The 71464-nt window shown below is 47.3% G+C and overlaps 1 protein-coding gene across 2 annotated transcripts; it reads left to right on the forward strand.

The window, feature by feature from the left end:
- The first annotated feature begins 10306 nt into the window (after positions 1–10306).
- Positions 10307–40298, forward strand: CTCFL (CCCTC-binding factor like). 2 transcript variants are annotated; one of them, XM_060077997.1, is made up of 11 exons: positions 10307–10621; positions 10721–10846; positions 11496–11709; positions 15665–15835; positions 16145–16278; positions 19199–19319; positions 19996–20145; positions 22563–22723; positions 26003–26185; positions 35054–35177; positions 40150–40298. In XM_060077997.1, exons 1-11 carry the CDS (start codon positions 10307–10309, stop codon positions 40296–40298), a joined length of 1848 nt encoding a protein of 615 aa, XP_059933980.1. The 2 variants fall into 2 exon arrangements, with proteins under 2 accessions (XP_059933980.1, XP_059933979.1); XM_060077996.1 differs by having other exon boundaries at positions 10307–10846; positions 11511–11709.
- Positions 40299–71464: the final 31166 nt, after the last annotated feature.

Raw genomic sequence — 71464 nt, forward strand, 5'->3', positions numbered from 1 at the left:
CCCAACAGTGAGAGGCTCGCGTACCACAAAAAAAAAAAAAAAAAAAGATGCACCTCTAAGCGATACCTTAGCCATATCGCAGTACAGGTGACCCTTGAACAACACGGGTTGGAAGTGCGTGGGTCCACTGACAGGTGGGTGTTTTCACTAGTAAATACAACAGTGCTGCACTGTCCACAGTGGTTGAATCCCTAGACATGGATGCAGGGGACCCCTGATGGGGGAGCCGACTGTACGTTATACCAGAACTTTCGACCCTGCAGAGGGTCAGTGCCCAACCCCCACGTTGCTCAGGGGTCAGCTGTATTGTCCCTCTTTCCGTTCTCTCTGCTCTTTTCCTTGCACACCCCCCTCCTTCGAAAACAAACAGACAAGAAAAGGCAAACACAATAGAGGCGAATTCTCCACGTCAGATACAGAGCAGTTTCTTTATCTCGTTGAGGGTGTTGGCTGGGAACCTCTTCCACCTGCAGGCAACTTATCAAGGTGATTTTCCACTTCATGACAGTCCTGCTCCCCAGAGGTGTGAGGAGGCCAGCTGCTTTAAACAACGTGTCTCCCCTTGGGCGGCCTGGCCGGAGGGGCATCTGGCCTGAACAGCAGCCTTTGGGAAACCTGGTCTATCCGCCAGCCTCCCACTCACTCATCGGGGCTTCTAGTCTGCTTTTCAAGCCCCTTCCTTCCTTTCATTTCCTTCCTTCCTTCCTTCCTTCCATCCATCCATTCACAAATATTTGGCTCAAGTGCAGCCCTGACGACCCCAAATTGAAGAGAAGACCGTTTGCCCTGCATCTCGGCAGATGTCCCACACACGGAGACTCTTCTGTGTCCTCTGTCACCCTCAATGCAGCCCTTGTTCCAAATGAAAACCATCTCTTCCCCTTTCCAAAGTCATGATTCTGAATTTTAATTCTGTAGAACATATATTTTAGAACATGTGTCAACGAAAAGCCAGAGGTACTTTGGGCATAAGAGGTAAACCATGAACAGACTCTCAGCTCCCGTTTGGGGCTTCTATTTCCTACTGCTGTATTACGGCAGGCAGCCTTTCTAAATCTTCCAAATAGAGAAGTTTAAGAAGCATTAGACGTGTGTGACGTTACAAGGATATAGACAACTAACCTTAAAAGGTAAACGGAACCCGCTACGCATTGACTTTGAACACTTGGCTCTCAGAACCAGGTAAGATTATTGCATACAATGATGGCACAACTATTCATTCAGGTCCATTCATTCAACAGACATTTGTTGAGTGCATTGCAAGTGGCAAGCCTGATCTAGTACCAGGAAGGAACAAACAGCAGAATAAAACACAGGCCGATCTTGGCCCTGGGGGAGCATGCATTTCAGTGACATTTGTTATGAGCACACCATGAGCCTTCAAGTTTTGGAGGAGATGCCAAACACTTTTAAATGCTAGGGAACAGGAAGCTGACAAAGGACACTGGGGGCTCCGTTTTAAACAGGGAGGTCAGGGGTGGTGGTGGTGGGATGAACTGGGAGATTGGGATTGACATGTATACACTAATATGTATAAAATAGATAAGTAATAAGAACCTGCTGTATAAAAAATAAATAAATAAAATTCAAAAAACAAAACAAAACAAAAAATAAATAAACAGGAAGGTCAGGAAGGCCTCAGAGAAGGGATGGTGGAACAGAGAGCAAATTTTAGGGGAGGCAAAACTTTTTTCCTCTGTCCTCTTAGGGTCTCCAGCTGGGCCTAAGAATTAAATTGATCTGAGACAGATTACCAGGAGAAACACACACAGATTGTTCCATGGACATGGGCGCCCCCAAGAGAACAAAGACCCAGTGAACAGGTCAGGTCTGGGTGTTTATCCACCAAGTTGAGCAAAGACAGGAAACTACGGAAAAGTAACAATACATGGGGAGACTAAAGGAAAATAGGAATTATTTTGACAAGTCTGCTTGTTCGGATTTCTCGGCCTCCACGCCCCATCTCTGGTGACAAGACTGTTTCTTTCTTCCTGGTACCGGGAGGGCACCATTCACAGGGGGGTTTCATCTCCCGCTTTCAGGAAGAAAAGGGGAGGTCAGGGGGCCCTTCTGGCATCTGCTCTTTTCCAAGTGCCTTTAGCTCAAAATAATCCTTATGCGAAAGTGGGGTATTTGGGGTGGCATTCTGCCACCCTTCAAAGTGCAAAGTCCCTGAGGGACAGCCTGCTTGGGGTGTGAGAGACAGTAAGGGGCTGTGTGACGGGAGCAGGCGGGAGAGAGGTGGTCGCCTGAAGTCTGGGGGGCGGGGGGACACCAGCTCTCCTGGAATCTGGAGGGCTCTGTGTGGGGCGGGGTGGTGTTTCGAGCAGAGGCGAGATCCTAGTGGCTTGTGTTGGGGGGGGAGCAGGGGAGGATTGGAGGGGTGGTCAGAGCACTGGGAACTGAGCAGGGACCCATCATTGTGGTTAGCATTGACCTTGACAAGAGCAAGAATGGAACAACTCCTGCAAAAACTAGGACATCCCAAGCTGTCCTCGGTACTGGACAGCACAGGGCATCAGTCCTCTTAGATTTTAGAGTAGAATTACCAGCCTCTAATTAGCATCTAATTAGGTATGATCTAACCATACCACTGAATTTAGACCTTTTTCTGATGCTAAACCTACTGGAGAAATATAAAAATGTAAAATAATCCCTCTTTATCTGTTCTGTGCCAGAAGATTTAGGGATGTCATTTTTTTTTTTAGGCAGATTTAATTTTAGAACTAGCAAAAGCAATCTAAAAAGTGAAGTTTAAAAGGCTTGCAGAGGGACTTCCCTGGTGGTGAAGTGGTTAAGAATCCGCCTGCCAATGCAGGGGACAGGGGTTCGATCCCTGGTCCAGGAAGATCCCACATGCCGCAGAGCAACTAAGCCCGTGCGCCACAACTTCTGAACCTGTGCTCTAGAGCCGGTGAGCCACAACTACTGAGCCCACGGTCCACAACTACTGAAGCCTGCACGCCTAGAGCCCGTGCTCCACAACAAGAGAAGCCACCGCAATGAGAAGCCCGCACACCGCAACGAAGAGTAGCCCCCGCTCACCGCAAGTAGAGAAAGCCTGCACGCAGCAACGAAGACCCAACACAGCCAAAAATAAATAAATAAATAGATAGATAGATAAAGACTTGCAAAATTCCAACAACATAAATATTTATTATAAATAACAATTGTTGCATAAATTGGTGAAAAATACTAATAAAATAACTAACATTTATTTTGTATTTACTATATTCCAAGCTCTGTGTTATTTTTCAGCACTTTATATGGATTATTTCATTTATTCCCCATAATAATAAAATTAGGAAGGCACTATTATTAGGCTCAAGTTACAGATGAGAAAATAGAGACTCAGAGAGGGTGAGTAAGCAGTCGAAGGCCACACAGCAGGGAAGCTGTGCACCACTTTTACTGCTAAGTTATGCTTCCTCTGGATGCTGAATAGCAGTTAGAAGCTTGGGCTCTAGAGACAAATGAAACACAGTCCATAAACCCTCAGCATTTATTTCAGGTCTTTGATCCTCCAGGGTTTTTTTTCCAACAACAAAAAAGTAGACCACCTTTTCTTTCGCACTAGTTTTAGGTACTATTTAAAGAAATTATGCACAGAAAAAAAAAAAACAGGAGTCTTTCCCATCGGCCTCTTCAGCACCCCAGCCCCCAAGTTAACTACCATTCATGGGCTGGAGTACACATTTCCAGATTTTTTCCCCGCAAGATGCTTGTTTTTGGACTCCATTTAATCAGACTTAATGTAATAAAGTTTGTATTATTTAGTTATCTACTTATTTCCCAAATGTTTCTTCATGTAGAAGCAGGACAAAGTAGAGGTTATAATGATAAAGTTCTGGAGAGTTCTAGAACACCTACTGCACTTTTGCTTAATAGTCAAATTCCCATACTTGCATCCTGCCTCTTCCCTTCTAATAAACATCCCACATGGTTTTAAGAATTCTCCCCTGTGCCTCCTTTGTCCCCAAACTCTTCACCCTGTGGCCAGGTCCACAAGCAATGCTGAATTGCTCATTAAATAAAAGTACATTCGGTCTGTGTTCATACCAAAGGTCAAAGGATAATGATCCATATAAAAACATTGTTTGCCCAACAGGTTAACTGGCAGGTTCGAAAGTGGACGCTCCTTGGCATCCCATTGGCTGGAGCCAGAATGACAGCAATCACATCTCAGGCAAAAGAGCTAGGCTGTTTATGTACTCTTTGGGCATGAATTATCTTTATGACACACAGAGGGGCCAACCTTATCACTGCAACAGCGGATTAAATAATAATGTACTACTTTCCCTGGTGGCGCAGTGGTTGAGAGTCCGCCTGCCGATGCAGGGGACACGGGTTCGTGCCCCGGTCCGGGAAGATCCCACATGCCGCGGAGCGGCTGGGCCCGTGAGCCATGGCCGCTGAGCCTGCGCGTCCGGAGCCTGTGCTCCGCAACGGGAGAGGCCACAACAGGGAGAGGCCTGCGTATCGCAAAAGAAAAAATAATAATAAGAAGAATGTACTACCACTTGCTAGTCAGGCTTCAGTGCAGTATAAGCAAATAAACACAGAAACAACCAACCATGCAGAAGAAAAACTTGGTATCTACTCTTAAATTCTAATATTTGACAAAGCAGAAATTAACTTTCCATCTCCTCTTCCTTAGAATTGAACTGATTATAGTAACACACGCCGCTGAGGCGGCACGAACATGCCTTAGTTAGTATAGGGCTCCCCCCTAACCTATCAGGGGTTAAATTCTCTTTACCTTAAAGCAGGCCCACCGCCCGTCTTGGGAAGTGGCCCATCCAGTGTGGAGTTTGGAAATTCTGGGGCGCCAGATCACCTTTCAGGAAGGTCCTCTGAGTCCCCCATTTCCCAGCGATGGAGTTAGCTGAGTTAATTATAAACACCTACAGCATGAATAAACAACTGTTGAATAAAGTAAAAAGTTTCAGGAAACCTTCTTAAAGTGAAGAGATCAGAGATGTCTTTCAATTGTTCAGGTAAATATCACTTCAGGGCAATAGGAGAAAACCACTCTGACATTTATTTATGTAAGATTCCAGGATATACAAACCAAATTCACCCTTCCTGGACGCTAAAGAGGCAAGAAAAAAGAATGGGGAAGGGTTATGGACGCCAGCATCCAGCAATTCCACAAAACACTGCCGAGGGCCCTCCCTGTCCTAGGCACACTGGGTACAAACTACTGACAAAGATCCCTTGCCGCAGATTATCTGGCAATTCCAACCTTCACATAGCAATTCACCACCAAACTCCTTTTTCACTTGGGAAGCTCACCTATTTAAGTGCATACCACGTGCCTTATAAAGATTTTGCACTCAAGTTAGGGGGCCAGGGACTCATTAGGTGGTAAGGCTCATGACACTCCCTCTGGAAGCAGTGAGCAGACTGAGAATAAATTTTAAAGATGTCGTCAGCACTTGCCGGCCTGCCGCATTCAATGCTGTCCTTCAAGACATGCATTTATTATTTTTTTGTTTCAAAATATTTTTATATTGATCATGTATATATCTCTGGGTAAATCTATTACATTTCTGAATAGGATTATACATTACGTCTGCTCCCCCCGCCGCCCCCCGTCATCCATGCCTCCTGGGTCAAAAGCAGACCTTGGAGGTAGAACTTGTGGCCGAGAGAGCTGAGTAGAGGTACTCGAACATTTGCTTTCTGCAACCAAGTGTTAACGTGGCCTCCTACCCTTGTTCCATTTTACGTGGTAAGCACCATATACTTGGCCAGGACGCTTCTTTCCTTGGAGCCACACTGGCTGGTCAAAAGCTGATAATGTGGAGAGCCAAGGAACAATACCGCCCACGATGCTACAGGCCTCTGTAGCCTCTCCCAGGAGCCCATCCAGCAGGCAGCTGTCAACCACACACAAGTCTCTTGACATCCTGGGCAAAAGGCATGGTGAGCATCCCTGTCAGGAGGAGGCAAGTGACCAACAACTACACCAAAGGTGCTGGAGGAGCCTGAGGCTGGCAGGTGCCAACTGCAGCATCTTTAGGAGATGCAACAGCATTTGCCTCCAGGACAGGATGCCAGGTGTCCCAGGTCTCAGCAGGGCTACGCTGTACCCATCAGTGCTCTCAGGGACACCTACAACAGCAAAGCCAAGCCAGGTGCAAAGCTCTGGGTATTAGAACAGACACATGGCTCAGCTTACACCCTGTGTGGCCACTTGAGATCATCAGGAGATGTCTGGATGGAGCAGGGACCGGGAAGGGGTAAAGGAGGCAACTGAAGAGAATCTGAGGAGTTTAGGCTTTTGACAAGACGGTTGCAGGCCCACGAGTTGATTGCTCTTTTCATTCTAGACCAAATGCAAGCAACCTGCCTCGTGCTTTACCTCCATGTCCCTAATAAACAGGGATCGAGAGTTTAACTGGTAGAAACTGCTCCACGCACCCGGGCTGAAATAGGTCACATCTCTTACTTTGCTCGTCTCCTGCGCTCCACGGGCCTTTGAGCAGAAATCCAGCATCTCTTTCTGGAGATGTCTCCCCCCAAAATATTATATTAACCAAGAACGCAGAGAGGCTTATGGAATCGGAAAGGAAGGGTCAGTTCAGATTCCACAGAGAATAAGGAGTGGACAGGTGACAGTCACCTGCACCTGCAAAGAAGGTTGCCCTGCCGAAATGAAGCTTCGACAGTCTGGATTCTTCCAGAGGCTGCCAGCCAAGCCTGCTGTCTTGAGATCGTGTCTGGCCTACCGGTGGCCTCCAAATACTGCCCACGTTTTGAACCCACTCATTGACACGGCCAGGGTAGCAGCCTGGCCCAGGAAGGCTGCCTCGACACCCGCCGCCTCACGGGTCCTGCACGTGTGCTGTCTCCCCCCCCTCCCCCAGTCAGCGGGGCTGCCTGGAGACTCTCAAAGGAAGACAACCTTCTGGGGTGTCCCTCCTACCTCCATCTTCTGAAAGAAGGCTCCACAGACGCTCCAAGGTGGCACATCCTTCAGTGGGAGGTTTGCCAGGGAGTCCCAGGGGTGCCTGCAAAGAGGAAAGGAAACAGAGGCAATCTTTGCTGGAACTTTCCACATCAGAACCAAAGTTGGGAAAACTGCAGGTCTGTCTGCTCTGCCCTACCTCCTTTGAGTGCTTCATCCATGTCACCCCGCTCTCCCTTTCAAGGAGGCTCTCCCCCTGCTCGCCCCTCCCCCCGACTCTCTCCTCTTTAAGCCCCTACTTTTCCCTCCAAGGCTACCTCGGTTTCCCCTTTCTATGTCCCTCCTCTCCTTTAAAAAATGTGTTTTTAATCCGTAGTTGACATTTCTAAACATGAATGTATTATATAAATCCTGGTAGAACTTTCTAGCTGCACGAGTGTGAGAGCAATAATGCAAAATTACCCGAGAAGGCACTAAATAGGTCGTGATTGTTCAAGCAGAAAAACTCATTTAAATGATTTAAAAGAAGTTATTATAACACACTCTTTTCCCAGTGACCTTCAAATATTTATCTTCACCCCTATAGCACACATACTGTAATAGAAACCCAGACACAATGTTAAAACTAGCCATCCAAGATTTTAACCAACAAACCCATTACTGTTGGTACATGAGCTTTTGTTTTTTTGGTTTTTTGGTTTTTTACTGGAGTATAGTTGGTTTACAATGCTGTGTTAGTTTCAAATGAGTTTCTTTTAAAAGTGAATTTAGTTCTATCCTTTGTACTATCAAAAATGAAAAAAATCTGCATATGTACTCTGCACGATAATGTGAAATAAAATACACAGAGCTACAAGAAGGGGCTGTGGAGAATGAATGGGCAGGCATATAGGAAGCACTTTGATGGACATCAACGATTCTCTGGCTATGGATGGGAGAAAAATCCATCACTGGTTTGTTGGAAGATGGGCTCAAATAAACGCAGGCTAAATGATAGGCCATTGCTCCACTGAGGTTCTGGAGGCCCACCCCAATCCTGTCCTCAAGAATGCTTTCTTCTTTGAGTTATTTTTTGTTTCCCGGCATCGAAATATATTTATACACAATCAGCAAACATTATATTTTCATTAAAATTTTGAAAAAAATTAAAAAGTAAAAATAAAACAGAATGAAATTTCCTGGAATAGTGTAAACCATGCCTTAAAGACACTGGTGAACTGCAAATGATTTTAATCATCCCTTGGCTCCAAACTTGTATTTATTTTGTATCTAGCTGGAGAACCAACTCCTTGTGGAGACCATCAAAATCATTATTCTCCATTCAAAAGAACTTATTGAGATGAAATTCGTACAAGAGAAAGTAACCCCTTTAAAGCGAGCAATTCAAGGACAGGTGGTGGGTTCACGTCTCCTACTGAGTTTCTCCTCTCCCCTCACCCCCTTCTCTGTTTCTCCCTCACTTTCCCTTGCCCTCCACCTGCCTTACAGGAGAGGTTCTGGAGAGAACTTTAGACTGTCTAAAGAGCCGGGAAGGATGTAAAGCTGTTCGGGAGTCCAGCCCCCTCCCAGCGTCTCGCCTTCTCGCTCCCTCTTGCTTCCACCAAGCCGTGTCTTCCTTCTGGCCTCCTCATATCTCCTCCACAGCCCGCCCTTCACCCCTCAACGTCTTTTACTCCACTGACCTCCATTTCTCACCCCCTGGCCATGGCCTGGGCTCACTCCTGTTCTCCATCACGCCCGCCGGGTTCCCCCCTCCCTCCCTCTCTTCCCACTCTTCCTCTCCTCCACCATCCACCCCGCGCTCAGCGCTCGGCCCTCCGTAGCCTCCAGCGGGTTCCCTCCTGCCCCTTCCACACACTCCATCTCTCAAAACCCCTTTCACTTGGTTCTCTCCTCCCCTCCACTCCCCCCCTCACCACCAGCGCCCCCTGCAGGTCCCCCTCCACTCGCCCCCTCATCCACCTCCCCCCAGGTCTCAGCGCCCCCTGCAGGTCCCCCTCCCCTCCCCTCCCCCCCTCATCCACCTCCCCCCAGGTCTCGGCACCCCCTGCAGGTCCCCCTCCCCTCCCCGCCTCATCCACCTCCCCCTCAGGTCTCAGTGCCCCCTGCAGGGCCCCCTCCACTCCCCCCATCCACCTCCCCACAGGTCTCGGCGCCCCCTGCAGGTCCCCCTCCCCTCCCCCCCGTCAACCACCTCCCCGCAGGTCTCAGTGCCCCCTGCAGGTCCCCCTCCCCTCCCCGCCTCATCCACCTCCCCCTCAGGTCTCAGTGCCCCCTGCAGGTCCCCCTCCCCTCCCCGCCTCATCCACCTCCCCCGCAGGTCTCAGTGTCCCCTGCAGGTCCCCCTCCCCTCCCCCCCTCAACCACCTCCCCACAGGTCTCGGCGCCCCCTGCAGGTCCCCCTCCACTCTCCCCTCATCCACCTCCCCGCAGGTCTCAGCGCCCCCTGCAGGTCCCCCTCCCCTCCCCTCCCCCCCATCCACCTCCCCGCAGGTCTCAGCACCCCCTGCAGGTCCCCCTCCACTCCCCACCCCCCATGGGCTCTCAGCACTACCTGCAGGGTCCCCTGCAGCTCCCACCTCCTCTCCTCCACATTCCACCTGCTCCATCAACCCCTCCCCTGGCCCCGCCCCTTGCACACCGCCCCACTTTCCTGCCCTGCGCCTGCGTACTGCCGTTCTTGACCCTCGAGCCCAGGCAGCTAGCTGGCGGCCGCAGGCCTGCAGCACGCGGCATGAGGTGGAGCTTACCGGGACTGGCCGGCCGGGCGCCGAGGCCACGCTTCCCGGGTGAGGGGCCACCCCCGGGGGCCAGACTCCAGCCTCTTCCAGAGCCGGAGCTGCCCCGCGTGGGTGCAGGCAAGAAAGGTTCTGGTAGGTGGCGAGGAGAGGGTCTGCCAGGGTGGAGCCAGGAGGGGGGAGGTGCCCCAGACCAGGAGGGGCGCATGCCAGACCTGAGGTCTGCACAGCCAAGGCTGCATGGGTAGAGGCTCGAGGCAGAAAGCCTCCGTGGCTCAAAGGGTGCTGAATCTGCAATTGTGCCCTGGTGGGAAGCTTGTCCAGGCCTCCCTTCTAGGCCTAGAATGTGCATTTGCTGGAAGCCTGCCCAGGGTCAAGTGTTCCAGGCCTGGAATGTGCATTTGTTGAAAGCCTGCCCAGGCCCAAATCTGTTGGTTCTAGAATCTTCTGGACAAACACCTGCTTTAGTCTCAATCCTACTTAGTCCAGCCCCTTCTAGGCCTAGGCTGAGTTAACTTAGTCCTGAGCCGTGTGAGCCCCAAAGCCTTTTGGGGCTGGAAACTTGTCAGGCCGTGATCAGCCCCAAAGCCTGCAAGGCCGAACCCACTGTGCCCACCCACACGGCTTGCTTCTTTCTCTGACAGACCAGGTCACAATGTCAGGGACCGAGATCTCTGTCCCTCCGGAGCAGTTCACCAAAATCAAAGAACCAGAGCTGATAACAGAAAAAACCCTGGAGGAGGAAGCAGAAGGGGTGTGCAGAGTGAGGGAACACCCAAGCTCTGAAGAGTTAGAGGCCGAGAGCACCCACGGGGCCCTCCAGGCCAAGATCCCGGGGGTCGAGCTGGAGCTCGTGCTGGCCATCCTGGAGGAGGGCGAGAAGCACATCCTGACCCTGCAGACGGTGCACTTGACCTCCGAAGATGCGGAGCTGCAGGACCTGGCACCACAGCACAAGGAAGAGGTGCAGGTGATGGTGCAGCAGGCTGGTAGTGGGTTGCAGTTGCTGGTGTGGCTTGGGGAGGGGTCCCCGCAGAGCCTGCACCAGTGTGTCACCATTAGCATCCAGGAGGAGGTGTACTCGCTGCAGGAGGTGGAGGTGATGCAGTTCCATGTTCTGGAGGAGAACGTGGCCGGGGCCAGTGAAGACAGTGAGTGTGCAGTGAGCCTGGCAGAAAGCTCTGGATCTATAAAGGTACAACTGGTTTTAATAAAATGGGGGGCGGAGGAGGAAGCCAGAAAACTATTTTTTAAAGTTACCCTTCATGCAGTATTATGTATGGACAAGCAGTTTAAAATTTTCAATTTAAAATTAAATACAGTAAAAATATTTCCCAGGAAAATCTTGGGGGACCTCATGTTGTTGTTTTTGTTTTGTTTTTTTGTGGTACGCGGGCCTCTCACTGTTGTGGCCTCTCCCGTTGCGGAGCACAGGCTCCGGACGCGCAGGCTCAGCGGCCATGGCTCACGGGCCCAGCCACTCTGCGACATGTGGGATCTTCCCGGACCGGGGCACGAACCCGTGTCCCCTGCATCGGCAGGCGGCCTCTCAACCACTGCGCCACCAGGGAAGCCCCCTCATGTTGTTTTTAAACAGTTTAAAAAGTTACACTAATTAGAATACGATGAGATGCATCGAGTTTTTAAATTGTGCTGTTTCGCCACCGAAACCCTTGATGCTTAGTAATTACAGTTTAAGCATTTTGGTTGCAATGGACAATCTTCTGTGCTTCTTTAATTTGTGTTTTTCTCTATGGGTTCTATGGTTTCATCAAAGCAAAGAGTTGAATCAGGCTGTAATTAATAGTATTGTACTTGTTTGAATACCTGTTTTTGTGTATTAGCCTGAGAAAGGTCAGGAAGAGGAACAGCTGCTGGCTGAAGGTGGATTCAGTGAAGAAACAGAAAGGTGGTTTCTTCTTGTGGATGTGAGACCAGGAGATGAAGGAAGAGATGAAATTGTTCTGACAATTGCAACCTTAAATATTGAGAAACCTGCGCTGGGTCAAGCACATGTTGAAAAAGCCAACGCTGCAAAAAGTCAAAAAAAGGCAAAGGGTAGGCCAGTTCATTTGTAAGAGACTCTTCAAACAACAGGGCTGCTGATTCTCTTTAGGGGAAGGGGATGGCATGGCAGTTGAAGTTTGAAGTGGTTGCCTTAGTCGCTTTCAGAATGTCAGGGGATGGGAGAAATTTTGAACATTCTGTATTGTGAATCAAATCCAAAAGAGTTTTGCATCCTGTGGGCAAATGTTCTGAAAGCATAGAACAGAGGCTTCCGAAAAGGGCCATGCACATAAATAGAAGTTTGGGCCCCATCTGCTCCCTAGTTTGCAGCCCCGGGGGGTTAGGGGGTCTGACAGAGACCAGAGCAAGTGCTTCAGGCCCTGGAGAAGGAAGGAGTGATGCCCAGAGGGCAGCAGAGGTGCCCTTTAAGGGGAAGGGAAGTTTAGGTGAGGCCAGGAAAGAGGATGACTCTGACCCTCGAAAAGTATTTGTTCAGCTTTTTAAAAAGCATTAGTTTCTCCCTTATTTAAATCAGGAGAGTCCACCCTTGAAGTCTCAACTTTTAGCTCATTTATAAAAAGTCATATCTGGCCACCCTCGGCTGTTTCCTCCTTCTAGCAACAGCTAGTCAGGGTTAGAAAGAGACTCAGTTTAGAAAGCCACACTGCCACCACTGGCCCTTCTTATGCGTGGTTAACGTTATTCATTTATGCTGATTGCCTCTGGCTTCAGTAGCTGGTTGCATTCGTAACCTTTGCTATATATTAGTTTCTCATATATTTAAATCAAGAGATTGTACCCCCAAACTCCCAGCTCCTATAGCTGATGTTCAGGATTTTTAATATATTCACAATTCTGCGCAAATGTCACCACTGTCTAATTCCAGAATATTTTTATCACCCTAAAAAGAAAAGTGTACCCATTAAAGTCACTTCTGGGCATTTCATTTAATGGACTCATACCCAGGTAACACGTGGCCTTTTGTGTCTGGATTCCTTCACTCACCATAACGTTTTCAAGGCTCATCCACGTCGTAGCAGGTGTCGGTACTTCATTCGTTCACCCCTGAACAACATTCCATTGTATGGATACACACCGTATTCTGTTTATCCAGTGATCTGTTGATCCAGCTTTAGGCTGCTTTTACCTTTTAGCTATTGTCCATGGTGCTGCTATGAATATTCATGGACAAGTTTTTGTTTGCACACCTGTTTTCAGTTCTTTTGGGTGTCTACCTAGGAGTGGAATTGCTGGAAACTCTATGTTTCACTATTTGAGGAGCTGGAGCTGCACCCATTTACATTCCCACCAGCAATATAGGAGGGTTCCACTTTCTCCACATTCTCACTATTCTCCATTTTAAAAAACTACAGCCATCCTAGAGAGTGTGAAGGGGTACCCCATTACGGTTTTCATTTGCATTTCCCTAATGACTCATGATGTTGAGTATCTTTTCATGTGTTATTGGCTGTTGGTGTGTCTTCTTCAAAAACGTTTATTCAGATCCTTTGCCCATTTTTAAATTGGTGCCTGTGTTAGCTTCCCTGGGCTGCCATAACAAAATGCCACAAACTGGGTGGCTTAAAACAACATAAACATATTCTGTCACAGCTCCGGAAGCTGGAAGTCTGAAATCACAGTGTTGATACAGCCATGCTCTGTTGGAAGGCTCTAAAAAAGAATATGCTCCATGCCTTTCTCTTAGCTTCTGGTGGTGCGGCAACCACGGCATCCTTGGCTTGTAGATGCGTCCCTCCAAGTCTCTGCCTCTGTTGTCACATAAAGTTCTCCATGTGTCTCTTTCTGTGTCTCTGTTCTCTTCTTATAAGGGTACCAGTCATATTGGATTAGGACCCGTCCTAGTCCAGTGTGATCATCTGAAATTGTCTTCAAAGACCCTATGTGCAAGTAAGGTCACATTCATAGATATTTGCCATTAGGACGGCAACGGATCTTTTTGGGGAACAGAACTCAACCCCAAAACCTTCTATTCCAAGTTTGTTGACTGTTTCATCATGAAAGGGTGTTGGAATTTGTGAAGTGCTTCTTCTGTACCTATTGAGATGATCATGTAGGTTTTTTTCTCCCTTTCTTTTGTCAGTTTGGTGTATTACATTGATTGATTTCCATCTCTGTTCAGCCTCTCTTCCATTACTGTGATAAATTCCACGTGGTCAAGGTGCACAATCTTTTAAATATGCTACTGGATTTGGTTTGCTAGTATGTTGAAGATTTTTGCATCAGTATTCATAAGGGATATTGGTCTATAGTTTTGTTTTGATGTCTTTTTTTTCAGTATCAGAGTAATACTGGCCTCATGAAATGAGTTGGGAAGTGTTTCCTACTCTTCTCTTTTTTTTTTTTTTAAGAGTTTTAGATGTTAGAGGAGTTTAGATGTTTTTTAAGAGTTTTAGATTGATGTTAATTCTTTAAGTCTGGTCTCCAATGATGCCATCTGGCCCTGGGGGTTTCTTTGTTGAACGTCTTTGGATTAATGACTCAGTCTCTTTATTGATTGTAGGGCTATTTAGATTTTCTGTTTCTTCTTGAGTCAGTTTTAGTAGTTTGTGTGTTTCTAGGAATTTTCCATTTTGTATAGGTTTTCTAGTTTATTGGCACACATTTCTGTATTCTCTTATAGTCCTTTTTATTTCTGTATGGTTGGTAGTACAGAAATAGTAGTACACTTTGCTTCCCGGTTTTAGTTATTTGACTTATCTTTTTTTTTGATTACAAGTCTAGAGAAAGTGTCATTGTTGGTCCTTTAAAAGAACCAACTTTCAGTTTCATTGGTCCTCTCTGCTGTTTTCTTATTTTCTATCTCATTTATCTTCACTCTAACCCTTATTATTTCTTCCTTCTGCTAGCTTTGGGTTTAGACTTCTCTTATTTTTCTAGTTCCTTAAGATGTAAAGTTATGTTATTGATCTGAAATTTTTTTTCTTTTTTTTTTTTTTTTTTTTGCAATACGCGGGCCTCTCACTGTTGTGGCCTCTCCTGTTGCGGAGCACAGGCTCCGGATGCGCAGGCTCAGCGGCCATGGCTCACGGGCCCAGCCGCTCCGCAGCATGTGGGATCCTCCCGGACCGGGGCACGAACCCGCGTCCCCCTGCATCGGCAGACGGACTCCCAACCACTGCGCCACCAGGGAAGCCCAATTTTTTCTTTTTTAATGTAAGTGTTTACAATTAAAAGTTTCCTTCTGAGCACTTTAGCTATATCCTGTAAGCTTGGTATGCCATGTTTTCACTTTTATTCATCTCAAAGTATTTTACAGTTTCTTTGTGATTTCTTCTTTGACCCATTGGTCCTTTAGGAGTGTGTTGTTTAACTTCTATATATTTGTGAATTTTCCAAATTTCCTTCTGTTATTGATTTCTGACTTCATTCCATAATGGTCAGAGAGCAAATTATTTCTGTCTTTTAAAATTAATTGACACTTGTTTTCTGATTTACCATATGGTCTTTCCTGAAGAAGGTGCCCTATGTACCTGAGAAGAATGTATGTTCTCCTGTTGTTGAGTGGAGTGTTCTATAGCTGTTTCTTCTGTCCAGTTGGTTTATAATGTTGTTTAAGTCTTCTGTTTCCTTGATGATATTCTGTCTAGTTCTCTTCATTGTTGAAAGTGGGGCATTGAAGTCTCCAACTGTTATTGAAGCATCTCTTCCTACTTTCAGTTCTTTCAGTTTTTGCTCCAAGTATTTTGGGGATCTGTTATTAGGTTCATGTAGGTGTATAATTGTTACATCTTCATGATGGTTTGACTCTTTTACCATTGCTTCATGTTCTTATTTGTCTCTTGTAACAATTTTTGTCAAAATCTGTTTTGTCTATTAGTATAGCCACCCAGCTTTCTTTTGCTTACCATTTACATGGAGCACCTTTTGTTCAGTTACCACATTAGGTGAGAAAAGGATGTGTGTAGTTACTTTGTATTTAAGTGGAACTTGAACACCTAAAGAAAGGTTTTTACAAATACATAAATGTTGTCTCTCCCTCCTGCAGAAGTAAAACGAACCTTCCACTGTGACATCTGCACGTTCACCTCTTCTAGAATTTCGAGTTTGAATCGTCATATGAAAACTCACACCGGTGAAAAGCCCCATATGTGTCACCTTTGCCTGAAAGCTTTCCGTACTGTTACTCTCCTTCAGAATCATATCAACACCCATACAGGTAAACAGCTGAGAGGGATGTTTCCCTTGAATGATGTGTGTTGAGGCTTAGGTAAGAATGCAAATCCATCTGTTTGTATATTAAAATAATACATTTTTTTAGACTTTAATTTTGTCTTTTTTCTTCAATTTTAGTTAAAACCATTGGATGTTCCAAAGATTTTTCTCATATCTTTCCGGGGCATTTGTGGTTTAAAGAGCCTCTTAATTTTTAAAGCATTTTGAGACTGAGTGTCATTTATAAGTTATGATTCCCTAGGAAAATTGTGGTTAAATCTTGCTTAAAAGAATAAACTATGTGATTTTACAGGAACCAGGCCCTACAAGTGTGGTGACTGTGACATGGCATTTGTCACCAGTGGACAACTTGTCCGACACAGTCGTTATAAACACACTCACGAGAAGCCCTTTAAATGTTCTGTGTGCAGCTATGCTAGCGTAGAGGTAAGTTCACTCTTCAAGTTTCGTAATGTCGTATTAAGAAGCTGCTGTAAAAGTCATGTTAAGTCTAACTACTAGTAGACTCTCTTGTAACATCTCTGCAGGCAATAATACTCATGTTGTTTCCTAAATTTAATTTTTTAAATGTGATTTCCTTTTTTCTTTGATTACGGACTAGTGAAAGCAGTATGTAGAGCTGTACAAATTACAAATAACCTGTGGTCCTTGAGAAATAATTCTCATATTTGTTAAAAAGTTCTACCCTGCATTCTTTGTAGGACTCCTTCCACAAAATCAAAGTGTATTTGCTCTAACAGAACAGAGATCCAATCTGAATTTTTGCTGAGATTTTTGAGCTTTCCTCAATGGCACTTGATTCGATGCAAAGCAATGTGCTTAAAGATTTAAACATGGCCATTTCCACTCTTAATGACAGAGGCCAACTTTTTAAATCTTCAGTTATAAGTCGTGTTCATTTCCACTAGATCGGTTTATTTATACCTTCCAGCAGATTTAGCACACCCTCAGTGAAACAACAGAACAGCATATTTACTTTTGAGTGTCACTTTTGTACAATTAATCTTTAAGAACTCCACTATCTAGCAGAGCGCGTGCTGGGTCCTGATTTTGAGCCCCATTGGGAAAGGCCGATACACTTGAATTGAACTGAGTTAAAGGGGATGTGGCTAACGTTTAAATACAGTAGCAATGAAACTGCGTTTCATCAACTAGGAAATTTCACAGACAGGGAAGAATTTGATTCCAAAAAAAAAAAATTTTTTCTTTTTGCTATAACTATTTTTTAAAATTATTTATCATCTGAGTTAAAGGTTGAAACTGTACTGTGAAAACACAAAATGAGGGTTTCAAAGAACAAAGCCATCTGAGAATCCTAAGCCTAGAATAGACTTTTGGTTGGTGTCCTGCCAGTTCTCAGCACAAATTTCCCACGTTCGCTGAGACCCTTCTCCAGGGTCGACCTCGACATATGGACCCTCTGTTTCTGCCATCACCCTGTTTTTTGCATGTTCCAAGTCCTCGCATGCTGGTCTGCACCAAGGGGGAGTGGCCAAAGCCCCCCACCCTGACGCCACCCCTTTACGCATGTGCCAGCAGGGATGTGTGATGCTGGGATGCAGAGTCCACCAACTTGTGAACTCCCCTCGTGCCCCCTCCTACCTTTCAAAGCCGTCCAGAGAAGGTTTACACACAGCCTTCTTGGATCACGCACAGCACTCAGCTTATCAAACCTCTCACGCTACAATTTTAAAAATTCCTTTTGTTTTGCTTTCTGATACACTCGAAGATATCTTTTTTTCTTCTAAAAATCTAAGCTAAATTTTTTGGTTTGGGTCTTGTTTTCCATTCCAAGTCTTCCTTTGTTCTCGAATGTTCTTTAGGCTTCTGGGTACTTGCCGCACGTTAGGGAACCAGGCCAAGTGGAGCCTTCCTAAGATCACAGACAGGCTGCCGAGGGCTTTCCCACGTCTGTAGCCCAAGCATGGTTCATGACCTCTGTTTCTGCTAAAGGTAGAAAAGAGCCTGAAATAAATGAATACAGAATAAGAACAGTCCTAGAAGGTCACTACAATAAGCCAAAAACATGATAAAATGGGCATGTTTGCCTTTTAACTAATTGCCTACGATATGTAATTAATCAAATTAGAATTTATTTTCTTCTACTTAAAAGTTCTTACAAACTGCTACTGTGTAGAACCTATTCTTTTTTATATATATAAATTTATTTATTTGTTTATTTTTGGCTGCGTTGGGTCTTCGTTGCTGTGCTGGACTTTCTGTAGTTGCTGCGAGCAGGGGCTACTCTTCGTTGCAGTGCACAGGCTTCTCATTGCGGTGGCTTCCCTTGTTGTGGAGCACGGGCTCTAGGCATGCAGGCTTCAGTAGTTGCAGCACACAGGCTCAGTAGTTGTGGCACGTGGGCTCAGTAGCTGTGGCACGCGGGCTCAGTAGCTGTGGCTCGTGGGCTCTAGAGCACAGGCTCAGTAGTTGTGGCTCGCAGGCTCTAGAGTGCAGGCTCAGTAGTTGTGGTGCAGGGCTTAGTTGCTCCGCGGCATGTGGGATCTTCTCAGACCAGGGCTCGAACCCGTGTCCCCTGCATTGGCAGGCGGATTCTTAACCCCTGTGCCACGAGGGAAGTTCCCGCGTAGAATCTATTATTTTATTTTATTTTTTTGCGGTACGCGGGCCTCTCACTGTTGTGGCCTCTCCCATTGCGGAGCACAGGCTCAGGACGCGCATGCTCAGTGGCCATGGCTTACGGGTCCAGCAGCTCCGTGGCATGTGGGATCTTCCCGGACCGGGGCATGAACCCGCGTCCCCTGCATCGGCCAGCGGACTCTCAACCACTGCGCCACCAGGGAAGTCCCCGCGTAGAATCTATTCTTAATGGCAAGGAAGGCGTTCCTCCATCCCTGGGCCGTTTAGGGTCCACAGAACTTGGAACTGTGAAGTGCTTCCGACAGATGTCGGTCCATTCAAGAGCTCACGTTTTCAAGTTTCTCTATTTATGCAAGCAAAAAATTTTCTGGCCTCTGCACTTCTGCAGCATGATCTAAACTTTGCAGCTATTGAGAGGCCGTTGTCTTAGAAATGAAAATAAGATTGTGGATGCCACGGAGCAGCTAGATTTCCATTTTCCTTTGTAAAGTGAAGCTGAAGGCGAGAGTCTCTTGAACCTCCTGCTCACTATTGCCCGAGGGTCTTACACACACGCATCAAATGCAGAGCATCATCCGCCACAGAGAAGAAGAAGCAGTGGCTTTAGCATGTTTTCTTCAGGGTGTGAGGTAGGCTCTGCTGTTAAGATCGGACTCGTTTAGATATCTTTTATAACGCTGGTTTATTGAAGACTCCACAAGTTTGAAGTTTCTGTTGCAATCATTATCTTTCATTTGTTTATCAGGCAAGTAAATTGAGGCGCCACATCCGTTCACACACGGGCGAACGCCCCTTTCAGTGCCATCTCTGTAGCTACGGCGGCAAAGACGCCTACAAGCTGAAACAGCACATGAGGACGCATTCCGGTAAAAGTTTCTCACGCTTAAGGCCAAATAAGTAAAGCGTAGTTTCCTTCTTACAAGTGACCTTGTCAAAGTTATCTTCAGTGCAGAATTAAAGTTCGAACGTCAAAGTGAAGTTTTGACACAGGAATGTTGCCTTTGCATTTATTTAGTGTTAAGGGAGCATAATTCAACACATAAACACAGCACGTAAATACCCCGTGGTGACCCCACTGGGAAGACTAAACACCGTCAACTCTTTGCTCCCATGGGTTTTCCAGGTTTTTAAAAGTCGGCGCCTTAATTCATCCTTCAACGTTAAGGCAAAACAAAAAACAAAGTGTACTGATTACGTCAAGCACTCTCTCTATATTTTGTTGTATAAGGACTCTGATTATGTGTGCCTCTGGGTTCTTTACACCAAAGGTAGGAACTAGGTGTGGGTCTTGAACTGTGAGTACCACCAGCTGTTAGGAGAGCCGCCCATCTGGGCTGCTGTCCACACAGCTGGACATCACGTTGTCTGGGCTTGATTTAGGAACCTGGCCCTAGTTGGGGGTCAAACACACGCGAAAGGAGTGGCAAAGGGAGTCTTGGCGGGGAAAGAAAGGCTTTCAGCTCCAGGTGTCCTTTGGGGAGCACCAGGGGTTTTGGGGTGCAGCCCCTAGGCGGAAGGTCATTGTCGTCATCCGTGTCCCAGGTGAGAGGCCCTACGAATGCCGCATCTGCCACGCGCGCTTCAGCCAGGGCGGGACCATGAAGATACACGTCCTGCAGAAGCACAGCGAGAACGCCCCCAAGTACCAGTGCCCGCACTGTGCCACCATCACTGCAAGGAAGGGCGATCTGCGTGAGTGTCTTGCGTAGAGAACTTCCTTTAGCTGCCCCGCGGGCCGGCTCTTCGGGAAGCCTGTGGAGCCCTGGGCCTGATCCCAGGGAGGCAGCGGGATTCAGGAGCTGCTCCTGGTGGGTTTTTTTTTTTTCCGGTCGTCCTGTGGTGCCATCTTGTGGCTAGATCTCATAAGTGCAGTTTCAGAGTCTGGCCCAGGCCCGGTCCAGGTACACAGATGGGTTCTCAAGGGCATTTGAGCTCATAAGGGGCTTCCCCGGATATTATTTTATTCCATATTGGACCTGGTTTTACAGATGACGAAGCGGATAAGGGACAAAAAGCGAACTGCCCCAGAGTCTCGTGACCAGGTGCCAGGAGGTGGCCTGACTGCAGGTTCTGACTCTCTATTAAATGATCTCTCCCGTGACACTCAGCAAATTTTTCTTAAACCCTTGCTGTGACCCTAAACAATTCTGGGAACCAAGGGTGCAGGGGCAAGAAGCAAGATGTGGTTCTTCCCATAAGGAACTTGCTTCAGTAAAAGAGCCCGCTTCACGGGACGTGAAATCTGTACTGTGACAAGGCAAACCCTCCTAACAATACGAGGCGCCTTGAGCAGCTCCAAGTGTCAGATTGGGAGCTGGGATTGTATCCCGCCTGCAGGGCAAGCCGGCCCTCCTTAGCCGTGGGCGGTGGTGGGGGTGACGGTGAGTGAGCCAGCCCCTCTCCTTTGTTTCAAGGTTCCTCGTCTCTCATTCTCTTCTTTCTAAAACACATAACACTGTGACACTCAGAATATGTGGGCAGAAATAGAGTCCCTGGTTTGCCCAGAGAAATTCTGGAGATGAGAGGCACAAACATTTGCAAACATTTCTGAAAGGGTAAAGGTGTTTAATGAAGTCTTAACTTTGCGTCCAAACCCTTTGTCAGGTGCAAAACAGCCCAGTGAGACCCTGTAGGGCACAAGAGTCTTGAGCCAGTTGCCAAGAAAGGACATTTCGACACCACGGCAAAGAAATACAGGTTACGTCCCACCCAAGTCGGTGGCGCACTCCCTATACCTCCATATACCTGTAAGATGCTTTGTACACAAGCTAAGTCTTCCTTCCTGTCGCTATATGGGACACCAAGCTCTTTAAATGACCGAGGCGGCACGGATGAGGTGTGTACCTCTGCCCTGCAGAGATGTCTTACACAAAGGATCACAAAGCCACCACGCTTTAGACTTCGTTGAGCAGAAATCATCCTAGAGCGCGCCTCTCAAGTACGACGTAGGAAAAAACAGAACACTGGCCTCTAACAGAACGTCGGGGCTTTATTTGAAGCCAAAATACAGAAGTTACATCTTTGTTATGTAAAACCATTTTAACATTATCCTAAAAGTCCACCCACACCGTAAGGTTCTCCAAGTGCTTTGTTAAACGAACACGCTAGGTCCGATATGCCTTACCTTATGTAACGCTTAACTCTATATGAACGAATATTAAAATGAGATGTCCGTGTGGTGTGCCTTTAGAGCAGCAGTCTTTTAGCTGAGACTGATTTTACCTCCCAGGAGACATTTCACAATGTCTGGAAGCACTTTGGTTGTCACAAGTGGGGAGGAAGGGATGCTACTGGCACTAGAGGGTAGAGGCCAGGGATGCTGCTGAACAACAAGACACCCACCCAGGAAGGCATCAGCCAGCCTCAAGTGTTAATACGGGCATACCTCGTTTTATTGCACCTTGCTTTCTCGTGCTTCTCAGATACCGCGTTTTTTACAGATTGAAGGTTTGTGGCAACCCTGCGTTGAGCAAGTCTGTTGGCACCCTTTTCCAACAGCATTTGCTCACTTCTTGTGTCACATTTTGGTAAATCTCGCAATATTTCAAACCCTCCACCAGCAAAAAGATTATCGCTTGCTGAAGGCTCAGATGACGATTAGCTTTTTTTAGCAGTATTTTTAAAGTATGTACATTGTTTTTTAGACATAGTGCTACTACTGCATAGTTAATAGACTACGGTATAGCATGAACTTAATTTATTTTTTTATTTTTTTGGTGGTACACGGGCCTCTCAGTGCTGTGGCCTCTCCCGTTGCGGAGCACAGGCTCCGGACGCACAGGCTCAGCGGACTTGGCTCACAGACCCAGCCACTCCGCGGCATGTGGGATCTTCCCGGACTGGGGCACGAACCCGTGTCCCCTGCATCGGCAGGCGGGCTGTCAGCCACTGCGCCACCAGGGAAGCCCATGAACTTCAATTTTATACACGGTGGGAAACAAGGAAATCCATGTGATTCACTTTATTGTGATGGTCTGGAACGGAACCTGCAATATCTCCGAGGTCTGCCTGTAGTAGCAAGGATGAGAAACCCTATTTGGAGCGTAGGGGAAATCGGCCTCACAGAAAGTAACCCTATTGTCCCACGTGATGTTCTGTTACTCTTTTAGGTGTCCATTTGCTCAACATGCATACGTACAGAGCTGCAGAGATGAAGTGCCGCTACTGTTCTGCTGTCTTCCACGAGCGCTATGCTCTCATTCAGCACCAGAAAACTCACAAAAACGAGAAGAGGTTCAAGTGCGAACACTGCAGCTACGCCTGCAAGGAGGTACTGTGTTTCAGGCACTTTGGGAAGGAGCCGAGAGTTGAAAGCAAGCGTTCTTCAAGTGTGGTTCACAGACCCCTAGAGGTCCTTGAAACCAATCGGGATCATAAGATCAAAATCACTGTTATTAACTAGTTGTAATGCCAACACATTATTTGCCCTCTTCACTAGGTGACATTGGTACTGATGGTGCAAAAACAGTGGAGCTGCTTTAATGTGAGTCACTGCGGCCACACCAAGCAGGACCACTGTGTTCTTGTTCTTCGGGCACTGGCAGCAAAAAGAAAGTGCAGTTTACTTAAGAGTGTCCTTGACAAAGCAGCGAAAGTTATTCACTTTATTCTGTCTTGACCCTGAATGCTCTTTTTAATAGTCTGCGTGATGAACTCCGAAGTTGGCATAAAGCACCTCCGCTGTCCTCCAAAGCATGGTGGTCATCTGGAGGAGGCATCTGGGGGACGTTTGAGTTGCCAGCTCAACTAGCCACTTTTTCATGAATCACTATTTTTTCTTGAAAGAACAGATGACAAACTCTACTTATTCCATTATTGGGTATTTGGTAGACATTCTCTCGAAAGCAAATGAAGTGATCCTGCCATGTCAAGGAAAATGGGTTGCCAAGAAAGCAATTCCCACTTGGAAAATTATATCCATCAGGGTGAACCTGGCAGCTTTCTAATACTTAAGACTTTTCAAATGAGATTGAAGTGATTTTAAGAAAGCATTTTTAATCGTATATATTCAACACCTAGAAGCTCTTTATAACTCAGTAAGCTGGTGTTTTCCAAATGACCCATCTGTTATTTACAAAATCATGCATGGGTAAAAGATCCATTCAAAGTATAAAAAGATCAACACATTTTAACATAACAAAGCACAAAAAGTTCATTGGTGTGGTTTCAGGCCCCACATTTTAACCAACTTTTAAGAAATTACTTGTTGAATTTTGGTGTAATAGAGAAGAATATCCACAATTATTTGAAAAAAACTATAAAAATTCTGCTCCCTTTCCCAACTACATATCTGGGAGAGCAGATGTTCTTCATCTACTTCAGCCACAATAACACACCCCTGCAGACCGAAGGCAGAAGCTATTTCCTTTGAATAAGGTTGCCAGACTTAGAAACAAAAATAGATAATGACCAGTTAAATTTGAATTTCAGGTAAACAACAAATACTTTTGTATACAAGTATGTCCCAAATAGTGCAATCTTATATATGAGGCGAGACATTCGTTTTTTTGTTTTAAAAAAATAGATAATAGACATTTACAGAAGTATGTTGACATAGTTGATTTGTTGTTATTTTTAAATGAATTGATAAATATTTTTTATATTTTTAATTTCTCAATTGATTTCTAATACAGTCAATATTAATAGATATCATCCCCATAAACAAAAACTCCTTGGAGTTGGCCATGATTTTTTATGAGTATAATGGGTCCTAAGACCAAAAGCTGAAGAACTGAACAGCGGTTTTGAAGCATTGTGTGCTACTGTGAATATTTTGCCACTGGTCACCAGAGGTGGAGGTCAGTTCTTATTGTGTTTCAAAGTGTGGGCTAGAAATAGTATATGCTTTGAATAAAGGAGAGGGAGTTTTTCTCGTAGATTTTGAGCTTTAGACTGTTCGGATGCCTCAGGCTCAAATTTGTGTAAATGAACTAAGAGAGCTTCCTGGAAGATGGATGAGACTTGGGAGGTGGTCCCAGGGAGGATAGAGCCCCAGGTGTTTGGGGAGCAGAGAGCAGACAGGGGTACCTGGAAGCCAGGGATGAGGCTGGAGCACTGCCGGGTGCACTGAGCCGCTTCGGTCCTGCAGAGCAGCCCTCCCAGGTGGTCCATGACTCCCAGCAGGAGACCAGGTGATGCTTACCTGGGAGAGAGGGATGAGCTGAAAGGTGTGTGGCGGGGAGGTGTATGTTCATGAGAGAAAGGTTGCAGGGAAGACCATCAGTTAGGGCATTAACAGTAATGCAGAAGTGGCCATATATTCCATCTGAATAATCATGCCATTTTAAGTAAAACAAATCAAATGTGTACTTTTGCTTGGCTCTCTCTATATTCTTGTCCTGATGCCCCAAATGATTTACTCATATAAATCTTAGTTAAAATTTTTGGTGATTTCTTTGCCAAGAACAATTATTTTCACCCAAATGCTTTATTTTTTTTAAAAGGAATTTATTAAATTTATTTATTTATTTATGGCTGCGTTGGGTCTTCACTGCTGTGCATGGGCTTTCTCTAGTTGCAGCGAGTGGGGGCTACTCTTTGTTGCAGTGTGTGGGCTTCTCATTGCGGTGGCTTCTCTTGTTGCAGAGCACGGGCTCTAGGCATGCGGGCTTCAGTAGTTGTGGCACATGGGCTCAGTAGTTATGGCTCTCGAGCTCTAGAGCGCAGGCTCAGTAGCTGTAGCTCACAGGCTTAGTTGCTCTGCGGCATGTGGGATCCTCCCGGACCAGGGCTCGAACCCGTGTCCCCTGCATTGGCAGGTGGATTCTTCACCACTGTGCCACCGGGGAAGTCCCCCACTATGCTTTTAAATCGATATGAAGATTTGTAACACTATCAGGAAGTAGCCGGGAAAATGTTTAGATGCTTAATGTCCTTCAGACCCCAAAAGTCTGCTGAGTTGAAACTCTAACAATAGATTTTCAAGTTTGCAGGTTCCATCTGCCCTTTGTAAACTCAGGTCATGGCAAATAATTATAGAAATAGGGCTGCAAACACATAAGCTCTTTTGGAGGGGAAATTGATTACGGTTTCACTCCCCAAGATATGTTCTACTGCATCCCTCCTGGGACTGTAGGACCAGCTAGGATTAATCATGAGCACTTGGTAACCTGATGGCAGGGACTGTGTAAGCTTCTTTCCTAGAGGCCAGACTGCACTACTTCCATGGTAGTGCTGTGTCAAGAATGCGTTTGCTTTGTTTTTTCTTAAAAATGCCCACATAGGGCCTCCCTGGTGGCGCAGTGGTTGAGAGTCCGCCTGCCGATGCAGGGGATACGGGTTCGTGCCCCGGTCTGGGAGGATCCCATATGCCGCGGAGCGGCTGGGCCCGTGAGCCATGGCCGCTGGGCCTGCGCATCCGGAGCCTGCGCATCCGGAGCCTGTGCTCCGCAACGGGAGAGGCCGCAACAGTGAGAGGCCCGCATACCACAAAAAAAAAAAAAAAAATGCCCACATCTTTGGGGAGGAAAAAAAAAAAGGTATACAATAAATAACATCTGATGCTAAAAAATTCCTGTCAGCTCAGCCATTTGTTTTCCTTCCCTTCTAGGAACGTCATATGACAGTTCACATACGTATCCACACTGGAGAGAAGCCGTTTGCCTGCCTCTCCTGCAATAGATGTTTCCGACAGAAGCAACTTCTAAATGTGCACTTCAAGAAATACCATGATACAACTTTCGTCCCGACTGTTTACAAATGCTCCAGGTGTGGCAAAGGCTTTTCCCGCTTGGTAAGCTCACTCAAGTCCCAATAAATCCTCCTTGAAAAGATCCCTGTGTCCCAGGCATGGTGTCACACTTGGGCAGTTTTATCCTGATTATAGAAACTTGCCAGGATTTAAGATAGCATCTGTCATGCATTAAGAAAGTGGTTATGAGTTTTTTGGAGTCACAAAACTCTTGAAAATCTTATAAACATGTGGTTTCCCTTCCGTGAAAAAAGACACTCCTGCAGACAGAATCTTGCAAATGGCTTTAGGGAGTTCTCAGACTCCCAAACAATCTACAAAGAACCCCTGCTTTTAGGGTAACATTTTTTAAATTGTCCCTGTGGATTAGATTTAGGCTACTTCACAGAGAGAATGCAATTTTTAATATGTTTTGTAGATATTCTTAGAATAGGACTCTCGGTACTGTGCTCAGAAATACTTACTCTTCAATTTTATTTTTTTAGGTGTTGTATTAGTTATCTATTGCATAACAAATTACCTCGAGACCTAGTGGCTTAAGACAACCAACATTTGTTATCTCTCATTTTCTGCTGGTCAGGAAGTTGGGAGTGGCTCAGCTGGGTGGTTCTGCCTCTGGGTCTCTTGTGAGTTACTGTCTGGATGTTGTCAGGGGCTGCAGTCATTTGATGGCTTGACTGGAGCTGGAGGTACCGCTTCCAAGATGGCGTGCTCATCATGTCTGTTGGCAGGAGGCTTCAGTTCCTCACTATATGGACCTCTCCGTTGGGCTGCTCAAGTGTCCTCGTGACCAGAGCGAGAGAGAGCAAGGAGGAAGCCACAGTGTCCCCTAATCTTAGAAGTGACACGACCCTACTTCTGTTCATTAGAAATGCATCATATAATCCAGCCCGTACTCAAGGGGTGAGGGGTAAAGTCCCTTTTGAAAGAAAGAGTGCCAAAGAATTTGTGGACATTTTAAAGCTACCACAGATGATTAGCTAGATCCCTAGATGATGTGTGTACTTTATAAAAGTTTAAAATTATCTGAACTTGACTATTTTTATGGAAGAAACTATCTTTTCTCTTAGAAGAAGATGGTAGGGTAGTTGTGTTTTTTGGGTAGTGTGTGGGACAGTTCTGGAGTGTTAATGCTGTTAGTTCAAAATTTCAAACAGAAGCGGTGGCAGTGCTCCAAAAACAATGTCATTCATGCTGAGTTAAAATTGTAAATAAGCTGCCCTTTGGTGTGAGAAACAAGAAAGCAGAGAAAAGAGTATGTCAGCCTCATAGAATCCTTCAGAACATAAAGTCAGAAGTTTTGAAACTTTTCCTTCCATTCAAGAAAGCACATTGGGACTTGCATCTAGAATATAGAAAGAATTTTTACAACACTATAATAAAAAGTTAAATACCCTATTAAAAACAGGCAAAGGATCTAAGTAGTCATTTCTCCGAAGAAAATATACAGATGGCCGATAGGCACATGAAAACATTCGTCACTAAGGAAATGCAAATCAAAATCACAGTGAGATACCCCTAGGATGAGCCATTAGAATGGCTGTGATCAAAGAAGGCAGATAATAAAAGATGTGGGAAAACTGAACCTGTTATACATTGCTGGTGGGATTTTTAAATGGCGAAATCACCTTGTAAAACAGTCCGGCAGTGCCTCAAAAAGTTAAACATAGAGTTACCATATGACCCGGCAATTCCACTCCTAGGCATGTATCCCAAAGAGTTGAAACATATGGCCACACAAAAACCTGTACACAAATGTTCACAGCAGCATTACTCATAATAGCCAAAAAGTGGAAACTACCCAAATGTACATCAACTAACGAACAGATAAAACACGGCCCGCGCATACACTGAAATATTATGCAACCACAAAAAGAAGTGAAACGCTGATACATGCTATATAACATGGGTGAACCTTGAAAAAAGGCAGACAGAGAAGGCTACATATTATTTGATCCATCTTGATGAAATGTCCAGAACAGGCAAATTCATAGAGACAGAAAGTAGATTAGTGGTTGCCTGGAGCTGGAAGGAGAGGGAATGTAGAGTGTTTACGGTATAGGATTTCTTTCTGAAATGTTCTAAAATTGATTGTGGTGGATAGTTGCACAATTCTGTGAATGAACTAAAAACCTTGAATTATACATTTTAAACAGGTGAATTTTATGGTATGGGAATTATATCTCAGTAAAGATGTTTATAAAAAATAAAAGAAAGGGATTTCCCACATCTGGTTCCATGTGTAAGGAACTTGGAAGTCACTACTTCATCCTAACAAGTAAAAAACTGAATAGAGTGAAAAATCAACAACTCTTTAGGATCCATAAAAGAGGTGAGGCCACAGGGCAAACCGCTGCCCCCAAGCTTGGAGATACAGACAGGTGAATGCAGGGAGTCCCCTCTTACCTGAGCAGAGACTTAGAAGCAGGAACTGCTGTGGAAGCCAGTGCCGGTGTAGGAAAACCAGAGCTGTCATTGATGAATTGCTGGAGGCTCGGTGTGGACAACTCTGAGTGTTGAAAGGTGCAGGGGGATCCAGACATAGGGGGATCTCCACAATATTGTGAGCTTTACCGCCAGGAGTTTAACAAGGTTCCCACAGCGAATATCTAAAAAAAAATCACACAAAATCTCCTTCTGCTTCCTGCAGGGGGATTGGAAAAGGAACCATTCTTCTTACCAAGGCCTGTCCTAGGGGTAGACTAGTTAACCAGTGCCTAATCTGCTGGGGTTTTATCAGAACCTAACTGACCTGGGAAAGGGAAATACCCAAGTCCACCCCATCCTAGACATTCTGTTCCACCCAAGAGGGGAGAAAAAAGAAACTGAGAAACCACAGCCCAGAGGCACAGGCTCACGAAAAGGCTGAGCCCTCAACACAGGCTGGAGAATGCACCCCACACCACCACATTACTAAAGGCTTATTTACAGCAGCTTCTTTTATCCAAAAAAAAAGAAAAATTCCAAGGTGTGCCAAACAGCAAAAAACACAATTTGAAGAGAGAGAGCAAGCATCAGGAATGGCAGGGATGTTGGAGTTACCAGGCCAGGAGCTTAAAACAACTATGATTCATATGCTAAGAGCGCTAACAGAAAAAGTAGGCAGCACGCAATGTAAGCAGAGCTGGAAATCCAAAGAAAGAACCACAAAGACGTGCTAGAGATCAACAGCAATGTAACAGAAATGAAGAATGCTCTGATGCAGGAAATCAAAGAAGAACTAAATGGAGAAATAGTCCATGTTCATGGACAAGAAAACTCGATATCATCAAGACGTCACCTATAGATTCAAAGCAGTTCCTATCAAAATCTCAGCAAGTTATTTTGTGGATGTTGACAAACTGATTCTAAGGTTTACAGAGAGAGCAAAAGACCCAGAATAACCAACACAGTATTGAAGGAGAAGAATAAAGTTGGAGGACGGATGCTACCCGACTTCAAATAAAGCTTCAGTAATCGAGAGATAGTGCAGTATCGGTGCAAGAACAGACAAACAGATCAATGGAACAGAATAGAGAACCCAGAAATAGACCTCCATAAATACGGTCATCTGATCTCTGAGGAAGGACCAAAGGCAAGACAATGGAAAAAAGATAATCTTTTCAACAAATGATGCTGGAACAACTGGACATCCACGTGCAAAAAAAAAAAAAGGAATCTAAATACAGACCTTACACTCTTCACAAAAATTAACTCAGAATGGGTCACAGGGAGAAGGGGAAGCTGGGACAAAGTGAGAGAATAGCATTGACATATGTACACTACCGAAGGTAAAATGGATGGCTAGTGGGAAGCTGCTGCATAGCACAGGGAGATCAGCTCCATGCTTTGTGACAACGTAGAGGGGTGGGATAGGGAGGGTGGGAGGGAGGGGATATGGGGCTATCTATACATTTAGCTGATTCACTTTGTTGTACAGCAGAAACTGACACAACATTGTAAAGCAATTATACTCCAATAAAGATATAAGAAAAAAAAATGAGTCACAGACCTAAATGTAAAACACAAAACTGTGAAAGTCCTAGAAGATAACATACGAAAAAATCTAGATGACCTTGGTATGGTGATGACTTTTTAGATAAAACACCAAAGACATGATCCATGAGAGAAAAAACTGATAAGCTGGGCTTCAGTAAAATTAAAAATTTCTGTGAAAGACTGTGTCAAAAGAATGAGAACATAGCTACAAACTAGGAGAAAATATTTACAAAAGTCACATCTGATAAAAGATTTATCCAGCATATAAAGAACACTTAAAACTCAACAATAAGAAAACAACCCAGTTAAAAAATGGGCCAAGGACTTTGACACCTCACCAAAGAAGATATACAGATGACAAATAAGCATGTGAAAAATTGTTCTCCATCATATGTCATCAGGGAAATGCAAATGAAAACAATGAGATGCCACGACACACCTATTGGAATGGCCAAAATCCGGAACACTGACAACACCAAACGCCACCGAGGAGGTGGAACAACAGAAATTCTTCTTCATTGCTGGTCGCAGTGTAAAATGGTGCAGCCAGTTTGGAAGACAGTTTGGAACTTCCTTACGAAACTAAACCTACTCATACCACACAATTCCACAGTCGTGCTCTTTGGTATTTACCCAAGAGTTGAAAACTTATGTCCACACAAAAACCTACACACAGGTGTTTATAGCAGCAGCTTTACTCATAATTGCCCAAACTTGGAAACAACCAAGACTTCCTTGAGTAGGTGGATGGATAAACAAACTGTGGTGCATCCAGACAGTGGAATATTATTGAGCACTAAAAAGAAACAAGCCATCAAGCCATGAAAAGACATGGAGAGGGACTTCCCTGGCAGTCCAGTGGTTGGGACTTTGCCTTCCAACGCAGGGGGTGCGGGTTCGATCCCTGGTCGGGGAACTAAGATCCCACATGCCTCGCAGCCAAAAAACCAAAACATAAAAAAGAAGCAATATTGTAACAGATTCAATGAAGGCTTTAAAAATGGTCCCCATCAACAATGAGATCCCTGATTGAACACCTGTATAGACCATAACCTCCTGGACTTTGGTGGATTTTGATCCACCTCTTGGATGGCTCATTGTGAGCAAAAAGCAGTAAGATGGAGAAGGTGGAGACGTTTCGTGGTCTGCACACCTTCCTTTTCTTTTCTTTTCCCTCCTCTCCCTTGTCCCTTTCCGACTCCTCCTTCTTTAGTAGATTGTAAGGAAAATGTTAGCATCAGAGAACTAGAATTGGATTCAAAGGGCTTCCAAGAATGGAGAGAAAAGCTTTGGTAGAGGACCAGATAAGTCAAGGGATCTTAACCACGCGGCAAGTGTGTGATTTGCCTTGGACGGCACCAGAGTGCTTTTTCTGGAACTGCATCATTTAGACAGGGCCACATATGCTCATTTAACACAAATTGGTGAAAGACTTACTAGGTGCCAGGCTCTGTGCTAGCCCTAAGGATGCCGGATTCATAAGATTGGAGTTATATCTTTGAGGATCATTAAATCTATTAGTTCCCTAACATTGTCACTCTGTTTTTGTTGTTACTCTTATTTTTTTTAATTAAAAACATTTTTTAGATAGAGAACTTCTTATTAATTCCCTTTATATAATTTAAAAAGAAGGTTTTTAATGTAATAATTTAGCATGGCATAAATGTTGAGTCATTACAGTTGGAAAATTGTTACTCTTATTTTTAAGAGAAGTTACAAAAGTTAATGGTAATCCGAAACCAACAAAACAATGGCAACAACAACAAAAAAATTAATATCAAAGAAAAAATTCTATTTTGAAGATGTTATCTAGAAAGAGTGAATACTTTAATTAAGTGAAATAATGATTATTTATGGACTTATGGTTACTTATTGGTTTTTGTGTGCCTAGTTCTTTAGAGATCTAGCATGACCAGTGCTGAATACTTCTATTCAACTTGTGATTCCCAAGAAGAGGAATGGGTGTCACTTTCATCTCTTTCGCTGAACTCGTAAATACAAGAAGTGACATTGTTATCAGTACATTATCTTTGTCTAGGAGGACAACAGTATACTTTGAATTAACTTCCTGTGTTAGGAGTTCATAGTATACACAGGAATACAAAATGAACTGCAGCAACTGTGGGGTGAAGGATTATAAGTGTCCCAGATTAATGAAAATGGTGTAATTCTCCTCAGATTTCCCTTTTCTGAACATGAGAGCAGCCGGTTATTTTCCTGTTGAAAATTCTCAGATGTTGTATGACAGCGAGTGGAGTGAATCTATTTCTTCATTAAGAATAGCTATTAGGGCTTCCCTGGTGGCGCAGTGGTTGAGAGTCCGCCTGCCGATGCAGGGGACACGGGGTCGTGCACCAGTCCAGGAAGATCCCACATGCCGTGGAGCGGCTGGGCCCGTGAGCCATGGCCGCTGAGCCTGCGCGTCCAGAGCCTATGCTCCACAACGGGAGAGGCCACAACAGTGAGAGGCCCGGGTATCGCAAAAAAAAAAAAAAAAAGAATAGCTATTAAACTTCTATTTCTTTTCTCTCTAAAAAATATTTGATGGCACAGGCATAAAGAAAGAACTACCGACTAAATACTTGGTTTTCATTCTTAGCCTCACAATACACAATGGGCAAAATATAACAATTAGATGGTAGAAACTTAAGTTAATATTTACTTTCACAGTTATGGGGCAGGACATTTCAAGAATTGGAAGAAATTTTATAAAAATTGTTCATAAAGAAAACCTCAAATTTCTCTTTAGCTTCCAAAATAGTTGAAATTGCAAGATCATGTTTTTGACCATTGCAAAAAAATTGTTTTAAATCAACAATACAAATGTGAATGTTCAAAATCACTCTTTTATAACATTATTAGGACTAAAGGAGAAATCAAGAATAGAATTAAAATTATATTTAAAACTTATGAATAGCACGTGTCCAAACTAATGGAATGCAGCCAAAAACTACAGCTATTCGAGTCCTTTGCATTTCCATTTAAATTTTAGAATTAGCTTGTCAATATTTGTAAAGTTGTAGCTTTAAATGAGTTTATAATACAAAATGGAAAAGAGGAAATAAACATTTAAATTAATATTTTAGAAAGAGCCAAAAAAAAAAAAGGTCCACATCAAAAAAATCTTCCAGGGCCTCCCTGGTGGCGCAAGTGGTTGAGAGTCCGCCTGCCGATGCAGGGGATACGGGTTCGTGCCCCGGTCTGGGAGGATCCCATATGCCGCGGAGCGGCTGGGCCCGTGAGCCATGGCCGCTGAGCCTGCGCATCCGGAGCCTGCGCGTCCGGAGCCTGTGCTCCGCAACGGGGGAGGCCACAACAGTGAGAGGCCCGCATACCGCAAAAAAAAAAAAAAAAAAAAAAAAAAATCTTCCAAAAAAAAAAAAAAGACATGGAGGAACTTTAAATGCGCATTAATTGAAAGAAGCCAATCGGAAAAGGCTCCACACTGTATGATTTCAACTCTATGGCACTCTGGAAAAGGCAAAACTGTGGAGACAATAAGACCAGCGGTCGCTTGGGGTTGGGGTTTGGGGGAAGAAAGAATAAGCAGACAACAGGGGATTTGTAGGGAAGAAAATCTACCTCCCTCTCAATTTTGCTGTGAATCTAAAACTGCTGTTTAAAAATAGACAAATAAATGAAAGTATATCTGGATACTCAAATTCAATTTAATTTTTAAAAAGTATATGATTCACAAACTTCCATTCTTTAGCCCACAGTGGTCCCAGTGTATCTCTATGCCAGAATGTCACAGGGCCACCCCTCTCCACCCCAGTAAGAACCCCTGCTCTGGATTCAGAATACTGGGCACCTCCTCTCTTGAGAAACATTTCCCTGACACAGATGTTTGTTATATTACTTTGCCCCCTGGGCGGTAAATGTCCATATGTTTACTTAAAATCTTACCCCACTTACTTTTTAAAGGCTGGATGTGTTTTTGTTTGTTTTGTTTGCTCATCCAAACTGGTGTCAGGAGTTCTTAACCGTGAACTTTGTGAAGTGGTAGGGAGACTGTGTATGGAGATACACATGCCCTTTGCTGGGGAAGGAGCCTTGCTTTTTATCATATTCACAAAGGAATCCTTGACTCCAAAAGGCTTGGTTTTGTATACTTCGACATCCTATAAACCAGGGATCGGCACACTTTTTTCTGTAAAGGGCCAGAGTAAATATTTTCAGCTTCACAGACCAGTTTCTGCCCCGACTACTCAAGTCTGCTGTTGTAGCTCAAAAGCAGTTTGCCAACCCCTATGGATAAGCATAAAATGGAAGAAATTTAAATACCATCCCCCTCCCCTTACATGTGGATCCCTCCTCTTTCCCCCGACGCACCAGGACAGTCCTGAGCACCACACTGAAGTCTCAATGGAAATTAGGGGTCACATTTTATATAATCAGCATATTTAATGACATGCTGCCAGTATCTTACTTTAGCATATGGACTTAGTGTAAGTGTTCTCACTTATTTTAAGCCATCCTGAGTGTTCATAGACAAAAATATATCGTTACTAGGTTTGATAGGAAAGCTCTGAGCTGCCTTTTTAATTCCAAATGTTGTACAGTCTTAATACCTCCATGCACAGTGGGTCTGGAGGGAAGCTGGCAGGGCAGTAAAATGCCCATGGTATATTACTGACTTTCATAAAATCGAGGGTATATTGAATTTTTCAAGCCTCACTTCAGTAGAAGCAGTCTAGGAAAATAAATTCTGTCTTCTCATTGACGTCCATGACTTTAAAAATATTTTAAAATAAGCTGGGTTTCGGCTAGACCGAAACACAACAGGAAAGGGTCACCTTTAAAAAAATCATCTTTTTTGTACAAGATTACCCAAAGCGCGCATTCCTCCCCACTTCCCGCCTCTTTAGCCGTGGGTTTTCCACGCCATTCCCAGTGATGCTGGCTTTCCCTGTGCTCTTATTTCTCCGGCAGAGTAACATGAAGAGACACTTGAAAAAGTGTGGCTCCAGGCAAGAAAAGCCAACCGCCTCGGAAAAAGGAAGACGAACGAAAAAGAGGAAGCCGACCATCCCGAAAGAGACGGCCAAGGAAGACGGTACCTCACATTACATGAATCAGGTTTTATTTTGACGGTGGTTTTCTGGGTGTACGTTCCCCTGGGTGCTGAGCGTTACTGCGCAGGGGACGCATCCAGAAACCCTAAGTGTCCGACCCCAGCAGGCGCCTGGTCCCAGCAGCCATTGCTGCTGCTGCTCCAACGGGCGGGTTGGTGAAGTGGGAGGATGTGCAGAGGAAGTGAGCCTGGGGACCCCGGTGGGTCCACACCCCCCGTCACATGGGGTCCTGGCGGGACGTGAGAGCCAGGCGATGACGCTGCACATGCCCCCGCTGTCCTTGGTCGTGCTGGTGGACCGTCCCTGTGCCTGGCGGAGCTATGGGCCTGTGTCCATCTCCTGGGGCTGCCACAGCGAATGACTGCATGCTGGGTGGCTTAGAACAACGGAAATTGATTTGCTCATAGGTCTGGAGGCAGAAGCCCTAAATTAAGGCCATCAGCAGGGCTACGCTCCATCTGCACACTCTGGGTGGGGGGGGGCACCTTTCCTCGCCTCTTCCGGCCTCCGGTGGCCCAGGCGCCCCTGGGCCTGTGGCTGCATCACCCCGTCTCTGCCTCTGTCTGCCCGTGGCCGCATCCCCTGTATCTGCGTCTCACCTTTTCTGTCTCGTACCGACACGTGTCGTTGGCTTTAGGGCCTGCCTGGAAGATCCAGGAGGATCTCATCTCGAGGGCCTTCATTACATCTTCAAAGACCCTTGTTCCAAATAAGCCCGAGTCCCGGTTTGGGGGTTAGGATGTGGACGTGTCTTTTGCGGGGCTGCCATTCAACGCATGCCAGGCGTCAGTCTTTTCCCTCCGGCCTCAGGGAGCAGATGTGAATCCCCAGGTTAACACAGGGGTTGCCCGTGCCCTGTCGGCCCTGTGAATGGTTCTGCTCCACGAGGGGGAGGCCCTGGCTCCTGTGCAGCTGTTCTGTATGTTTTCTGTTCCTTTCGTATGAGAATCTTAGAACTTAGAGTGTGATTGGAAACCAAGGCAACCTTCAGCAAAAACAAATGGAAAATGTTTGCATGACATCCTCATCCTTTAAATTCTCTAGATTTTGATTCCAGCCCCAATCCTGGACTTGTGAATGTTCCCACGGATAGCTGGAAGCCTCTTCCTTCCTTCAAGGGTTGTCAGATAAAGTGGAGGACACGCCCAGTTAAATTTGAATTTCAGATAAACAATGAATAACTTTGTCGTATGAGTATATCCCACACACTATCTGGGATAAACTTATGCTAAGCAATGATTCAGTGTTTATCGGAAACTCACGTTTAACAGGGTGTCCTGCAGTCCGTCCTTTTCCCCTCTGTGCTGCGTCCCTCATTGCAGTAACTGTCCACATGCCAAACTCCCTGGTTCTTTTTCCACGTCTCACCCACCTGGCAAAGCTCAAACCCTGGAGGCATCGCGGGAGCCAGGTCCTGGAGGGCGGGTGACCTGGCAGGACCTAGGGGTCCTCAGTCGGTGCACAGCTGCCCAACTCAGTTAGAACCATCCAGAATCGCACCCACGGCCCATCTCTGGAGCACTGGCAGGACCTAGGGGTTCTCAGTCGGTGCACAGCTGCCCAGCTCAGAACCATCCAGAATCGCACCCACGGCCCATCTCTGGAGCACCTGTTTTATCTCCTGCAGGAGTTAAGGGACACATGGTCCCTTTTACCGAGTGCAGCCCCACACCGCAGGCCTTCATCCCGTCCGCCAGTGGAGAACCGGATGGCAGAGGCCACAGCCCGCCCCGGGCTCCTGTGGACACCCCGTGGCGCCTCTGCCTGGCACCTCTCCCACCTGCTCACCCCTCCACGTTTCTCTCCTCCCTCCCCAGCGGCCAGCTCGTCCGGTTCAGCCAGATCCTTCTCGCCAGCCTCAAATATACTTGTGTCTTGAGAAAAAATAAATACACTGGCAGGACTCGCAGCTCCACTTGGCTCCTTCTTGTTCCCATGGACTCCCCTCTCCCCTGGCCCCTCGGCCCCTCCACTGGGCTTCTAGCCCCATCACGCCACCCGAGGTCACTGCGTTCCGCCGGCCTCTCCCTGCTTTCCGTGGCCCTCGCACTGCTGACCGGCCATCTCTTGACCTCCAGACCCACTTGCTACAGGCGGAGCCTCCTGGCGTTTCTCCTGCCCCTCTAGCTGCCCTCCCCCGGCCCCGCTTCTAACCACAGCTCCTTCTCCTCCGCAGTCGGCCTGGTGTCCATAGAGGACCACTGCCCCCATGCCCACACCTGTGTCATGTCCACACCTGTGTCATGTCCAAGCTGCGCCATGTCCACACCCATATCCATACCTCTGCACTTATGCCCTCGCCCTCGTCCACAGCTGTGTCCACACCTGAACCGCATCCACACCAGGCCCACGCCCTGTCCTGCGGCTGCAGTTCCTTCAGGCAGGTCACTGGTGTCCAGGACTGCAGCCCCCGTAGCCTCTGCAGACTGGGGGTGAATATTCAGCTGCCTGGTGAGCACGTCTGCTCAGCTGTCTCAAACTCAGTCCATCCAAAACTGAAGTCTTGACACCCCTCCGCCATCCCTGCCACCCTCAGCCTTGTTCTCTCCCACATCCCCGACCCACACCGGCGTCTGGGCCCCTGAAGCCGCGGCTCGCACTGGCAGCCCCTCTCGGCCACATCTGGAGGCAGCCGGTCCTGGCACCTCAGCCCCCGCTCATCCCGACTCCACCCCTGCCTCCGCCTGGCCCAGGACACCGTCTCGCAGCGCCTCTCCCGGCCGCCGGGGCACCTTTTGCACGTGCACGTTGGGCCCCTCCGTCCTCACCGCCCACCTCCCGCAGCCCCTTCCCTGACCACCCTCTGCTCCAAAGCCCAGGACCCCAGACACAGCCCCCCAACTCCAGCACCCAGCCACGCTGGTCCCCCCTCCCATCCAGGCCAGGCTCACCCTCTCCTTTGCCGGGAATTCCTGGGTGACGGTGCCCCGGTTCCCCAAGCTCCCACCTGTGCCTCCCTGAAATCTCAGCTCTGAGCCCCGATCGGGTCAGCTCCCTTCGCATGCCCCCAGGACTGTGTCTCTGCTCTGCAGATCCTCACCCGGGGCTGAGTTTCACGTTTCTCTGACCCTCCGGTGAGTGCCGTTCTCAACTTCACCGTGCTCCCCTGCAAGGCGGGCCTGGCCGTCAGGTCGGTCCCCAGCTCCCCCCGACCAGGCTGGCGTCACTGTCGGTTCATGCACCGCTTGTTAAATAAACCAGCGAGTCATGAGCACAGTCCCTTATGGGCAAAGTCAAGCAGGTGAAATCGACTCAAATCCTTCAACCACGGAAAAGAGATCCCGAGGCCAGGTTCCCCGGACCCCTCGGCTGGCTCCCAAGATGCCGACATGAATGTGTGACTTCCTGGCTAATTAGGCACCTAAGGCCCCCCCCCCCCCGATACATAAATGCAGTATTTTCTTTGTGCCTAAAAGGTTTGGCACAATTCTTCCTGAGTAAGAGTAGCCTTCACTAGCGGCCTTGAAATCGTTGCCCTCCGTTGGTGACATTTCTGCCGGGGAGCGGAGTTCAAGCCTAAGGGCTTCCAGCCTGGACACCGGCCTCCGCAGGTGCGGGGCAGCACCTCACCCTCATTAGTCCTGAGCTGACCTCTCCCCAACGTGCTTTCTGGACGTTGACATTGAAAGAACAGAAAAAAAATTTTTTTAGTGATGGAGAGTGGGTCCCCACGTGCGCCTTCTCCCCCGTTTACTTACACTAGTCTTTGAAACAGGACCATTCTGTCGACGAGCTCTGGGAGGGGCCCTGGAGACACGGCTGGCGTTGCCTGTTCATGAGCCAGAAGGGCAGAAAGGGCAAAGCTCTTGCAGTTTTAAAACTCGGGGATGAAAAGACTGGATATATTAAAACGTTTTGCGTATCGAAGAGGGTCAGCTGTGTATTCAAAGTAACGTGTGAATTGAGACAAGTAACCTGACTTGTATTAGCCAAAAACAGGACTTGATTTGCACTTCAGGGTTTTTTTTTTTTTTTTGGAACCTCCATCCTCCAGGTAATCGTCTCACTTCTACTTTTGCCATGTCAGTGGGTCAGCGTGTCCCCCACCAGGTCCTCGGTAGATTTCTGCAAGTTACTGTCAGACGGCACCTATTCCGCGACTCTTGTGTTCATCTTTGTACACAAGGCCTGGGTCTTATTCCTCTCCCCCCTCCCCCGCCAAATGCTTCAAGGAACCGTAAGCAAAACTATGTTGCAACGAGTTTGAAGTCACATGCGGTAAACGCCTTCTTCTGGGCGGGGCCCTCTGTCTCTCATTGCCCGTGCCTGTCAGTGACTTTCCAGGGGTCTTCTTGGGGAGGAATTTGGAAAATGGGTAGGGGGTTGGATGTGGATGTGAGCCTCTGTTTTTAGACTCCCAAAGTTGGGCTGACTGTTTAGAAGCTGCTGGAAGGAGGGCAGGGATGGTCACGGATCTGAGTGTGGCTCATAGCGTGTACCTAGCAGGACGCTTGACCCGGAGGTGACTCGGGGTATGTTGGTTAGCTGATGGGACAGGTGTCCCGAGAGCAGCTGGCCTTTTTCATTTCATCAGTGTCATTCCGTGGGCACCAGGACAAGACTTGTGTAAGCGGTCCGGCCAGTAATTCACAGGATCTGCATTCACCTTAAGCCGTGGTTCTCAGCGGGGGGTGATTTTGCCCACCAGGGCACAGGTGCCTGTGTCTGGTGGCATTTCTGGTTGCCACAGCTGGGGGAGGGTGCTTCTGGCACCCCAGAGGTCAAGGCCAGGGAGGCTGCTAACCACCTAACGGTGCGCAGGACAGGTTCCCACAGCAGGGAACCCTTCGGCCCTAAATGTCTACAGAGCTGAGGTTGAGAAGCCCTGACCTAAAGCTGAGGTTGAGAATAAAAATTCAGCGATTGTTTCCAAAATACAATCGCACCGTTTATCAGTTCTGATGTCTTGGCTGCTTTATTTTAAATTTGCCAACGCTGTGCCTTTTCCCCAAGAAGCCGCTGCCGAGGAGGCCTCCCTGGTGAGCGGAGAGCAGTACCTGGGAGGGCTGGTTCCCATCGACTTTGGAGAAGCCACGGCTGGAGGCGAGGACCTGGAGGAAGACATGACCTGTGAGATGATCCTGGCCGTGAGGGAGAAGTGATGGCGAGTCCGGGTTCAGTGTTACGACATGTCATTCTTAATGCACGTTACGAGGGTTTAGCACTGTCTTTGAAACAATTAAATTCATGACAACGGATGGTCACAGTTTTTCCAGAGCTTGTGGTAGTACCTAGAAATGTTTGCCTATTTTCAGTTGGGTATTTCAGAAACACTGCAGGTATTTGATAAAGGGCCCAAATCCTGAATTGGAGGATGAAACCTCAAACCTATAAATTCATTCACTTGATACTGGCAGGGTGGCCCACAAGGAATGAGCAGTGATTTTTGGATAATAGTCATTTCCATGATAACGTAGACTACTTACTGCTTCAGCAAACAGGCAAAGCTGGGAAACTACAGGTTGAATTGTACACACCCATGATGTTTCTGATATTATGAGGTTTAAACACAAAAGACGAATTTTATGTCCCTTTTTATACAAATGAATTATCCATAAAATTTAAAGCTACCATAATACTTTTAATTACTTCCAAATTCAGTGCAAAGGATCCTAATGGTATTTTTTAAAACTGAGTAGAAAAAGAGACACCTCAGATTAGACTGGAAAGTGATGAGCAATTTTTCTACTGTGGCAGATCAGCAGGGCTCACTTTGAGATTTTGTATTCTTTCTTAATTTTCTTTGGCAGGTATGAAGTCCCCCCATTACATTCCGTTATAGCTTATTAGTATATCAGTTTGTCACCCTTTTGTTTTGCTAAAACGCCTTTGTTTATATTTTTAAAATAATTGGCCGAGAAGAAACAGAAAAATCTGATAATGAAAATGTGTACTTGCAGAGAATTTGTACTTTTTTAGAGCACCTATAATGAGTATTTTTTTGCCACACCAAAGAGGTTTTCCCACATTCGAGCAGCGCGTGAAATGCCTCTTTAGTACTTAAAATTAACTAGTACCTATCTTTATACTGAGTCGTATTTTTCTTCTTTTCTTAGCTCAGCAGCTGCTTTTGCTGTGAACTCCCTCCACCCCATATTTTAAAATCATTGATAGGTCCTAAGTTCAAATTCTTTTTTTTTCAGCTTTATTGCGATATAATTGACAAATAAAATTGTAAGGTATTCAAAGTGTACCTTGTGATGATTTGATATACAATTTGATGTGTGTATGCATTGTGAAAGAATTTCTCCCATCTAGTTGACTAAATTCAAATTCTTAAAATGCTGATCTGCTGTTAAAATACCCCAACTTCAGAAGCCCCATGTAAGGTGAACATATGGAAGCAATTTCCCAGCAGGAAAGGCAGTATATTCTTTTTATGACAGTGAATTAATTGAAATCACATAATAAGACTAACCCCATGGTCTGTTGTATGCTGTAATTGGGCCTATTTGAACTTTTACAGTAGTTTCTTATTCTTTGACTGTTGTTTAAAGAGGTTTTTGCAAAACTCAATAAAATAAAATGACTTAAAATTGCCTTTCTTTGTTTTATGTGAATGATGGTGCTAAAAAAACGTCTTCTCTGCCTGGTGGGGATGTGGAGAAACTGGAACCCTTGTGCTTTGTTGGTAGACTTGTAAAATGGTGCAGATTCTATGGAAACACTATGGTGGTTCCTCAAAAAATTAAAAACAGAATTACCACGTGATTCAGCAATAGGGGATAGACCCAAAAGAATTGAAAGCAGGGTCTTGAAGAGATATTTGTACACCCGTGTTCATAGAAGCAACATTCACAATAGCCAAAAGGTGGAAGTAACTCAGATGTCCATAGATAGACAAATGGATAAACAAAATGTGGTCTGTCCATACAATGGAATATCATTAAAAAGGAAGGAAATGTTGACACCTGTTACAGCATGGATGAACCTTGAGGATATTCTGCTAAGTGAAATAAGCCAGCCTCAAAAGGACAGATACTGTATGATTCCACTTATGTGAGCTCCCTAGAGGAGTCAAGTTCATAGAGACAGAAAGCAGAATGGTGGCTTCCAGGGGCCGAGGGGAGGGGGAGGGGGAATTATTGTCTAATGAGCACAGTTTCAGTTTCGGAAGACGAAAAGGGTTCCAGAGATTGGTTGCAAAGTGAATGTACTTAACCCTACTGAACTGTACGCTTAAAATGGTTAAGATGCTAAACTTCATGTCATGTGTTTTACTAGCATGTACGTTTTTTAATTTAAAAAGAACAGATAACATAAGAAACATGGTTTGAAAATGTAAGCCCAGTTGGTATGTAGACACCATCAAAAACTCCCCAGAAACAGTCTTTCATAGGTAATTTTCAGTGTTTTGCATGTATAACATCTGGATGAGCTATTAGGTAGAATTAAGTTCAGATGCTCGGCTTTGATTCCGTTATGTGCCCAGATTCCCACTGACGCCTGGATCAAAGGAGAAATTCCTGATGCCTTTGACTTCTGTGACAGGAGCAATGACACCAGTCTCCACAAGAGAGCAGTGGTTTCTTTCTTTTCAAACACGGAGACGGACGCCAGACCTTGGAGACAGTTAACAAACCCAAGTGATAACAAACAGTCTTGGCGATTCATTTGATCACTTTCGTACGACACAGAAAAGGGAGTAAAAAGCTGTGTCTTTAATAGTAACAGGAGGGTTTCTGGCCCTTGAGGTTGCTCAGTGAGAAAAGGGCTTTTCCAGGACCTGGAAGAGAAGACACTCGTGGCCCTGGGGTCAGGATGCCCAGAGAGAGACCGCCTTCGCCATAGTTCTGCGAATCCAGCCGGAAATCATTCTGGAATGCACACCTCTTGGACAATTTAATGCCTCCTTTTTGGGGCAAGGGTGTTCAAATTACAACATTGTTTGACCACAGTTCTACTATATAAAGGATGCTTTTTAAACACACCTGAGGCTTGACTGTTGCCTCTGTTGTTTGAGATCAGTCACTGAAAGGGTTGGGACCACAAGGGGGGTTAAGTCCTGATGGAAGTCAAGCAGCTTACGTTATAAAGGTCGACAGCCTTGTGAAAATGGCAGGAGCTTCTTATTTTCCAGATATTATTTCCAGTCTAAATGTGACGCATTTGGCTAACCATTGATAATCTTACTGAATAGCCCCTGGGAATATATGCTTTATGACGATCAGTCTTTAGTGGGCAGTGTTACTTAAACATGTTCAATGAACAGCCTTAGGACCTTTGGCTTATCAAACCGACTGTTTCTACATTTCCCCAATTTTTTTTATTGCAGTTTATTTTTAATTGAGTGTATCAGATAAAACAGATTTTAAGGGGCAGCCTCATTTACGGTGCTACTTAAGTAGCTTTTGTCTCATTTCCAAGGCATGGCTGCGATGATGAGCCTCATTTCCATAAATCATTGTCTTTTATAGTATGCACAATTTAGGATGTCAAAAGACATACATGCTTGTTTTTCTGAGCAGTTGCAGGTAAGTACTATACGGGATGCTCACCATGCTTGTTGAGACAAAAAAATGCAGTAAAGGAAAAAAAAACTCTGAGCCACAATGGCTGGGAGCCAGCCACGGGAGACCATATAGGAAGACTACAAATAGCTCTCATGGTGGAATATTCCTCAGAGAAGCAGCCAAACGACAGCCGGCACGTGATGTCATTTCCTGTTAATGAAGAGTGACAGTTTGTTGAAGAGTCCAAAGGTCGCCGATTAAAAGACTCATCCAGATAATTATTATAATTGTATCCCAAGGCCTGAACTATAAGTATCAGGAAAGTAATAACAGAAAACAGCACGCCAGACACTGAATTACTTTAAATCAATCAGCATCTGTCACTAACTTGATTGGAAAAGCTGTGTTTAACCTTTTCCGAGGTAGCCCTTTCACTTAATGGCCACTTGAAAACTTTAAATGAATTTGTGGAGAGAAGTTCATCTAGTATTTCAAAGCATGAGAACCGCTTCACCCCCTAAAAATGAGTAACATGCTTATGGCATTGAAATCGTCGGTGAATACTGACAAAATAATTCTAAAAGGGATCCTAGGATTTTTCTACGACATAAAAATATGTTGTCAGTTAAATAATTTATCTTAAGCAGAAAAAAGAATTTCACTACACAGGCACCCCCAAGGTTTGCTGCTGGTGTAGAAGGGTTTAAGTACAGCTGCCCCAGATGTCAAAAATAAATTTTAAATGGAATATAGGAACACATAGGCTTTTTCTGTCCTGGCCACAGAGTGCCATTAGCAAGCCTGATGCCAACTCCCTAAATAAAAAAGCTAATATTTGAAAGTAGGAGTCTTTCGAAGGAGCTAGAGGAAGTTGAAATTTTATTAATGGATGTGCCCAACTTAGCAGTGAAATCCCTGGAACATTTTCTGCTGGGACAAGCCCTGGAGACCGAAGTGTCACCCGGCATGACCGTCTCCCTAGAAGCGGCCACAATTGTTGACCACTCTTTTTCAACTTTGTGCGCCTGGATTTTAGAACGTGATCCCAAAGCTGTGGATATTCAATATCGTATGCGTGAACCCGTGTTACATCTGATTCCTGAATTCCCTCGGAAGCCCCAGCACGAAATGGAAGTAATGTTTCAGGACGTGGGAAGGACAGCTGCGTTCACGAGCCACAGCGGGAGCCTGGCACCCCTGCTGGAGGGGGGGGAGGGGTGCTTTCAAGGATGGATGGCATGACTGGAGCTGCAGGTGGGCAGTGAGGACAGTGGGACAGCCCCGCCTGGACTGAAGCCTGTGTCTGCAGAGGGCCTGGGTCCTGCTCGGAGCAGCGTCGCCTGTTGCTTGGGCGTGTACTTCTCACTGCACTGGTCACCTGGTCCCCCACTGGCCTCGGCCAGCGTGAGGCCCCTCCTGAAGCGTGGCTCTATGTCCCACCACATGACACACCTGACCGTCACCTGCTCCCGTCACGGGGGCGGGGGTGGAATCCCAGCTCCTCCAAGGCCCTTGACCATGGAGCTTCAGAAATCTCTCTGGGCGTTGGGACTGTCCAGGGGCTTGTGAACTGGACACCCCAGTCCACGGAATTAGCAGCTCCAAGTGGCACCGGAGAATCAGGCAGTATTGTGGCAACGCCACCTCGGCATCATCTGCCCTCCAGGCTGGGTGTCTTCCCTGTTTTCACCAATGTCGGGAAAACTGAAGATGCTTTTAATACCGGGACCTAAGCATTTCACTCTGGGTGGTTCTACCCCAAAGAGCAACTCAGCAGCTCTCAGGTGGCCTGTCAACTGGTTTTTGTCCCATAGGGAACGGAAGAAGACAGAGCCTCTGGAAGCGACGTGTGAGCTGTGTTCTGGAATTTGCGGGGCCTCCTCCGTGGTTTGGCACCGAGATCGCACACTCAGGTGGCCTGGGACAGCTGTTTCACGGTGGCAGCGCGTGACCCATGGCAAGGGGAGGGAGATGGCAGGAAGATCCGGGACCTGCCAACGGTACAGCAGTTACTATCAGGCTGCTGGTAAATGTGTCACGTAGAGCACGAACGTTTGAAAATGCATTTGTCTGACTTTGCAAACTTTGCATGTGTCCTGTGTCAGGCTAAGAGTCCACTTTGGATAACACAGACCCATTTCAGAATAAGAACAGCTGGATCTTCTTAAAAATTATTCTTACCATTTATTGCAACAGTTAGGATAATGTCAGGATGGATGGATGGATGTGTACAGGTAGATACTTGCTCACATTTTTAAAATTTTTGTTTTTAAAAAATTTCATGAAGAATCAGAAATTAGTCATGGGAATATGGGGCCTTTAAATGTTGGCCAAATAGAAATTAATTTACTAATCACAACTTTTTATCTAAGTGAAATGGATATTAGAATTCTTCTTAGTGCTATTTCCAACAATACATTTTTTTTACATATTTTTAATTTTTGAGGTGTAAGTTACATAGAGTGAAATTCCCCCTTTTAAGTGTACAATTCTGAGTTTTGACAAATGAATGGCCATGTAACCACCGCCCCAAATCCCACTGTGCTCCTTTGTTGCTACCCTGCTCCCAATCCATAGCAACCGCTGGTTTCTTTATGTCCCTACAGTCGTCATTTCCAGAATGTCATATAGATGCAATCATATGTTTCCAATCAAAGACACTATATATTTGAGTCTGGCTTCTTTTATTCAATGTAATGACTTTGAGGTTCAGCCTTGCTGTTTCCTGGATTATTTGTTAATTTCTTTCTACTGTGGGATAATATTCCATTGTATGGCTATTCTACAGTTTGCTGTCTATTCGCCAGGTCAAGGACATTTGAGTTGTTCCCACTTTGCGCGGATTATGAATAAAGCTGTTATAAACATTTGTGTACAGGTTTTGTGCAAATATATATTTTCATTTCTCTTGAGGTAAGATCTCTAGGTCATAAGACAGAAGTTGTTCAACTTGATAAGAAACTACCAAACCAGTTCCCAAAGTGGACACACCTGTATTCCCACCAGCCAGGTATGAGTGGTCAAGTTGCCCACATCCTCGCCTTCACTTGGTATTGTCAGGGGGTTGTTTTGTTTTGTTTTGAGCTGTCCTAGTAGGTGTGTAGTGACATCTCATTGTGGTTTTAGTTTGCATTTCACTAATACCTAGTGAGTTTGAAAATCTTTCCATGGGCTTACTTGCCATCTGCGTATCTTCCCTGATGAAATATCTGGTCAAATCTTTTAACCATTTTTTAAATTGGGTTGAGAGTTATTTATAGATTCTGGACACAAGTTCTTTACCAGACATATATTTTGCAAGTATTTTCTCTCTGTTTTCTCTTTTCATTCTCTTAACGGTGTTTCTCAAAGAGCAGATTTTTAAAAAAAATTTTTTGATGATGTCTAATTTATCCTTTTTTTGATGGTGAATCATTCTTTTAGTGTCCTGGCTAAGACATCTTTGCATAACGCAAGGTCACAAAGACTTTTTTCTAGGTTTACTTCTAGAAGTTTCATAATTTTATGTTTTGCACGAAAGTCAAGGATCCATTTTGAGTCAAATTTTGTATATGATACAAGGTGTGGATCAAGGTTTCTTTTTCACATATGGATGACCAATTGTTCCAGCACCATTTGTTAAAAAAAAAACATCCTTTGTCCATTGAATTCCCTTTGCAGCTGCGTTGAAAGTAAATTGGCCACACGTGGAATCTATTTCTGTATTCCATTCTGTTCCACTGATCCAGGCTTTCATCACTACCACACTGTCTTGATTACTGTGGCTTTATAGTAAGCATCGAAATTAGAAAATGTGAGTCCTCCAACATTGTACGTCTTTCCCAGAATTGTTTTGGTTATTCTAGATCTGTTGCCTCTCCATATAAATTTACAAATCCATTTGTTGATTTGTACAAAAGATGTACAAATTTGTACACTTTGTTGGACAAAAGTACATTTTGGAGGGGATGAATTTACAGATCTGTTTGGGAAGAATTTATCATTTTAACAATATTGAGTCTTCCAATCCATGAACACAATATATCGCTCCACTTATTTAGATTTTTGATTTTGTTCATCACTGTTTTGTAGACTTCAGTGTACAGGTCTTGCACAGATGTTAGAGCTTATACTGAGTTTTTCATGAGGTTTTTCTTTTTTTCATACTATTGCAAATGGTACTGTTTTTAGAATTTCAGTTTCCTATTGTTCATTGCTAGCATAGAGAAATACAGTTGAGTTTTGTATATTGACCTTGTATCCTGCAACCTTACTAAACTCACTTGTTATTAGTTCTGGCAATTTTTTTTGTAAGTGCCTTGGTATTTTCTAAATAGGCAATCATGCCATCTGCAAATAGAGACAATTTTATTTTTTCCCCTCTCCAATCTATGTTTTTATTTTCTTGCCATATTGCTCTAGCTAGGGCCTCCAGCATGATTTTGAATAGGAGTAGTGAGAGTAGACATCTTTGCCTAGTTCCCAATTTACAGGGAACTCGATTTACATTGAGCCTTTTGCCATTAAGTAAGACGTTAGCTGTAGGTATTTTGTAGATGCCCTTTATTGCACTGAGGACATTTCTTTCTATTACCAGTTTGCTGAGAATTAATCACGAATGAGTACTGAATTCTGCCAAATGCTTTTTCTACATTAATTAAGATGATTATGTGCTTTTTATGTATCTGCCAATATTATAGATTACACTGACTGATTTTCCAATGTTGAACAGCCTCGCATTCCAGGATGAACTTCACTTGGTCGTGATGTATTATCTTTTTTATATTTTGCTGGATTTGACTTGATAATATTTTGCCGAAGATTCTTTTATTTATGTACACTAGCAATACTGCTCTGTTGTTTTCTTGTAATATCTTTGGTATTAGGGTAATGCTAGCCTCAAGAAATGAGTTGGGAGGCGTTCCCTCCTCTTCAGTTTTCTAGAAGAGTTTGTATAGAATTAGGATGATTTCTTCCTTGAATGGTAGTATTTACCAGTGAAGCCACGTCGTCTGGAGTTTGCTTTGTTAGAAAGTTTTAACTGTGGATTCCATGTCTTTAATAGCCATGGGATTATTCAGGTTGCCTATTCCTTCTTGAGTGGGCTTTGGTAGTCCATGTCTTTCAGGCATTTGTCCATTTCACCTAAGTTGTCAAGTTTTAGGACATATAGTTGTTCATAACATTCCTATAGTATCCTTCTCATGTCTGTAGAGTCTATAACAATGTCCTCTCTTTCGTTCTTAATACTGCTAATTTCTGTCTTCTCTGTTTTTGTCATGGTCAGTCCAGTGAGAGGTTCATCAATTTTGTTGGTCTTTTCAAGTAGCCAGCTTTTTGTTTCATTAATTTTCTCCCTCATTTTTCCTGATTTTAATTTCATCAATTGCTGCTCTTATCTTTATAATTTCATCCCTTCAGGTTAAATTTGCCATTCTTTTTCTAGTTTCTTAAGGTAGAAGTTTGGATAATTCATTTGAGATGTTTCTTATTTTCTAACATAAGCACTTGATGTTATAAAATTCCCTCCCAGCACTGCTTTAGTTGCATTTTACAAATCTTGATATGTTATATTTTTATTTTTAGTTCAGAATATTTTCTACCTTCCCTTGAGATTTCCACTTTGACCCATGGGTTACTTAGAAGTGCATTTAATTTTTAAATATTTGGGAATTTTCCATATACCTTTCGGTTTGTGAACTCTAGATTTATTACATTACGTTCAGAGCATGAATTTTGTATTCTATCATTTCTCTTAAATTTGTTAGGGTTTGTTTGGTGGCCCAGAATATGGTCTATCTTGGTGACTGCTCCATGTGCACCTGAGAAAACTGTGTATCCCGTTGTTGAGTGGCGTGTTCTAAAATGTCACTTAGGTCACATTGTTGATAGTGCCGTCCAGGTCTTTTAGATCTTTACTGATTTTCTGTCTGTTTGTTCTTTCAATAACTTAGAGAAGAGTGTTGAGGTCTTCAACTATAATTGTGGATTTGTCTATTTATCCTTTCCGTTTTTCTTCATATATTTTGGAAAGGCTTACCTGCCTCAGCTTGGGACCTTGTGTTATTATTAAATGCTGTGCCCATCACTTGCTAAAACCGTCTTGCATGGTTGCAAGTTGTTAAGAAATGAGTGCTCAGAACAAAGGCCTTGAACATTAGGGCCTCTGGGAGGGCCAGAGTCTCCTTCATTGCTGGTGCCAGAGCATTGGGGCTCAGCTACCAGCAGGGCCTCTCCGTCTTCCAGGTGTCAGAGGTGAATGTACAAGAAGGGCTGATTCCAAGGCGGGGCAGGGGATCTGAGCTCAGGACCCTACCCCACCGCCAGGTGACCTTGGACCCTGATTTCCTCAAGTCAGTTGACACCCATAAATGGAATGTCCTTGCTAGAGGCTGGGGAAACCAAAGGAGATCCACTGTGGTTCTTGCCGCGAGGATGCTACAATCTCTCCTTCCTGTTACTTGGGGTCCCTGAAGAGCAGACGGGGCCCTGCATGCCTTATCAGGCCTCCTTTCAGCACCATGCCCGTAAATGCTTAACCACAGTTTGGGGCAGGGGAGCCATATTTGCCGCGTTTGCCAATTTCCATGGTGTGAATACTCCCAACCACGGCGGGTTTCAAGCTACCAGCGTGACTCACTGCGTGTGGACCGGGGAGACACACAGGCACACGCTGTCCTACAGCATTTCCACTGTACAGAGACAATAGAGATAAATAACCCCAAGGTCATGGATAATAGCAAAGTGTAGTGAAATAATTAGGGAGAGGTAAGTGCCGAGTATTGATTACCTTTGGTTTTAATATAACTCATCTAATGGTAAGTTTATATAATTTAGTTTTAAGAGTGGCCATGTTTGACAACTGCTATGCAAAACCCCCGAGGATTCAGCCATCAGCTTGTGTGGACTCATCAGGTGCCACCTCATTTGCTTGCAGAGACCCGATCACGACTCAGAAGAACCTCAGACGAACCTCAGACAAGCTTGGCCGACGGGAATGAATTCGTTGGTGTGACAGAGGTTCCAGAGTAGCTCTTAAGCAGAGGGGCTTGGGTTCTCCGTTTTTAACAATGTCTGCAGTAACCTCTCTGCTAGCTGTGAGACCTAGCCCTGCAGAACCAGGACCATGCAGTGCTCTGATGGGCCAGCCTTGGCCACGCCCCTCCCTGGACCTGGGGGTGGAGTCAGCAACCAGTGGACCAGAGCAGGGAGCAGTAGTGTCCCTGGCACATCTGAGAGCATTAGGGCAGTGGTCCCCAACCTTTTTTGGCCCCAGGGACCAGTTTCGTGGAAAACAATTTTTCCACGGACCGGGGTGGGCAGTGGTTTCAGGATGATTCAAGCACATTCCATTTATTGTGCACTTTATTGTTATTATTATTACATTGTAGTATATAATGAAATAATTATACAACTCACCATAATGCAGAATCAGGGGGAGCCCTGAGCTTGTTTTCACTTGCCACTCACTGATAGGGTTTTGATGTAGTCTGCAAGCAAGTGATTTATTAGGGTCTCTGTGCAGTCAAACCTCTCTCTAATGATAATCTGTGTTTGCAGCCGCTCCCCAGGTCCACCTCAGCTGATCAGGCATTAGATTCTCATAAGGAGCGTGCAACCTTGATCCCTCGCAGGTGCAGTTCACAGTAGGGTTCGCGCTCCTACGAGAATCTAATGCCACTGATCTGACAGCAGGCGGAGCTCAGGCGGTCATGCGAGCCATGGGGAGCGGCTGCAAATACAGAGGAAGCTTCATTCGCCCACCGCTCACCTCCCGCTGTGAGGCCCGTTTCCTAACAGGCCACGGACTGGTACCGGCCTGGGGCTTGGGGACCCCTGCCTTAGGGAATGGGCAGTGGATGTCCAGTTGTCAGAAACAGTGAGGGACCATCACACAAAGCCTCAGAAACCTTCAGCTAACTGTAAAATCCCATGTGAGCATTTGGCTTGTGGCTTTTCCATCTTGGGATATATTTAAACGTTTTGGTGCTCAAGGTTTTCAAATTTCAGAAGTTATCCACACTTGTTTTAAACAGTAAATGTAAAGCGTTGCTTGTATAAATATAAAGGACAGAGTTACTCATCTCCCCAGCCTCCAACTCCACACCCTAACCCACCCTACCCCCCAATTCCCATTGTTAGCAGCCTGCCCCATGCCCCTCTCTGGGCTATGCAGTCCCAGACACACGTACACATGGGGGGTTGTTTTGTTTTTTGCAGAAGTAGACCCAGACACACATGTGATTCTGCAACTTGCTTTCTCTCACTGTGAGGTAAATCTTGGGCGTCTCACCAGTCAGTAGACAGACCCCGGCATACGTTAGGGTGGGCTCTAGCTGGACTGGTGGGGGGAAGGGGGGCTTTTCATTCATTACTCCTACCAAGGGCGTGGAAGTGCAAAGATCTCTTGTGATTTCTAAATTTGGTCAGAGTGTATGAGGCTGTGCAGGGTGCCTGTGTGCTAAAAATACCAGCCCGGGTCTGGGGTGGAGGCTGCACATTCACAGAAGACAAAATGGGGACGCCCAGGGTGGCAGCGCATCTGAGGTCCTTGGCAAAGCATATTCAGGCTTCTACAAAGAGCCTCAGCCTCTCTAATCTGAAACCCACGCTTCAGGCCACAGTGGTGACCTGGTGACCAGGTCACCAGTGGTCTCCAGGTGAGCAGGGTATGTATTCTAGAAGCTGTGCCCAACTGAGTCACCTCCCCGCCCCACTGTTGGTTATGTTAACCTGTCATTCAGTACCACCTCAGGATTTGGGCCATATCTGGGTACCACTGCACAGATACTTACTTATTTCCAACTCACTTTTTAAAAATCAAATACATTTATTTTTAAATAAAACTTCACAACTACAATAAATGGAAAACCAAGATCCCCTGTCATAAATAGTTATGATATATAGATAAGTAGATAATGTACATCATGATAGTATATAATATTGTTGTTGTATTAACGCTTTGGAGCATTTGCTCTGTGCCGGGCTCTGTTCTAATCTAAATATGGACTCATTTAATCCTTACAACAGCTCCCCGAGGGAGGTGCAGGGTGACCCCCTTTCTACTGTCCCTCATCTTGCAGATGAGAAAAGGAGGTTCAGAGTAGCGGCACCTTAAAATAGACAGGTCACTACCAAAACCAAAGACAGGGACCACCTCGATCGTCCAGGTGCCTGTGGGCGGGGAACCTCAGCTGTGCTGGACTTTGAATTCGTTTCCGGCATTTGCTTCACTCATTCATCTCTTCAACAAGTGTTTACTGAGCACCTACTGTGTGCCGCGTGCTGGGGATGGGGTGGGGGGATTCTGTCTCTGCCCTCCACGAGCTCTGCCTGGTAGTGGAGAGAGTGCATGTTGTGGGTGCTTCAGAGCTGCAGAGCGGGGGAAGGGAAAGGGCATTCACCAGCCTAGGCTTCGGGTGTGGGTCTGGGTGCTGGACCAAGTTTCTAAACTTTTCAAGAAGAATAGGAGCTGGGTGAAATAAGGGAAGAGGAGAGGGGAACATGGTGATTAAGGTGCATTCAAAAGATGAATTGAAGTCAGTTTCATGTCCTCACCGGAGACCCCTATTGTGAACAGACTGAGAGAAGGAAACCTCAGTTTCCTCATCTGTAAAATGGGAATAATGGTACCAGCCTCATAGAGTTACATCTGTGAGGATGAATGTGTCACACAGTTTGTAAAGCATTCTAGCGGTTCCTGCCACAGAGTAAATGCTCAAAATGTCACTAATAATAATGATGATAATTATTACTGTTTCTGGCAAGTGATGGTGTTTTCCATTTACCAAAGCAGTGTTGAAAAGTTCTTTTTAAGTATTTTTGATTCAAATAAATGAGTTTAAAAGTGGCACGCTTCACCTGAAACTAAGACAATATTATAAACCGACTATAATTCAAAAAAAGGAAGTAAAAAATAAAAGTGGCCCTCTTGCAGTGAGTTTAAGTTAATATCCATATTACCATGTTTGTCTTCATTTGCATACATCCTGAATTTTACAAGCACACAAAAAATTAACCTGTAACTTCCACCTGTCCTTTTGTCTTCCTGAGGCTTTAGTTAGAAAGAAGTGGAAATCCAACACCATTCTTTCAAACTAATAGCAATTCATTTACTTGATGGGGGATTTAAATTCCTTACCAAATGGCACCAGCAATCTAATAATGAACAATATTTCTAAGTAGCACAGCTCACAGCGTGGGGCTCCCTAGATCTGACTTCGACGGCAAAACCTCTATCTTTATGACTAAAGTTTCTCTTCGCAAAGCCACATAGTTTTGCAAGGACATCTATTGGAGTAGCCAATAGAAGCTGAGTTTTTCTTCAGCTCTTCCCGCCTCCAAACATGCTCACCTGGTGTCTGTGAGGAAGGTGGTATTTGGGGGGAAATTAAAAATCTGGAAGTATTTTTTTTTTTTGGAAGTATTTTTTAATCAGATGACGGAAGAGCGAGCATAGGCTCTCAGTAAGACCAGCCTGGCCTAGGATTCCAGCTCCCACCTCCCATTTGTAAGGGATGACAAACTAGTTACTGCCTCTGAGCTTCATCTCCTCGTCCGAGAGATGGGTTACTAAACCTCTCTGTGCCTCAGTTTCCCTCTCTGTAAGACAGGCCACCTCTTGGACTCTTGAGGTCGTGAAACGAGACAATACAGGGAAATGCGTTTGGCACAGACCTGGTGCTTAGCGCCAAGCAAATGTTTTCTGTTATTGTTACTATGTTAATAACGTCTATAGCCTGAGGACAATCCCACGTGGCTGCAGGGGGTTTGAGGGTGACATGGGGTGATGCTGGACGGCACCTGCCCTTTAGAAGCAACTCTAGAATTTTGGACAGAGCTGTGACTAGGCATCCACAGCGCTGAGGGGCGTGTTGAAATCTGAGGTCAAAGCCATCTCAGGTGGACTGTAAAAGGCAGAGAGTTCAACGGAAAGAGGATGGAGGTTGCTGCTTTTTAGAACTTTTATTCACAGGAAATGCAAGACACTAGTGCCCCCCCTCAACTTCCCTGCACCCACTCTCTACCCCCGGCCACCATGCACACACGTGGCCCAAATGAAGCCCACAGCTGATGCAGGGTGCCCACCGAGCCCACAGCTGGAGTGTGAGCGCAGAGCTTTAAGCATTGTCCCATAACAGTAATAATAGTAATCAGAAGCCCGTGGGTGATGGACTAGTCCTAGTCCAAGGGGTTTACACTAATTATCTCACCTCATCTTCACAACCATCCCTTAGGGGAAATGTCATCATTATTCACCTTTTGAAAATGCAGAAAGCAAGGCTCAGAAGAAGTTAAGAAACAAGCCCCAGGTCACACAGCTCAAAGATGGAGCCAGGATTGCAACCTGGGCAGTGAGACTCCGCGAGGCTCTAGGGGAGAATCCATTTGCTTGCCTTTTCCAGCATTTGGAGGCTGCCCAAATCCCTTGGCTCATGGCCTCTTCCAGCTTCAAAGCCAGGAAAGGCCGGTCTTGGTTTTCTCACTCTGACACTGACTCTCCTGCCTCTGTCTTCCACATTTAAAGGACCTTGTGATGACATTGGCCCACCTGGATAATCTAGGACAATCTCCCTGTTTTAAAGTTAGCTGATTAGCAACATTAATTCCATCTGCAACTTTAATTTCCCTGCCACATAAGGGGACGTCACAGGTTATAGGGATTAGGACGGAGACATCTTTGGGGGGCCGTTTTTCTGCCTACCACAGCAACCCTGAGTAAATGACTCCACCTCTCGGAATCTCTTGCCTCGTCTAAAAAGAGCAATAGGGGCTTCCCTGGTGGCGCAGTGGTTGAGAGTCCGCCTGCCGATGCAGGGGACACGGGTTCGTGCCCCGGTCCAGGAAGATCCCACGTGCCGTGGAGCGGCTGGGCCCGTGAGCCATGGCCGCTGGGCCTGCACGTCCGGAGCCTATGCTCCGCAATGGGAGAGGCCACATCAGTGAGAGGCCCGCGTACCATAAAAAAATTTTTTAAAATTAAAAATAAAAATAAATAAATAAATAATAAAAAGAGCAATAATGTCTAACCCCCATGGATACTGCAGTGAAGAAAAGCGATAATAGACATGAAGCCAAGATCTCAAACTGGCCACTGACAGGCTACATCCAACCAATGGACATGACTACTTACTCCCCCCCCCCACCGTTTAATATGAATTAATTGCTGGTGTTTTAAAACGAGCTAATTTCCCACTAAAATTCAGAGTTCCTGTTTCTCTTGACTCATCAGAAGCCCTCGCCCACTGGGCCTGCTTCCCAGGACATGGACCGTCATCTGCATTGGGTTTGGTTGCCCCTTTAGGACGGGCCATGGTTCCCCAGTTCACCATAGTCCCCACCACTCCCTATCGCCTCTCAGTCCACTTCCTACAATTACATGGCCTGCCTGACCCCTGGAGGGAGCCCAGTTTTGTGACATTTGCCCAAAAAACACCCAGTATGCAGAAGATGTTAGATAAACAATAGTTAAACATTATTTCCATTCACAAAGATCCATTAACACGGGGATCCTCACGTGTGGCCGTGCAGTAGAATTCCCTAGGGAATCCTAGTGTCCCAGCTGCATCTAGACCAGACCCTCTGGGGCAGGACCCAGCTCGGTATTGCTGAAGCTCTCCGGGGATGCCAGCCGTGGTGAGGGCCAAGAAATAGGGCATTCTCGGATGCTCGCTGAGGGTCAGATCTCAGGCAACCTCAGAATCTGCTCAGTGACTCAGAGAGAAAAAGAGTGAGATCTGAAGTCAAGGGATGTGGAGCAGACCCTTCCGGAAGCTTCCAGAACTCAGGCAATCCTTCGCAGTGGCTGGGGTGGGCTCCTCAGACCACTGCCTGGCAAACTAGCTTCCGTTTCTTCTATTCTCATGCCCCCTGGAGCCCCTCCTGGCTGCTTTCTGAGTGATCAGGGTCCTCTCTGCTCTCCATTCCAGAGATGGGAGACCTCCGTGCTGTTCCTCTGTTGCTTGAGGCAAGTGCCGACATCTGAATGTCCTGGTAACTCAGATGCAGGATCAGAGTGTGTTTTCGTTACTCATGATGAGAAAGAAGCAAGCCATTTATTCAATGTGCTGATCGCATCCACAAGTATTTATAGAGTACCTGGTGTATGCAGAACACTATGTGCTGGGGAGAAAACAGACTGAGACCCTCTCCCTTGGCAGAACTTACAGTCCAAGAAGTAAAGAAAGAAGTAAAATGCCTGGTGGGCAGAGGGTGTTCTGTGCTGTGGAGAAAAATACAGCAAGGATGGGGTAGGGAGTGCTAGGAAGGGAAGGATGGATTTCGTGTGTTTTTTTCAAAAGATGGCCCAAGAATTTGACATTTGAACAAAGAGGGAGTGAGTTGTGTGAGAGAGGGATGCCAGGCAGGGAGAACAGCACGTGCAAAGGCCCTGGGGTGGGAGCGGCAATACCCATGATGCCCTCATCACCACAGCACCCTGTGGTTGGTAGAATGACCACCCTGACTTTACAGACAAAGAGGCTCAAGAAGGCTGAATAGCTAGGCCAAGTTCAGCCAATGGGATTCTAAGCCAGGATTCGAACTTGGGCTCTCCAGGTTTCATCTTGTCTCTGCGGAAGGCTAGGTTGGCCCCTCCTGCAAGTTAATTAGCATCATCACTATAACCCTACTCGCCCCCCGCCCTGTCCCACAGCCTGTGGGGGAAGGAAGGGGCCGCAGAGAGTTCCAGCCGCTTGCTGGGCAGCAGAGGAGGCCGGAGGGCTTCCACTCGTGTTGCATCTCGTGTTCTCCGGCGTAAATCCTGATGTTTCTCCACGTGGAGGCATCCTTTGGAAAGGACAGCCTGGGCTGTCAGGTCCCCACAGAAGGGGTCAGGGTGAGGAACAAGGTGGGGAGGGGAGGGAGGAAGAGAGGGAGAGGGGAAGCGGAGAGAGAGAGAGAGACACACACACACACACACACACACACAGAGGGACAGAGAGGAGAGAGGAAGCAGAGCAGGAGGGAAAGCCAGCAGCGGCTCGGCTCGCTCCACCGCCCCACGGGGTGCGGGCTCCCCTCCTGCCCTTGGTGGAGGACCCCTACCTCAGCTCCTTGGAAGGACGCAGTGCCCGCAGCCTCCCCTTCCAGAGCAGGTGGCAGGAATGGTGCTGCCCCGGCCTGGGGAGGCTCATGGCTCCTTTGCATATGCAAAGAGGCTCCGTGTCCAGAGGGGAGGCCAGGCCAGAGTCTGGCAGATGTTGGGGGGCTGGTTCAGGGATCTTCAGCCCCCATCCCCACCCCCAGAGATCCCCACCCCCGAGCTGTTTGTCCTGTCACCCAGCCTGGCCCCGACAAGGCTCCTTGACCTTGAAGCCAGGCCTGCCACAAAAAAATCACTCTACGTGGCTCCCAAGAACCTCACCTAAGGAGCGAAGAAAGGAGGGGGAGAGGGCGGAGGAAGGAAGGAAAGAAAAGGGAAGGAAGGTTGTGGGTGCGGACTGCATTGCAATTGCAGGAGAGCAAGGCAACATCAAAACAGCCTGAACAGTGAGCGGGAGGGATGCCGAGCTGAGGATGCTACCTGGGGGGTGGGCTTGCCTACCCCAGCCCTGAGCTCAACCCACCACCGCATCATCTCCTGGATCCATGCAACCATCTGGAAGGTAGGTCGCCATGCCCATTTCACAGATGGGGAAACTGAGGCTCACCAGTGGGAGAAAGAAGACGGAGAACCCAGGACATGGTCACCAATGCTTAGGACCCCCTCGGAAAACAGCCGCTGCCCATGTGTGCATCTTAGGACAGTGACAGCAGCCGATCGGGCAGCCACTTTGACCAGACCTGTTATTCATCCTGGTGCTTTGAGGCTAGGGTGGCGCCACAGGAAGGGAATATGCAAAATCAAAGGCAGCTGAGCCTGGGGTGTGTTTTACAGCGCTCCCCTTTATAAAAATGTCCTTAAATTTGCTTTTAATATTTTTTCACAGCGAAAAAGAGAGACTTTGAGAGACTGAGTTAATTTGAAGGGAGACGTGTTTAAACAGAAGGGAGAACTTTTCAGCTGGGAGGCGATAGGATTTCTAAAGGGACCTCACACCTGAACTGTGAACTTCCGCGCAGCCAGAGTTCTCACGTGTAAAATGAGAGGTTCAGCTGAACCCCCAATCTCACCCCCCGACAGGAACAAGTCACCCCAGGGCCACAATTCAAATGCCCCCTGGCAGGTACAAAATGGGTGAGTAGGGAAAGGCAGGAACTGCATTTTCATGTGAACATTCCTCTTGATTCTTACATATTAGGAGCTAATTTGCAATTTTCAGAAACAATCCCATTTGCTGGAAAATGCCGTCTGCAGCTGGATTTCCCTGTGGGCTTCCATCTCCCGTCTCAGCTGCTCTGGGTTCCCTCTTGGTCCTCCTCAGAGCAGTGTGTCTCCCCGAGGCTTTCCAGGACCCAGAATAGCTAGGAGCAGGCTCTGTTACAGGACTCTGATAGCACAGGGCTGAGGAGCTCCAGGGCCAGGCCGGTGCTGGGCTTGGAATCCTTATCGGCCTTTATCACCCAGCTCTGAGCCGCTGGACTCGGGGTGCCTGGGAGCATTCGAGAAGCCCAGGAATGTTACCACTGGCGACATCTGCTGAGTCCAGGCAGCCCGTGGAAGGTAAAAATAGGACATCAGCCGGCAGGCTGCAGGGGAAGCAGCTTCCTACTCCACAAAGCCCTCCATCTCTTCTTCTGCCAGAGCCTCAGGGGCCCATTTCCATAACATTTGCATGGCAGTTGTCTGGGTCCACAGTCAAAGTGCATGCAAATCCAAGTTCTGTGCCCCAACTTAACTCCTGATGGACGCAGTTCGCAGGGCAGCCCTGACCCGAGGTGCCCGGGGAGAGAGGGAGCAGATGTTCTTTCAAATCCATACTAAGCACCTACTATGTGCAGGCAATGTGCTAGGGGCTGGGTACTAGAGCGAGAGGCCAGCCCAGCCCCCTTGGGGCTTCCAGTCAAAGGGGAGACAGCCAGACAGATCAACCGCGTGCCTCATATGTTAACTGGGGATGGATGTGAAGTGCGGGGTGATGCCTAAAGCAGGATTGTGCGAGAATGTTCTTAGCAGCTTTATTTATAAGAGCCTCAAACTAGAAATAATCCAAAGGCCCATCAACAGGGAATGGGGAAGCAAAGGGTCATGCATCTGATGGCGGAATATTCCCAGTCGCTGAGGACAGATGCAGCACCAGCTACAGGGATGCATCTCCTTGTGAGAAGGAGGCCAGACCAGGAGAACACACTGTGTGCTTCCATGCTTAGATCATTCGAAGGCGGGAAGAGTCAATGTGCGGAGCTGAAAATAAGGACAGTGGTAACCCCAGGGTGGGACAGTGGGGACCAGAGGGGCACGAGGAAGCTTCTGGGGTCACGTCCTCTTTCCAGATGTGATTGCTGGTTACCCATGTGTGTTCCCTTTGTGAAGATCCATGCATCTGGTCGGTTAAGCTTTGTGCACTTTTCTGTTTGTATATTTTACACCTCAATAAAAAGTTTACATAAAATAATAAAGGAGGGAAGTGGAGAGAGGGGGGTGGTCCAGGAAGTAGGGGTGCCGATAAAACACAGGATGCCCAGTGAAATTTGAATTTCGGATAAACAAGGCATCATTTTTTAGCAGACGTAGGTCCTGAATATTGCTGGACCCACCAGGCGTGTTACGGGGAACCACAGCCCCAAGAACTGGGACCCCTCCGTCACCTCTCTTGGCCTCGGGTGGAGGTTTGTAAACATCACATCTGCTCCCCAGATGGGCCGCATCGGGCTGCTGCCCAGCATGAACCCCAGGGCTCTGGGGACTCCCCAGGGCAGCTCAGCTCTGCACCAAGACCTGGAACTTGGGGTCAGGAAGTGGAAAACACCAGCCAGCCCCCCAACAAGGACCCCCCTGTGTCCAAATGAAAATACAAAACGGGAATAACGTCAGAGCTGGACTCTTTGGAGTCTAATGGGTAACGGCCACAATGCAGGTCCTGAGTGTTCAGCAAACATTATGAGCCCCTGGTTTGGTCAGCAGCAGCACTGATTGAATGCTGACTGTGTGCCCACACGTGGGTGCGTGATTCCAGCCCTTAACCCAGAGGAGATGCTTTGTAAGAAGTCAGTTGACTGAATGAGCTCTCCTGTTGCTCCAGTAACCCTCCTGGGGGGCTGTTACGGCCCCCCCCACCACTTGGGTGGTGGCTTTGGAACGCTCCCCTGCTTAAGCCTCAGTTTCTTTCTCTGCAAAACAGAGATAACAATAGTCACTGCCCATATCCTCAAGTCCATTCTCAAGTAGGTCTGTGTCTTTATTCCTGTTTTACCCCTAGGTTCTTCCTGACATTTTTTTTTCTTAAATTCCATATATATGTGTTAGCATACGGTATTTGTCTTTCTCTTTCTGACTTACTCCACTCTGTATGACAGACTCGGTCTATCCACCTCATTACAAATAGCTCAATTTCAAAGCGAGAGAGAGACATGGACATATATACACTACCAAAGGTAAGGCAGATAGCCAGTGGGAAGCAGCCGCATAGCACAGGGAGATCAGCTCGGTGCTTTGTGACTGCCTGGAGGGGTGGGATAGGGAGGGTGGGAGGGAGGGAGACGCAAGAGGGAAGGGATATGGGAACAGATGTATATGTATAACTGATTCACTTTGTTATAAAGCAGAAACTAAAAAAAAAACAAAAAAACAAAAAACTATAGTCACTGGCTCACTAGGCAGGGTTTCTCAGCCTCGGCACCACGGCCATTTGGGCTGGATCACTCTGTGCTGTGGGGCTGTCCTGTACTGGGCGGGCTTTGCAGCATCCCTGGCCTCTACTCACAGGATGCCAGTAGCAGCCCCTCCCGGCGGTGACAAGCAAAATGTCTCCAGACACCACCAAGTGTCTTCTGGGGGACAAAATCACTGGCTGAAAAAGCCTCTGGGTTAATATGAAGACTAACGAGACGATGTCTGTGAGGGACTTAGCAGAACCCCCAGCACTTGACGGTCACTGTCAAACTGAAGAGCCCAAAAGTGCCAGGACGAGGATTTGAACTCTGGTGTGTCTGACCACAAAGCCTGACTGTGCCCAGGGTTGCCCCGGGAGGCTTGCCGGGTGCGGATCTGATGCAGCACGTCTGGGGTGGGCCCGAGATGCGGCCCTCGTATGAAGTGCACGAACCCTTGCACTCGACGGCCTCCGGGGCTGCCCGTGGCCTTGAGGAGTTTGTCGTCCAGAGCAGAGATAAAAAGGACACACGCCACAGGATCTGCTGTACTACGTTCTTTCACCTTTTCCGCATGCTGGAAAGTTTACATAATAAAAACTGGGTGGCAGTCAGAGGCAGCACGTACGTGCAGTCTTCAGTTCGAAAATTCAAATTGGTAAACTCCGGCCCCCAGGCCGCCACCTGTTTGTGTAAGTCATGTTTATTGGCGCCAGGGCCGGGCTTAAGGTGAGGCAAACAAGGCAGGATGGTGCCAGCGCAGGGCTGCAGCCTGTCTGTGTTAAACAGTTTCATATTTTTACATCATGGATGCTGTTTGGCATTGATTTTGATACTTTTTAATTTGGCATCGTATTTATCTTGATGACGGCGCTTTCTGTGAGCAGGGCCATGCCTCACTTGCCTCACCCTAGCCCCAGCCCTGCCGGAAGGGTTCCAGAAGGGCTCTGTGCCCCCAGATGGAACCAATAGGGGCTCAGATGTGACAATGCCCTGTGTCTACACCCCACTTCTGCCCCCTGCTGGCTGTGTGGCTTTGGGCAGCAGCCTGAGCTCTGGGGTCTCAGTTTCCTCCCTGTGAAATGGGGCCAGTGAGGCTCACACCACCCAAACTGGCAGGGATAGTGCAGCAATTAAATGAGATAATATAGGCAGAAGCTTTTCAGAGAGCTGAAAAATACTCATTATTGTCAGCTAGAAAGCAAAGTCAAGTTCACATCCACGGCACGGAGGCCAAGAAGATCCAGGGAAACCTTCGTGGGGCTGAGCTGGGTCATCGCAGGTGACTCTCGAAACAGGTCTGAAGGAAGAAACAAGGGCTCAGACAATCCAGAAAGACATTCGGGTGAGGGAGACCTCAGAGGGCCAGGCTTAGAGGAAGGAGTCCTCCCAGCAGGCGGGAAGCAGACAGCCACGCGCAGGGGGGCAGCCGGAGCTCAGCACGTCCACACATCGGCAACAGAGGTCCTTCTCTCTGTGACCAGGAGGGAGGGCAAGTCCCAGGCCGGCGTAGATCACAGTGGAGAGCGGTCACCACGCCGGCAGCAACCGGCCCACCTGCCAGAGCCTCAGCAGGTAGGGAAGGACTTCCCCAGCACAGTCTCCTTTGCCATGAACACCACGTGCCGTTTCAGAGGTGAGATCACGTGCTTCTGACGGTCCAGGCCTGCAGGGAGGGAGATACAGACCAGGGTGGCCAGGATGCAGGAAACCAAACTGAAAATACACAGCAGAGGATTTGGCAACGGGCAGCAGGAGACATGGACCCGGTGGTGGCCAACCTCGGAAATTTCAGCTGCAGACAGGCTGCGTTTCAAGAACCGCAGGGACCCCATGTGGGGTGGAGACAGGCCTCACAAGTTGTTCTCTGGATTGGAAGCAGCAGGTCCTGCTGGGGGCCTGGTCTGGGTGATTATCCCCCAAACTTCCCCAGAGGTGGCCCCAGGGGGCGTCCCCTTAAGTCACACAGGGCTGGCACGTCTTAAGATGCACCGTCTTGGGATGTCTTCCCTCTGTGTCCACAGAACTGGGTTGCACAACTCGGGGGCACCGGCCCAGGGTGTTCTGTAGAACGTCAGCCTTATCTCCTTGATCTGTGCTGTCAGCACCATTATGATCTCCTTTTGCGGCTGAATAGAGTAAGGCTCCGAGACGTGGTGTAACTTGCACTTTGGTCAACAGCTAATACAGGTGGAGAGGGGTTCATGGCCAGCTCCGTCCTGCTCCAAAACAAGTGCCTTCTACCCCACTGGCCTCTCCCCTGATGGTTCACTTTTATCCATATCCCCTCAAAAGATGCTAAATATTCTCCTGCACCCTCCAGTTCCTCAGCCTGTGAGAGTTGGAGTCCATCCTTAGGCAAGCCCCCAGGACTTAGGGTTTCTTGGAATTGGAAGAAATCGCTTCCCCAGGACAACACAACTGAGCCTTCTCCCCTTGCATCCACCTGGGCCTGTTGGGGAGGTGCAGCCTCCAGGAAGTCAGGCTGCTGGGGATTCAGTGTTGTGCTGAGGTCTGATTTCAGCAAGGAAATTGGCCAAGTCAGACGGCAGGATGTCAGGGAAGTTTCCTAAAAATCATGTAGCAAGAGAGGTAGAGAGGTGGGCGATACACCCTCTAGAGAGCAGCCTGGGAAGGCGTGGGGAAGGGGACACCCATAAACGCACGATGTTCCCCGCAGCGCAGGGAATCTGCACGCAACCTAAACTGAGACGGGGATGTGAGCTCTGGTTGGACGACAAGGTGGAAGGTTAATTATCCTCACAGCCATTTACGGCATCTGTATTCGTTTTCCTGGGTCTGATGCAACAATGCAGCACGAACCGGCTGGCTTAAAACAACAGAAGTTTATTCCCTCACAGTTCTGGAGGCCAGAGTCCAAAGTCACGTGTTGGCAGAGCCGCTGTCCCTCTGCAGGCTCTGGGGGAGGGTCCTCTCCTGGCCTCTTCTGGTGGCCCCAGGTGTCCTGGGCTTGTGGCTGCCTCACCCCAGTCTCTGTCTCCATCGTCCCATGGCTTCTCCCTGTGTGTCCCCTCCTCTTCTCTTCTAAGGACACTCGTCATTGGACTTGGGGTCCACCCTGATCTACGGTGACTTCATTTTGAGATCCTTAACTTGATTACATCTGCAAAGATCCTTTTCCCAATAAAGCCACATTCACGGGCTCCAGGTGTACGTAGCTTTTGGGGGCCACCCTCAACCCGCTACTAAGCCCTTCCCGTGTGCCAGATGCTGAGCGGGTAAGGGAGGGGTAAGGGAGGGCTTCCTGAGCACAATCTCATTTGCAGGCGCTGTTTTGTATATGAAAACATGAGCTCCGGAGAAAACAGTGAGCTGGCTGTGAAACTGCAGCTGTGTTGTTGAAGTCATTGCCTGGGGTTTCCTTCATCACTGAGTAAGGGGGGCGGGGAGGGAGGGAGCTTGCAATGGCATATTCACTACCCTTTTGAGACGTTTTCTATGGGAGGAAAACGTTGCACACCTACACGCATACAAGTTTGAAAGCCGAGCCTCTGGTCATTTTACAGATGGGGAAACCGAGGCTGGGATGGCTGGAGGGAGGATGACCGGAAGCCAGAGAATCAGAGTGACAGCCTCTGATCCCAGGTGAGGTTGGCTGACCCCCGGGGACATTTCATCCCGCCTTGAGCCTGGTCTCAAAAGGACATCCTCAAACACCTCCCAAAACTTTGGTTGAGAGGCTTCCAAGAGAAAATCCACGCCTGAAGCCTTTTTCCTCACACTCCTGGGCTGAACCTGCGTCCGAGCAGATCCAGGCCTGCTTCTCAGAGCAGAGTTGAGGTAGGCGCTCCACAGACGGCATCTGTTTGCACTCCTGGAATAAGCTTATCTTGCAGAGATTAAATCCGCTCTCAGGGCTGAATTAAAGTTTGATGAAAGATATTTCTTAATGCCTTGCTGGCCTTCCAGAGCCCCGTGGGAGACAAACTCCTTGAAAATTCCTTCTCATGAGCCCCTAACCTCCCCAAATCAAACAGGCACATCATCCAAGGTAGGACGCACCAGAAGAGGCCAGAAGGAAAACACAAGTTTTATTCCGGTGGAAAGCTTGGCATCTCCACTACCAGTATTAAAATTCTGGCCCTGTTTCAGACTAACTGAGGAGCAAAGGCTATTCTCATTCGTTCATTCATCCATTCATTTATCCACAAGAATTTGCTGAGGGCCTGCTTAGCCCTGGGGCCCGCATGACCTCACTGTCTAGAGGGAAGGTGGACAGTAAACCGATAATCACACAACCGCACAATCACGCCATGGGAGCGTTGAAGGAGAGACGCGGGCTGCTGCAGGGTGGGACAGGCGGAGCTGACAGATGCCGTTGGGAGGGAAACCCGTCCCAGAGGAAGTGACACTTGAAATGAAACTTTAAGGACAACTAGGATGGACCCGGGGGAAGTGGACCTGCGGACGGGGGAGCCCTCCGGGCATAGGAACCGCTCGTGCAAAGGCCTTGAGGTGGGAGGACACCGAGGTAGGAGGGCCTGAAACAGCCCCGGGGGAGAGGGGTGTGTGGACCACAGCTGGGAACTCAGGTGTGTGCTGGGGTGGGCGGGGCCAGAGCACGGAGGGGCTTGGATTGAATTCTGGGGACAACCAGAGCATTTGGAGCATTTATTTTAAATTAAGCTTTTAATTTTTAGATGATTGATCCCCATGCAGGGGTAAGAAATAATTCAAAGAGAACCTGTGTACCTTTACTTAGTTTCCCCTGGTGGTAACACCTTGCAAAACTATAGTGTAACATCACAACCTGGATATTGACGTGGCTACAAGCCACCCATTTTATTCAGATTTCCCCAGTTTGCTTGCACTTGAGTGTATGTGTGTACGTGTGCATGCGTGTATATGTGTGTATTTGTGTAACTATGTGTGTGTACATGTGTATGTATGTGTATACATGCATGTGGTTAGTTCCGTTCAGTGAGTAAGCTCCTGGGGCTACTCACACGTTCAATTACCATTTCCTAGAAAAAGCAAATAGCTTGTAGAAATGAAAATACAACAGAGGGGTTGAAGTCCCCAGTGACCGCTCCCATTACTGGTCCCTGTTGCCCTCCCTCAGAGTGACCCTTGGAGATGACTTTGCTGTGGAGACCTCCACAGCTCCGAGAGGCAGATGTACACACCTCCACACTTGGGGTGGAAAGGTGTAGTATTATTAGTTTTCCAGGATGGCTAACAGGTAAAAACAATGCCATGTGGATGTCATGTAGCCCGTGGTAGGATGTGACAGGAAGGGTATTTCACCTCTGTGGTTTTCTTTCCAGAAACCCCCAACCCTGGTCTAACCATGAGGAAAACATCAGGCAGACCCAGATCGGAGGACATCTCACAAAACACCTGAGCACTACTCCCTGAAATGGCCAAGATCACCAAAAACGAGGAACGATGGAGAAACTGTCACAGACCAGAGGACTAAGGAAACATGAGCGCTAAAGGCAAAGTACATCCTGGATGTGCTCCTGATGCGGACACACTGTGGACTCGAAATCAAGTCTAGCATTGGGTGAATGACGACGCACCAGGGTTGATGCAGACCCCCGGTCATGTAGAATGACAGCCTTATGGGAAATTCAAACTGAGTGAGGGACGTATGCAAACACTGTGCTATCTTTGCAACTTTTCTTCAGAGTTCAAGGGCACCCCTTGAAGTTCTCAAGGGGCCCCAGGGAGCTTATGCATACAAAAGAATACAAAGCCCACAGTTCAAATTTCCTTTCCAATCTTCTTCCCCAAACCCACTCTCCAGTAGCTAAAACATGATATGTGAGTTTCCCCACCTTCAGGAGTTCTTTTAAAAGAATCTTCCAATGCCTGATGGAGTCCTAAATTTAGGAGTCCTAAATCAGGGCAGGGTCTCTGGAAAGATCCACACTTGGTCATAGTTCAAATATGACCGTAAAACCCACATAGTTGGAGCTTCTGCCAGGAACCAGGCCCTCTGCCTCCTAACCCCAGCCCACCAAGCAGGAACTGTCATTAGCCCATTCTCAAGAGGAGGAAACTGAGGCCCTGAGGCCCAGCCATCAATGATGGGGCTGGGATTCGGTCCTAGGACTCTGATGGCAAAACCTGTACCAGTCACCACCACACAGCATCACCCCCGCCCCCTGGGGCTTCTCTTCCACAAAGTACATGCCCCCTCCCTCCCCTCCCTCCTCCCTCCCTCCTTCTCTTCCTTCCTCTCTCTCTCCCTCCCTCCCCACCTCTCTTTCTCTTTTCCCTTTTCCACTTTCTTTCCTTCTCTCTCTCTCTCTCTCTCCCTGGACCAGCAGCATCAGCACCACCAGAACGTGGATTGTAAGGAACCCCTGGGACACTGGTGGGCACATACAGTCCTGAGAGGTCTGCTCAGAGCTTCTCCCCTCATAAGGGACACTAAGGAGAGGTTCCTGGGCCCGTTTCACTCCAGATGCCGTGCCGGGCCGTGGCAGAAACTCGAGGAGGCTCCAGGACTGGGCTCCAGGACGTCTGGGTCTCACACTTCAGCCAGGCACTTAATTGGCAACCTCCTCTTTCTAGCCCAGGAAATGGCTTTAAAAAGCTCCTTAGAACCCAGCCCTGGGAACCCTGGCTCGGCCGGTGCCTCATGTCCCCAGGGAGGCCACTCTGCCAGCCCAGGCAAGGTCCAGGCTGGCTCCTGGTACTAACCACACGTAGCCCCCACTGACGGGTCCCATGGGTGGCCAACCCCACCCCAATGATGCAGCCATGGATCCCGAGCACCTCAAAGTCTTGCACCGTCCCCAACACAGAGCAAGCACTGGGGAAGGGAGATTGCAAAGGGGAGGAGGATGTGGACCCAGGACACACTCTTCTCTCCTCCGACCTCTGTGGTGGAGACCTCTGCCCTTTGTGGGCAGGAAACATCTGCTATGGGTCTGCGCTCTGCAGCCTGGATTCAGGGCCATCTCAGCCTGTTGCATGTCTCCCAGCCTGTTGCATGTCTCCCAGCCTCGACTTCCCCATCTGTAAACTAGACTGACGGTTGTTTCCATCCCCTGGGGGTTTGTGAGGACTAAGAGAGATGCTGCAGCAAGAGAGGTCAGCCTGGCACCGGCTCAGACTCGATGAATCTATGGCCAGAAAAAGGTCGAAAATTAAAGAAAAAGCTGGAGGATCAAAAATGGGGTGCAGCGGGGCAGCTCTGAGGGGGCCCCTGAACCAGAATGAATGAACCGCCCCCAGCGGGGCCACATCAGTGAGATAACTCTCAGGAGGAAGTAGACATTCGAGAATGTTTGGGAAAAACAGGGGCTCTTCCCATGGTGGCGGGGGGGCAACCTCAGGACCCTAACCAGCCCCATAATCCAAGGGCAGGGCCCAGTGAGAAAAGGAAATTTGGGGCCCTTGTTCAAAAAGTATTGAGAATTTCCCAACAGTGACAGCGGAGCACTAAACCAAGCATGGGGTCCTTTAGGGTTCGAGGGCCTGTGTGACTAACCCAGGTCACACGCTCCTGAAGCCAGCTTTGCTCAGGGGTCTCTCAGCCTTCAGAGAGTGAAATGTGGAGACCACTGTTAACAGATGCCTTTACCCCAGCAGCCTGGCCACCCCTGCTCCCACCTCCCCCAATAGCTCCCCAGTGGTCAAAGTGCAAATCGATCTAGAGGTCAGAGTGGCCCTCACCATTATCAAGAGGGGCAATGGGAGGAGGGGAGGGGACTCTGGGGAAAGTCAAAGTGTCACCACGCAGCTCCAGGAGATAAGCCCATCAGAAGCCGTCAGCCAGCAGCTGCCAGACATTTGCCGTGGTGCCAGAAATGGCATTGCTCTGGTTCCCGTGGTCTTCGAAGAAAATCACCCCCCACACAGGGGACGCCTGCTCCACTGCCGGCAGTGGGTGGGCACTTTGAGTTCACACTCCCCCGGGCACACTGCAGGATGGAGCCAGCATCTGATGGGACTGCAGAGCACAGGGACGACCTTCGCAGAACATCCCTGGGATGCCTCTGGCCACTGGCAGCCAGAACAGACCTTGAGCCTGCAGACGCGTGGAGATGCTCCTTCCTGAGGACCCGGGACCTGCTGGAGGCCTTCAGATGGGGACGCACAGAGGGAGGGAAGGAGGTGGGCCCCTCAGAACCCAACGAAAGGACTCTGGCATCGGTGACCCTGCAGAGCAGCCAGGGCCCTGCGGCGGGGCGGGGGCGGGCGGGGAGGCCGAGCCGCAGGAGGAGCCTGGGAGTGCACGACCGGGGATTGAGTCCTCACCTCGCCCCCCACCCCCCTCGAGGCAGTGCCAGCAGCAGAGGCCACAGGGTGCCCGACTCCGGGGTGACTGCAGATGGACGGCGCCCCCCGGCAAGCATGCCCCACGCCCTGCACAAGTTCCCCCAATAGACACGGAGAAACCCCAGAGCCCAGCGACGCGGCCGCTCCCAGTGCTGCTCCGTGCGGGCTCAGCCAACCTGTCAGTATCAGAACCTACATCCTGCAGAGGAGGAGCCTGAGGGTCAGAGAGGAACTGTCTCTCCGGGGTCACACAGCTGATCAATGGCAAAAGCAGTATTTAACCCAGATTTGAATCACATTCAGGTTCTTCTACCTTTGAAAAGAGGCTTTGAGCCCAGCAAGTGCATCGCTCCCCTCTGGCACAGGTGAGCAGAAGCCCAGAGAGGACACAACTCCGGGCGGAGCGCCTGGCAGGGAGAAGGATGCCACAGTGGAAGCAGGAGGCATCACTTGACTCCATTCTTCGAAGTCAAATAAAACTTGATCTTTGGAGGGAAGTGCTGGGCTCCTCCCCCACGGCAGGGCAGCTTCACACGTGGGCGCGGCCAGGGAGGCACGCAGCCCCGAGCTCAGAAGGGCCTGTACTTGGTTTGAAACTCTGCTGTCTTGAAACCCTTAACCGTTTTTAAACAAAGGTCTTCATTTTCACTTTGCACTGGGCCTCACAAATTCGATCGCCCAGGCTGCCCCAGTGTCCCAGGAATCATGAAAAGCCAGGGTCCCTCCGCAGGTGGAACATTCCAGGTGCCGGCTGCTCACTCCCCACACGTTGCCCTGATGCACCCATCGTCGAAGCCCACATGGCCACCTGAAGGAGGCAGATCTGCAGCCTCTGCTGGGCCGGAGCTGGAGCCCCCAGGATGGGTCAGGCCTCGCCAGGTGCCCCAAGGAGACAGTGCCCCCAGGGATCCTGCTATCTACCCCCCACCATCACGGCAGGGAACTGGCCACGCCCCCTCCCCTTCCAAGTCTTAGGAAGTCCCCCTCTCCCCCAGGGATGGCTGTATCCCCTTTGCCCCCCGAGCTCTTTCCTCCATCCACCCACCTCAGGGAGGGCCCACTGATTCACACAGACGCATGCAGTGGCTTTAGAATTTCCCCTCAGTTGGCTTCTTGCCCCTGGCTGGTGTGGGACGTGGGTGTTCACACCTCTCCCCCCTGGTTTTGTCTCATCAAATGCAGAGACAGCGATGGTCTCTGACATCACGCTCTGTGCCCCCTCCCATGCCCCAGTATGCATTCTGGAAACAGCACTTAGAATTTTCTTACAGGACCCTCTGCCGCACTGGATTCCCTATTGTTTGGGCAGGGGAACCCCATTCCCAGGGTCCAAGGGTGGACATGTGACTCAGGCCTGGCTCATCAGCTTACTCCATCCTCTAGGCCTCAACGACTGCTTCACAGATAGGAACATGCCCCAGAACAATCCAGTCTGAGTTAATTCTGTGAAACTGTTGGAAAGAAATAATCTGCGTTTCTATTGGAAGGGGAGATGGGTGGCTGTACATCTTGAGCTGCCAGGAGCTGACTGGAAAGGAAGACAGAGCCAGAGATGGAGAGAAATCAAGTCCTGAGGACACAGCGTTTGATCTCCTGGATCCAGCTGTGCCTGAAGCCAGCACCAGACCATTCCAGTTACATAAGAATTATTTTTCTTAAGCCAGTTGAGGCAGGTTTTGTGTCACTCGTGACAGAGAGAGCCCTGAGCAGTATCCCGTCTCTCTCTGTTGTGAAGGACACAGCCACACAGGAGCGGAGTCCACACTTGGCTCTCAGACACAGTGCCCAGGACTTGGAGAAACTCCCGAAGCTGGCCAAAGGAAGGCTTTGGAATGGAGCCTGCGCCTCTCACCGACATTTCTTTCTAAGGCAGTTTGGCCAGGAGTCCT

This window comes from Mesoplodon densirostris, chromosome 16, assembly GCF_025265405.1.
Source record: "Mesoplodon densirostris isolate mMesDen1 chromosome 16, mMesDen1 primary haplotype, whole genome shotgun sequence".
NCBI lineage: Eukaryota > Metazoa > Chordata > Mammalia > Artiodactyla > Ziphiidae > Mesoplodon > Mesoplodon densirostris.

What these genes read in the sequence shown, in the direction of transcription:
- CTCFL (XM_060077996.1), top strand. Translation starts at nt 10,307, where the DNA reads ATGTCAGGGACCGAGATCTCTGTCCCTCCGGAGCAGTTCACCAAAATC. An exon ending in GCACATGAGGACGCATTCCG is followed by an intron (nt 19,320 to 19,995) that starts GTAAAAGTTTCT and finishes TCCGTGTCCCAG; the next exon opens with GTGAGAGGCCCTACGAATGC. An exon ending in GCAAAGGCTTTTCCCGCTTG is followed by an intron (nt 26,186 to 35,053) that starts GTAAGCTCACTC and finishes TTTCTCCGGCAG; the next exon opens with AGTAACATGAAGAGACACTT.